General features: G+C 44.6%; 1 protein-coding gene and 1 pseudogene across 1 annotated transcript; both read left to right on the top strand.

Moving 5' to 3' along the window:
• The first annotated feature begins 20,032 nt into the window (after positions 1–20,032).
• Positions 20,033–20,674, top strand: CLDN34 (claudin 34). The gene has a single exon (XM_070289974.1). It carries the CDS (start codon positions 20,033–20,035, stop codon positions 20,672–20,674), a length of 642 nt encoding a protein of 213 aa, XP_070146075.1.
• A 41,695-nt stretch (positions 20,675–62,369) lies between these two features.
• LOC138431452 (PI-PLC X domain-containing protein 1-like) lies at positions 62,370–71,035 on the top strand (annotated as a pseudogene).
• Positions 71,036–72,089: the final 1,054 nt, after the last annotated feature.

Genomic DNA, 72,089 nt, shown 5'->3' on the forward strand with positions numbered 1-72,089 from the left:
CCTAAGATGGTGGAGGAATAGGACGGGGAAACCACTTTCTCCCCCACAAATTCATCAAAAGAACATTTAAACCCTGAGTAAATTCCACAAAACAACTTCTGAATGCCGACAGAGGACATCAGGCACCCAGAAAAGCAGCCCATTGTCTTCGAAAGGAGATGTTTTATCAACGGTGCTGTATAGAAGAAGTCTTGAGACTACTGTAAAAATAAGACTGAAAACCAGAAGCAGGAGGCTTAAGTCCAAATCCTGAGAACACCAGAGAACTCCTGACTCCAGGGAATATTAATCGATAGGAGCTCATCAAACACCTCCATACCTACACTGAAACCAAGCACCACCCAAGGGCCATCAAGTCCCAGAGCAAGACATACCACACAAATTCTCCAGCAACACAGGAACATAGCCCTGAGCTTCAATATACAGGCTGCCCAAAGTTGCTCCAAACCCACTGACATCTCATAACTCATTACTGGACACTTCATTGCACTCCAGAGAGAAGAAATCCAGTTCCACCCACCAGAACACCGACAAAAGCTTCCCTAACCAAGAAACCTTGACAAGCCACCCATACAACCCCACCCACAGGGAGGAAACTCCACAATAAAGAGAACCCCACAAACTGCCAGAATACAGAAAGGACATCCCAAACTCAGCAATATAAACAAGATGAAGAGACAGAGGAATACCCAGCAAGTAAAGGAACAGGATAAATGCCCACCAAACCAAACAAAAGAGGAAGAGATAAGGAATCTACCTGATAAAAGAATTCCGAATAGTGATAGTGAAAATGATCCAAAATCTTGAAATCAAAATGGAATCACAGATAAATAGCCTGGAGAGAAAGATTGAGAAGATGCAAGAAAGGTTTAACAAGGACCTAGAAGAAATAAAAAAGAGTCAATATATAGTGAATAATGCAGTAAATGAGATCAAAAACACTCTGGAGGGAACAAATAATAGAATAATGGAAGCAGAAGATAGGATTAGTGAACTAGAAGATAGAATGGTAGAAATAAATGAATCAGAGAAGAAAAAAGAAAAACGAATTAAAAGAAATCAGGACAATCTCAGAGACCTCCAGGACAATATTAAATGCCCCAACATTCGAATCATAGGAGTCCCAGAGGAAGAAGACAAAAAGAAAGATCATGAGAAAATACTTGAGGAGATAATAGTTGAAAACTTCCCTAAAATGGGGAAGGAAATAATCACACAAGTCCAAGAAACCCAGAGAGTCCCACACAGGATAAACCCAAGGTGAAACACCCCAAAACACATATTAATCAAATTAACAAAGATCAAACACAAAGAACAAATATTAAAAGCAGCAAGGGAAAAACAACAAAGAACACACAAGGGGATTCCCATAAGGATAACAGTTGATCTTTCAATAGAAATTCTTCAGGCCAGGAGGGAATGGCAAGACATACTTAAAGTGATGAAAGAAAATAACCTACAGCCCAGATTACTGTATCCAGCAAGGATCTCTTTCAAATATGAAGGAGAAATCAAAAGCTTTACAGACAAGCAAAAGGTGAGAGAATTCAGCACCATCAAACCAGCTCTCCAACAAATGCTAAAGGATCTTCTATAGACAGGAAACACAGAAAGGGTGTATAAACTCAAACCCAAAACAATAAAGTAAATGGCAATGGGATCATACTTATCAATAATTACCTTAAGCATAAATGGGTTGAATGCCCCAATCAAAAGACAAAGACTGGCTGAATGGATACAAAAACAAGACCCTTATATATGTTGTCTACAAGAGACCCACCTCAAAACAGGGGACACATACAGACTGAAAGTGAAGGGCTGGAAAAAGATATTCCATGCAAATAGAGACCAAAAGAAAGCAGGAGTAGCAATACTCATATCCGATAAAGTAGACTTTAAAACAAAGGCTGTGAAAAGAGATAAAGAAGGACACTACATAATGATCAAAGGATTGATCCAAGAAGAAGATATAACAATTATCAATATATATGCACCCAACATAGGAGCACTGCAATATGTAAGACAAATGCTAACAAGTATGAAAGGGGAAATTAACAATAACACAATAATAGTGGGAGACTTTAATACCCCCACTCACACCTATGGATAGATCAACTAAACAGAAAATTAACAAGGAAACACAAACTTTAAATGATACAATAGACCAGTTAGATCAAATTGATATCTATAGGACATTTCACCCCAAAACAATGAATTTTTTTCTTTAAGGCCCCTGAGACACTTTCCTCATTTACTTTCCCCTCTGCCCTCCACCCCCCGCCCCAGAACATTTCTTTGTATCCTGACTGTATTTCTGTGTGTATATGATTGTGGATTATAATTGGCAGCTCCTCTCTTGTTGCTTCTCTGGATCAGTTATGGCAGTGTCAAGGCCACGTTTCCTCTAAGAACCCATGATTCTGGCTTTCCAGAGGTCTCAGTGGACCACATAACTCCCAGACCTGGTCTTTGTCTGCCACAGAGTTGACCACCATCTGTTCCTCGTTTTATCATTTGATATTGCAAGGTAGTCAAGAGAGTCTGTTTACTGAAGAAAACACTGTCGAGCTGTTGTTTTCCAGTGCCCGAGTCATGACTAGGAGAAGATAACTTGCAGACCCCGTGTATTGCATTTGCATCCAGAACATATAAAGAACTTTCTAAGTTAACAGTATGAAAACAGACAGCCCAGTTAAAACATGAGCCAGAGACTTAAATAGACACCTCACCAAAGAGGCAATATGCATGTCAGTAGGCACAATAGATGTTCAGCCCCTCGTGGCTTGGTTCTCACAGTCTGATTTTTAACCTGATCATCTATGTTCCGTCCCAGTTTGGTGACATGCTTGCATACTGGTGGGAGAAATCTTAAGATAACTTCATGTCAGGGTGATATTCGGAGGTCTGATCATTGTACTCCTTGTTTCCTCTTATGCCTGTGAAGAGTTTTCTGACAGGTAGGGAGATAGCCCTTTGTCACCAGTGGCTGACGCCTTACCAAAGACAGAAGCACACAATGTCTTATTAAAGGACACTACTCCACACCCATAGAGCCAGAAGGACAAGCTAGACTGGCCCGTGGTGATATCTCTGCAGCCCTGGAGGGAACCGACCTAGCAAGCTTCAGTGATGCTGGCAATAAACATTCGCCAAAGAAAAAGGCCTTTTCCCCACACTTTTTACTCTTCTTAAATTAAGCTGTTCCTGACTTGAAAAAATTCTCTTCTGCCAGCGAAGTGTTGTCCTCCTCCCCACGAGCTATGGTCACTTGCTGTGAAAATGGGTCATGGCAGAAAAGATAAAGTTGGCTGTCCATGGACCCCCGCCCCACCTTCCTACCTTGGGGAGACAACCACAGTGATGTCAGTGTGTTTTGATTTTCACAAAGCTTTTATCTGTGATTCTTGCCCTTGTCATACAGTATTGTGATCATTTTGATGATATGTCTGTAAAATGTGAAAATAGAGATTTTGCCTGTATCCAGCTTTTCAGTGTCTTTTGAGAATGTTGTCTTCTACATAGCAATACACAGGGCACTGGTGTCCTTTAAACGAAGCCCATAGAATCACAAAGGTCCTGTCTATTTCCCCATCTGCCTCATAAATGTCTGGTGGTGGGGACCTAGAGATTGCAGTGAGTTAGTGTGCACAACTTTTTATATAGCTATATTATTGCATATACAAACAATCTGGTGCTAACGTTTCTCCAGTGGTATTCCTGGATGGTGGCTAATGGCTCACCCCGGGTCATTGCTCAGCTGAGAAGTGCTCTTTGTATCTTGAGGTTGCAGTTAGGGGTCTTGGCCAGAGACTTTGATCATGCTGCCCACCATGGAAGATGTGTACCAATTTCATGCTCAACACTTAACACTTACCTCTCAACAGATCATCCTGCTTGACCTTAATAAAATAAATGGTGTCTTTCAGTGAATGGAATGTGTCTTTGTTTTTCATATTTTTTAAGAATTGGAACTTCTTTCCCATATGTCAGATCCTTCAGCTACTGATAAATTGTGGGACTGAATCTGTGTCTGCAAGTGTTTGACTGTTTCTGCCTGTCGAGTTCAGGCCAGTAAGTCTGCAGCCGGGAAAACATCAGGGACACAGGTTGTATCAGTCAGCTGTTGACACAGCCATGCTGTGTAACAACCACTATAACATCGCGGCAGAGTGCATGGAGAAGTACCCCTTTAGAGTAGGAATTTGTAGATCATTCTGCTCCTCGTGCCTGTCATCTGCTCTTCAACACCCATGACTTTGGCCTGGGCACATCCATGGCCAATGATCAGAGAACAAGCCCAGTCACAATGGTGCTTGCCCTGGGTATGGTTATGGTGCACCTACTCACCTTCCATTGCTGCACCTGCTAACCTTCCATTGCCGCAGCAAGTCCCACATGCCAACCCAGAATCCAGAAGGTGCAGTCTGTGCTCCACCCCATGACTGCAGGGAGCTGTGAAGCATTGGAGCCATGGGTGGAGCCCCATCATCTCCCACACCAGTTGCTGATATGGAGTAGCACCCTGCAGTCCAGGACCTGAAGCCAAGTTACCGGATCAAAGCCACCCCTGTCACTTGAAGGTCATATGGCTGTGAGCAGTTGCTGGCCTCTGCACCCCTCAGCTTCCTCCTTCCCAGCCCTTGGGAGAGCAAGTGAGCTGATAACATCAACGTGCTTGGAACCCGCACCGGGTCAGAAGAGTGCCACACAGAGGGAGGTGTTCGCACCTCTGGTGCTGTCACTGCAGCCTGGGTCTGGAGGAAAAGCATTCTCTGCACCTGGACGCCCCTGTTGGAGCCACCGGAGGACAGATGACAGCTGCTCCTGGTCAGCAGTGGACAGATGGAGGTCTTGCTGCTCAGGTTTTTCTCTAGATGTGCTGTGTGGGCTTCTCACATGTGGGCTTAGTTGCTCTGTGGCACGTGGCATCTTCCCAGATCAGGGGGCGAACTATTTGTCTCCTGTATTGGTGGATTCTTTATCACCAAGCCACCAGGGAAGCCCAAGAGAGTTTTCTTAGTAAGAACTACTCAAATGTAGTAGGTGAATTTTTATTTGGGATGGGGGAAACAACATTGTCACAAACGTAGGGACTTTTAAGAAGTACACAAATGCTACATTCATTATTATTATTATTATTATGCTTCTACAGGGTCACTCCCACTTGTCTTATGAGTTCTGAAAGGATGGAGGGATTCGTCCATGAGGGTGGTAGAGTTGCAGTTGTAGGCTGGGGTGTTGGGGGTGTGGCTGTGGGAGCCAGTGGTCCTCATGCTCCACGACCCATGGACTGAGATGCTCAGACTTCTGTTTCTTCAGGGCGAGCCACCTTGGGCACACTGAATGAGTCTCAGGCACAGGGACATGGGACATGCTATCTGCGTCCTCACACCTGTTGGCTTGACCACTGCAGGACCACAACACCCTGCAAGCTCAGGCATTCAGGAGTGGGGTGTTTTCTGCATTTCCCATCAAAAGAAAAGAACCTTGTATGTCACGTGTGTACACGTATAGGCTGTGCACTGAGTCACACTGAGCCAGGTAAAACATCCCACTAAACCTTACCCATCTCATTCCCCCTGTCCACCAGATACCCAAAATGCCTGTGACGACTCCGGTGCCCTCTCCCTCTGTGAAACCTAGGTAGTGAGGTGCAGAGGAAGGCAAAGAGGAAAGGCCCTTAACTGGTGGCAGTGAACCCTCCTTTCTCATCTCAGCAAAGCCTAGGGCAGAGGAACATCGCTGGAAGCCCCCTTTCAGCTCAAGGTCAGCCTGTTTCTAGTTTATACCCACTTAAGAAAAACTCAAGTGTGAGGCCTACCTGATGGTGTCATGCAAGCAGGGTCAGACCCCGTGGGTAGGGGCCCTCCATGCACAACAGTCCACGGTCCGGGGAGCAAACCTGGACACTGTACACAGGACGTGCCAAGGGAGGACACTGTCTCCCTTCGGAGGTATCCTCTCTAAAATGTATCAGACAAACCCAAAGTGGGGGAGAGGCTTTTTATTAAAAAAAAAAAAAACTGACCAGTTCCCTTAAAAGGTGCTGGTGCAATGAAAGACCACCAGAGGGGCAGCTCAAAACTGGCGGGAATGAAGACCCCTGACTGCAAAGACAACGCAGCCCCAGCACTGACCCTCCCCCACCCGGGGGGGGGGAGATGCTGGACCATGTCGGGAAGAGAACCCAGCCTGGTGGTGGAAGAAGTCTGAATAAGGTGTGTAGATCACTGTGTGGTCAACGCAAAGTTCTTTTTAATTTTACAGAAGTATTGACTGCACTGAACTGAACTGATACTTGATTTACAATGTTGTACTAATTTCTTCTGTACAACAAAGTGACTCACTTATATATAAACACAAACTTTTTTCGTATTCTTTTCCATTATGGTTTATTACAGGATACTGAGTATAATTCCCTGTGCTACATAATAGGGCCATCTTGTTTATTTATCCTATATATGTATATATGTCAGTTCAGTTTAGTTCAGTCCCTCAAGTCGTGTCCAACTCTTTGCAACCCTATGGACTGCAACACACCAGGCCTCCCTGTCCATCACCAACTCCCAGAGTTTACCCAAACTCAGGTCCATTGAGTCGATGATGCCATCCAACCATCTCATCCCCTGTTGCCCCCTTCTCCTCCCACCTTCAGTCTTTCCCAGCATCAGGTCTTTTCTAATGAGTCAGCTCTTCACATCAGGTGGCCAAAGTATTGGAGCTTCAGTTTCAACATCAGTCCTTCCAATGAATATTCAGGACTGATCTCCTTTAGGATGGATTAGATCTCCGTGCAATCAAGGGACTCTCAAGAGTCTTCTCCAACACCACAGTTCCAGAGCATCAATTCTTCAGTGCTCAGCTTTCTTTATAGTCCAACTCTCATCCATGCATGACTACTGGAAAAACTATAAGTCTTGACTAGACGGACCTTTGTTGGCAAAGTAATGTCTCTGCTTTTTAATATGCTGTCTAGGTTGGTCATAACTTTCCTTCCAAGCATCTTTTAATTTCATGGCTGCAGTCACCATCTGCAGTGATTTTGGAGCTGCCCAAAATAAAGTCTGCCACTGTTTCCACTGTTTCCTCATCTCTCTCTCTCATATATATATATATATATATATATATATATATATATATATATATATCCATCATATATATATATATATATATATATTTATCCATCATATATATATGTGTGTGTGCACATATATAAATTGTTGCTAATTCCAAACTCCCAATCTTTCCCTCCCTTCCCCCTTGGGAACCACAAGTCTGATCTCTGAGTCTGTTTTCCTTCATACATATGTTGATTTCTGTTGTATTTTAGATTCCACATCTACGTGATATCATATGGTATTTGTCTGTCTGCCACTGACTTGCTTTTTGTTGACTTAGTATGATCAGACCCATCCATGTGGCTGCAGACTGCATTCTTTTGGGTTTTTTAATTTACGGTTGAGTAATAGTTTCACTGTATATATGTACCACATCTTCTTTATCCATTCATCTGCTGCTGGACAGTTTGATTCCATGGCTTGGCTATTGTGAATAGTGCTATGAACATTGGAATGTACGTATCTTTTTGAATTAGTGTTGTCTCAATATATGTCCAAGGATGGGATTGCTGGGTCATATGGTAGCTCTACTTTCAGTTTTTTAAGGAACCTTCATACTCTTCTCCATAATGGCTGCACCAATTTACATTCCTACTAACCATGTAGGAGGGTTCCCTTTTCTCCACACCTTCTCCAGCATTGTTTGTATGTTTTTTAAGGATTGCCATTCTAACCAGTATGGGCAGTACCTCACTACAGTGTTGATTTGCATTTCCTTAATAATTAGCAGTAGTCGAGGTGAATTCCTTGATTCCCAGGGTCATGCTATGGTGACTGGTGTCATTTTCACTTGGTTAATCTTTGGTGAAAAATGTGATGTTGTTGTTGTGCTTAGTCATTCAGTCATGTCCGACTCTTCCACCCCATGGACTGTAGCCCACCAGGCTCCTCTGTCCATGGGGTTTCCCATGCAAGAATACTGGAATGGGTTGCTATGCCCTCCTCCAGGGGATCTTCCCAACCTGGGGAATCGAGATCAGGTCTCCAACATTACTGGTGGATTCTTTCCCACCTGAGCCACTAGGGAAGCCCAGAGAATAGTGGGTAGCCTATCCCTTCTCCAGGGAAACTTCCCAACACAGGAATTGAACTAAGGTCTCCTGCAAGAATGTGTGGAGATGTGCTATTTGCATCTCTCTCTCTCTCTCTCTCTTTTTTTTTTCCAGAAGCTAAGTTTTTTCAGATGGAAAAGGTGCTCAACAGGTTTCTTTCCACAATTTCAAAGGAGGATTTCCTTCTGTACCTCCTCACTCCGGCACTTTCTTCCAGTGTGTGAGGGGAGCTTTAAAGCTGAGTTGGGAATAGTTCTTCATAACAGGAAGGCCAGCATGGAGCTGGGGCCCTAGGACCTCTTGGGTTTTCAGAAGACTCCTGCTTTAAACCATCAGTAAGTGCTGGGGAGGGTGTTTATTTGTGCTTGTCCAGGTGGGTAGCTGATGTGGACAGAAGCAGTGAGCATAGGCAACCAGCCCATGGGGGCCAGGGGAGAGCGGTGGGGTGGGGTGGGGTGTGGAAAGCCAGGCCTGAGAGAGGCAGGGTGCCCACACCAGGACACCAATGCCATGCCCTGGGTGTTCAGAAGCCAGACTTCAGCACTGGGGAAAAGGAACACAGGATTGCTGGCCCCTCAGTGGCAGAGATTCAGTTCCTTCACCATCCCAGTTGTGTGCTGGGGGCCCGGGGGGGGGGTGTCATAGTGGACGTGCATGTCCAGGTTTGTGCTCAGGCAGACCTGGTGGTACTACCCTCAGCCTTGAGGCGAGAAAGGAGTAGAGCTCCGACTCCGGGCGTGGGGTGGGGGACTGCAGCCTGGGAAGGGAGGCCTGCATTTCACGGCCACGGATCTTGGGTGGCACGTGGGGAGTATGGTTCCACGTGGAAGACAGTGATGCATGCGAGCTGATGCTCTCAGCGCTGGACACTTCCCAGCAATCTTGCACCAAGGCACCAGGTTTTAACTTTCTGCTAGGGGTTTTTCCGAATGCTTGTGTGCTTGGACTGCTGCTGCACTGCCCCCGCCCACCCTGTCCCGCTCCACACCGCGTGATTAAACACTGAATGCTGATCAGAACGCCCCCATGTCTCGAGAGGCACCATTCCAGGGGAATTGCAATTCCAAGTGGCCATTGCAGGACTCTTTTGAATGTTGGATACAAGGGCCTCCAGGCTCCTGAGGGTGGAGCGGGGGCAGAGGGAGAAGTGTCCTGTGACATCTCTGTATGAGAGAGACCCTGGTCCGGACATGTGATTTGTGTGTACATTCATGCCCAGGTTGTTTGTTTTTTTTTTTTCCAGCATGAAAGAAGATAGGGGAAACACACACACATAAACAGACAGTGATGCAAATGTGTGGATGGCACTAGCTGACAGCTTTACAGCAATACTGGAGCTCCGCAAGCATGCATACTTGCCCACCTTCTCATCTGGATGAAGAACCATCTGCCAGTACTGACAGGCCACCACAGACCACGGTTTCTCTGGGGGATAACCCCGTATCCCTTTAGGCCTCTCCTCAGAGCTCTCTTTCCCTGTGGTTTGCCAGCTGCCCTGGGAGCAGCGCCAGGATCTACTCAAGTGAGCTGAGGTTCCTTTAGGCCCTTCACAGGTACTCCCTTCTCCTGTATCTTTGCCTGAGTCCTTCTTTCCCTGTACAGAACAGGATGCCAAGGGTCTCAGGGACCTACGGTGCCAAGTCAGGTAAGGTGTTGGTGTATCCCATCCCTCCCCTCACATTTCTCCATTTTCTTTTTTTTTTTTCTTTTAAGAAACAAGATTCTGATATGAGGTTTCTTTAGGAATTGATGAAAAAAAATGTTCTAAAGTCATGTTGATTGTTGCAGAACTCTGTGAATATGCTAAAAACTATTTAATTTTACAGTTTAAACAGGTATATCTTAAAGCTACTGTTTTTTCTATTGTGATTCCTTTGGTGTATTTTTTTTAATTGAAATGTATTTCATTTGCAATGTTGCATTAGTTTCAAGTATATAAAAGTGATTCTTACATAAAAAAAAAAAACAAGATTCTTAGCTACATACTTTTATCTTTTTTTAAGTTGAAGTCTAGTTGTTTTAAAATGTGGTGCCCATCTCTGCTGCACAGCAAACTGACTCAGTGATACACACACAGACATTCTTGTTTTATAGCCTTTTACACTTTGTCACAGGATACTGGATATAGCTCCATGCATTCTGCAGTAGGACCTTGTTGTTTATTCTAAATGTAGTAGTTTCTATCTACCAAACTCCTACATACAGTCCATCCTTCCACCCTCCCCCTTGGCAAACAAGTCTGTTCTGTATGAGTCTTTTGTTTGTTTTACAGGTATGATCATTTGTGTCATATCCTGGCTTCCACCCCAGATATGCAGATGACACCACCCTTATGGGATAAAGCGAATAGGAACTAAAGAGCCTCTTGATGGAAGTGAAAGAGAAGAGCGAAAAGCTGGCTTAAAACTCAACATTCATGGAGAAGGCAATGGCACCCCACTCCAGTACTCCTGCCTGGAAAATCCCATGGATGGAGGAGCTTGGTAGCTGCAGTCCATGGGGTCGCTCAGAGTCAGACATGACTGAGCGACTTCACTTTCACTTTTCACTTTCATGCATTGGAGAAGGAAATGGCAACCCACTCCAGTGTTCTTGCCTGGAGAATCCCAGGGACAGGGGAGCCTGGTGGGCTGCCATCTATGGGGTCACACAGAGTCGGACACGACTGAAGTGACTTAGCAATAGCAGCAGCAGCAATGGTTGTAATGAGGAAGTAAAACATGTATATATAAGATCCTTAGCACAATAGTTGACACCAGTAATGTTCAGCAGTCAGTAGCTTATTAATATTAACATTAGGTTTTAAACAATACGTGAACCATGAACTTCCAGATGTTCAAGCTGGTTTTAGAAAAGGCAGAGGAACCAGAGATCAAATTGCCAACATCCGCTGGATCATCGAAAAAGCAAGAGAGTTCCAAAAAAACATCTATTTTTGCTTTATTGACGATGCCAAAGCCTTTGATTGTGTAGATCACAATAAACTGTGGAAAATTCTGAAAGAGATGGGAATACCAGACCACCTGACCTGCCTCTTGAGAAACCTGTATGCAGGTCAGGAAGCAACAGTTAGAACTGGACATGAAACAACAGGCTGGTTCCAAATAAGAAAAGGAGTACGTCAAGGCTGTATATTGTCACCCTGCTTATTTAACTTATATGCAGAGTACATCATGAGAAATGCTGGGCTGGAGGAAGCACAAGCTGGAATCAAGATTTCTGGGAGAAATATCAATAACCTCAGATAGGCAGATGACACCACCCTTATGGCAGAAAGTGAAGAACTAAAGAGCCTCTTGATGAAAGTAAAAGAGGAAAGTGAAAAAGTTGGCTTAAAGTTCGACATTCAGAAAACGAAGATCATGGCATCCGGTCCCATCACTTCATGGCAAAGAGATGGGGAAACAGTGGACACAGTGGCTGACTTTATTTTTTTGGGCTCCAAAATCACTGCAGATGGTGATTGCAGCCATGAAATTAAAAGACGCTTACTCCTTGGAAGGAAAGTTATAACCAACCTAGACAGCATATTAAAAAGCAGAGACATTACTTTGCCAATAAACGTCCGTCAAGGCTATGGTTTTTCCAGTGGTCAGGTATGGATGTGAGAGTTGGACTATAAAGAAAGCTGAGCACCAAAGAATTGATGCTTTTGAACTGCGGTCTTGGAGAAGACTCTTGAGAGTCCCTTGGACTGCAAGGAGATCCAACCAGTCCATCCTAAAGGAGATCAGACCTGGGTGTTCACTGGAAGGACTGATGTTGAAGCTGAAACTCCAATACTTTGGCCACCTGATGCGGAGAACTGACTCATTTGAAAAGACCCTGATGCTGGGAAAGATTGAGGGCAGGAGGAGAAGGGGACAACAGAGGATGAGATGGTTGGATGGCAGCACCAACTTGATGGACATGGGTTTGAGTGGACTCCGGGAGTTGGTGATGGACAGGGAGGCCTGGTGTGCTGCGGTTCATGGGATTGCAGAGTCAGACACAACTGAGTGACTGAACTGAACTTATTGAAATAATTCATATGCCATAAATATTTTCCCTTTTTAGTGTATAATTCAGTGGTTTTTAGTAGATTCAGAGTTGTGCATCTATCACCATAATTTAATTCTAGCTAGAACATTTTCATCACCTCAGAAAGAAACTCATAAGCAGTCACTCCCTATCTCCCAAACCCCTCAGCACTTGGCAACAGTAATCTACTTTCTGTTTGCATGGATTGGCCAATTCTGGACATTTTCTATCAATAGAATTATACCATACACAGCTTTTGTGACTGGCTTCTTTAACTCCTATAATGTTTTCAGGATTGCAAGTTTCATCCATGTTGTAGCATGTATCAATACTTCTTTTCCTGGCTGAATCATATTCTACTGTATTGATATACCATATTTTGTTTATTCACTTATAGCTCACTTGCCTTCACCTTGTAGAATAGGCCCATGCTTCTTCTACGTTATTTCCAGGCCACAGAAACAAGCACCTAAATGGAGATGGGGGAGGGCAGGGACCCACTGAACACTATTTTTTAAAAATCTCAATTTCAGTAAATTTTGGCATTCTGAGTTGAAAAAAAAAAAACTCAACATTCAAAAAACTAAGATCATGGCATCTGGTCCTATCACTTCATGGCAAATAGTTGGGGAAACAATGGAAACAGTGAGAAACTTAATTTTCTTGGGCTCCAAAATCACTGCAGATGGTGACTGCAGCCATGAAATCAAAAGATGCTTGCTCTTTGGAAGAAAAGCTATCACCAACCTAGACAACATATTAAAAAGCAGAGGTGTTACTTTCCAACAAAGGTCCATCTAGTCAAAGCTTGGTTTTTCCAGTAGTTATGTACGGATGGGAGAAGGCAATGGCAACCCACTCTGGTGCTCTTGCTTGGAAAATCCCATGGATGGAGGAGCCTGGTAGGCTGCAGTCCATGGGGTCCCAAAAAGTCAAACATGACTAAGCGACTTCACTTTCACTTTTTACTTTCATGCATTGGAGAAGGAAATGGCAACCCACTCCAGTGTTCTTGCCTGGAGAATCCCAGGGATGGTGGAGCCTAGTGGGCTGCCATCTATGGGGTCGCACAGAGTCGGACACAACTGAAGCAACTTAGCAGCAGCAGCATGTACAGATGTGAGAGTTGGAGTATAAAGAAAGCTGAGCACCAAAGAATTGATACTTTTGAACTATGGTGTTGGAGAAGACTATTGAGAGTCTCTTGGAATGGAAGGAGATCAAATCAGGAGAACAAGGCAGGAGGAAAAGGGCATAACAGAGGATGAGATGGTTGGATGGCATCACCGACTCAATGAACATTAGTTTGAGGAAGCTCCAGGAGTTGTTGATGGAAAGGGAAGCCTAGCATGCTGCGGTCCATTAGATTGTGAAGAGTCGGACACAACTAGTGACTGAACTGAACTGGGTTCCACATATAAGTGATAGGGTATAGTATTTGTCTTTTTCTGTCTGACTTATTTCACTTAGTATGATAGTCTCTTTCTTATTGCGTAGTCAGAGTCATGTCCGACTCTTTTGCAGCCCCATGCCCTGTAGCCCACTGGGCTTCTCTGTCCATGGACTTTCCCAGGCAAGAATCCTGGAGTAAGTAGCCAGCCCTTTCTCCAGGGGATCTTCCCAACCCAGGGATCAAACCTGGGTCTCCTGCATTGCAGGCGGATTCTTTACCACTGAGCCACCTGGGAAGCCCATGATAATCTCTAGGTGCATCCACACTGCTGCATTGTTTCATTCTTTTTTTTATGGCTGGGCGGTATTCCATTAAATAGGCAACATGTCATCTTTGTCCATTCACCTCTTGCTGGACTTTAGGTTGTTTCCATGTCTTGGCTCTTGTGTATAATGCTGCTGGAGACATAGGGGTGCAGGTATCTTTTTGAATTACAGTTTTGTCTGAGTATGTTCCCAAGAGTGGGATGCTAGATCATATGGTAATTCTGTATTTAGTTTTTTGAGAAACCTCTTTACTGTTCTTCATAGTGGCTGCAAATTTACATTTCCACCAACAGGGTTGGAGGATACCCTTTTCTCCACATCCTCTCCAGCATTTTAAACTATGTATTTTGGAAATCAGCTTTTTATTTAGCAGTACTAGGAAGTTTTTTCTTCTTTATTCTTCCTAATGTGGAATTGTGTTATGTCCCATTGTAAGTTTATAAAATGGTTTACTGTACATATTCTCTGCCTGGGTTTTCTTTTCCCTATTTGTCCCCATTGTAAGTTCACTTATAAAGCTCATTGGGTATGTGTGTTTCACTGACATGTGTATAATTTTATTGGGATAAATTTGTTACTGAAAAGTTGTACACAGAGGATTTCAGTGGCATTTAGGCTTGTATGTGAAATGTAGTCCTCACTACAATGAGTCATGGCTCATTGACATGATGTCTCATTTCTTACAGAAGTCCCATCTGAAGCTATCCCCTATCTTAGCAGCTACCTTATCTAGTCTGTACCGCCATACTCCCCTGGACCATCTGTGATCCAAGACTCAACAAGAAGGGCGTGTTTCCCATGAACTAAGGGTATGTTTCCTAATGTGTTTCTTGTCGTTGGTCTGTCTCGACTCAGTCTCCCCGATGTGGGCACCACTGCTGCTAATACCTCCATGTATAAGTTGCCATCACTTTTAAGAAAAAATGTCATTAACTCCAAGTAAGATGGGTTAGGTACCATGTCTGGGGGACAAGAGAAAGGGATGAGGGGACATACCTGAGGCAGTCACACAGATCTTAAAACTGAACTGTTAGAGTCTTTGGAGGAAATGTACTCCCCTCTGGCAGAGGGCCAGGAGACACAGAGAAGACCAGGTGAAGAGGGCATGCCACCATCAGCAACAGAAATGCTGCCATGGTGTCCGTGACCTAGCAACTGAGAATGCTCGAGGTGTGTACAGTGGATACAGAATGCGATGACTGCACAAGTCCAAGGAGAGAGCCTTGGCCTTACAGGCCAGACTAACTCACAGTGGTGCCAAAAGCTGTTCTGTGCTCAGAGTGAGGAGCCCAGGAGCAGAGAGCAGAGTGTGTAAGTGGGGGACATCTGCCCATAGGGAGGAGCTGCCCTTTGAACTAGCCACCCTCCTCACTAAATGCTTATTCCCTTGGAGACTGGTTAGTAGCTGCTCTGGCTTCGTTACTGTATATGTTTTGGTGTGGTAAAATAGACAAGAGATATATATTTTTTAACATCTATAAGCAGACTGTTCTGTGGCGTTAAGGATATTAACACTTGTGCAACCATATCACCAGCAATCTTCAGAACTTTTTCATCTCCTCAGACTGAAGCTAACTGAAACTCACCATTGAATGGGTCCGCCCCCCCTCCCCACCCAGCCCTGGTCACTGCTGTTTTATTTTCTGTGTCTGTGAATTGGACTAGTCTGGGTCCTACGAAAAGTGAAATCATTCAGTATTTGTCTCTCTCTACCTGGCTTATTTCTCTCAGCATAATTAGTCCTCAAGGTTCATCCTTTTTGTAACATGTGTCCAAGTTTCCTTCCATTCAAAAACTGAGAAATGCCCTGTTATATGGATCAACCACATGTTGTCTATCCATTCATCCGTGGGTGCAGAATTAGGTCACTTGCACATCTTAGCTATTGTGAATAATGCTATTAAAACATGAGTATACCACTATCTGAATCCCTCCCTTTGGGGTATGCTGTAAAGATTGGAGGCAAAAGGAAAAGGGGGTGACAGAGGATGACATGGTTAGATAGCATGAACAACTCAATGGACATGAGTTTAAGTAAACTCAAGGAGGTAGAAAATGATAGAGGAGCCTGGTGTGCTGCAGTCTGTGGAGTCACAAGGAGTCAGACTTGACTTACTGACTGAACAACAACAAATATGTCCATCCAGAAAAGAAATTCCTGAATCACGTGGTAAGTCTTTGTTTTAAAGAAACAATGTGCCATTTTTTACAGCACTTATACCAGCTTATAGTCCTACCAGAAAAGCACAAAGGTTCTGGTTTCTCCACATTGTGGCCAACAGTTTTCTGTTTGTGTAACAGCAATTCTGTTGAGTGTGAAGGAGCATTTTATTGAATGGAACACCTTTTAAGCAAGTCAAGTTAATAAGCAAGAGACTCTGATACAGATATGGAAGATAGAAAGATGTATGTAGTAGTTAATATAACTAGAAATGAACTTGTAAAAAGCATCCTTTGTGTCCCTCCTGTTTGACTTTTTATTCTACAAATATTGATTAAGCAGCTTCTCTGGTCCAAGCTTGGGTTTTGAGGGCATCTCTGTCTTAATCTTTGAATCATATTGTTTGAAAAAAACAAAGAGTCCTCTAAACATTTCTGGGAGCAGACAGATTTCAAGTTCTTGACGTATTATTGTACTGAAGAGATAGTGAAGTTGAAATGATCGAAGGGAAAATACAAGGGAAGTATTTGTATCCTGTAGATTGTGTGTGCTACATAAGGACTCCAACTTTCTGCTTACCTACTCACAGTGTCATCCTTCAGTATTGTAGTAATAGCTGACTGATGTCTTGTGAATATGATGGGGACTTGGAGCTGAATCTATAACTGGAGATAAAAGCTTTCATTTCTGTAACTTTGCCACATTCCCATTATGTGACAGTCACCTTGAGAGCTGACCTTGTTGGTCTCCCAAAAGGAGACACTCACAGCCTGATTACCACTAGTTCAGGTGGCCTTTCCTAGGATGACCACATCCATCCTAAAGAGTGACCAGGTCATTCTCAGTTTGGCTGAGGCCACCATGGATGGTACTTTGTCTCCCCATTGCACCCATTGCAAGAGTCTCTGACGACATCCCTCGCTCCAGCAGAAGGCACCTGAGATCACATTTCTTTCACCGACACTCTGTTTTTCAAAAGGTCTTTCTTTTGCCTTATTCAGTAGTTCTCACACCTTAGTTGCACAGTGGAACCGTCCTGGAGCTTTCAAAATCTCTGCCCTTTTCACTTACCCTGAGCAATGGACTGAATCCGTAGTTGGGAAGTGTTGCCCGTTTCCTCCTCTTCCTGGATGCTTTTCCTTTTCCAGATAGCTCTTTGAGCTTCCTGCCATTTTGCCCCTAAAAGGTGAGGTAGGATGATGTACTCTGAAGCCACTTTCCGTGTAACTTTAGGCAAGTTACTCAGCCTCTGTCCTGAGTGCTTCCACCTATAGAATGAGGATAAGAATACTCAGTAGTTCCTTAGAAAGGTAAATGGAGTCAATAAATATAAACCCTACAGAAGTGAAACTTTTCAAGACTATCAAGTGTGTAGGTGGATTCCACAAATGCAAAACTGTTTTTTTTTTTAATACTTACCATGGTGATACTAAAACACTATGTACCTTGCTTACTCTTACTCTCCCACAAGTATACAGTGGAGTCTTTCTCATTCTTTTGTTTTTCCTCTACCTTTTTGCACTGATCACTGAGAAAGGCTTTCTTATCTCTCCTTGCTATTCTTTGGAATTCTGCATTCAGATGAATATATCTTTCATTTTCTCCTCTGCCTTTAGCTTCTCTTCTTTCCTCAGCTATTTGTTAAGCCTTCTCAGACAGCCATTTTGCCTATTTGCATTTCCTTTTCTTGGAGATGGTCTTGATCATCACCTCCTGTATAAGAGGTTCTGTGAAATTTGAGGCTAAAAACAATGCCCTCTAAATTTTGTTTTGGGAAATAGTTAACTCTGTATAAAAATCTCTATGTTAACATGAGGTAGTGTATTATATGAATTAGTAATTTAAAATTTCTCAATTTTAATCTCTAATAAATAAAAGATTCAACCTGCCTTAACAGAATCTCCTGAGGGTCACAATAATTTTCTTTTCTCTTACTGTGGTAAATATACATAATATAAAAGCTGACCATTTTAACCATTTTTAAGTGTACAGTTCAGTGGCATTAACTACCTTTTTAATATTGTGCAACCATTACAAAATCCCCCTGCTCTTCCAACTTCTCATTTAATGGCTCCCTCTTCTTCTGCCAGGAATTACCAGTTGACTGCTCAACTCAGACACATTGTAACTTTCTGCTGTTCTGTTTCTCCCTCTGTTTTCAATTAATTGATGGATTAACTTTGCTGTAAGACTCAGAACTCAAACTGGGGTTCTGTAATAACCTAGAGGGGTAGGACTGGGTGGTAGGTGGGAGGGAGATTCAAGAGGCAGGGGACATATGTACACCCACGGTTAATTCATGTTAATTTAATTCATGTTGATGTATGACAGAAATCAAACTAATATTGTAAACCAATCATCAATCAATTAAGAAAAGTAATGGATGTTTTGGACAAAAAGTCAAAGTTGTGGAAAAGATGTTGTATGTGATGGGAATGTTGAAAACAGAGAGAGAAAAGTATGCATTTGTAAAGAAAGCTATTCAAAATACCTTGCTGAAAAACACATAAGTTGCAGATGTTAGTGTAGAAATGTTCATACTTCTGTGAAAATCAAGAAAGATATTTCCCTTTATATATTTGTAAACAGAATATATATCAAAACTCCAAAGATATCTGCATAGCAAACAGAAGCCCATGACTTACCTCTCGTTAATATTCATGTCCTTCAAAGCATTATTCTCTTGAATGTACTGTGGGTGCCAGGGAGGCTTTGGTTGCCCTGGGACAGCAGTCTGAGCCAACTTCTAAGTCTGGAAGCTGAGGTGGCATGCCATCTCCTTACTGTACTTGAATGTTTTCTGCTTAAAATGTTCAATTACCTGAACATTCAAATCCTTCCTAGCAGTAGTGAGTTAAGTGCACCCAGCTCAATTGTCTCGGTTCTTTGGCCATATGCCTCGTGGCCAAAATACCCAGAACAGAAGCAGTATTATATTTAATAAGGGCTTTTGAAAGCAGCACACAATCAAAAAAAAAAAGAAAAAATCTTAAGCAATTTAAATGGAACATTGGCAGAAATCAAGGGTGAGGCAGGAGCAAAGATTCAATGGAGGGCATTAAGGGGGTCCTAGGTGGGAGAGAGGAACAGGGTGAGAGATTTTGCCAGGGTGATACCAGCAGTCCCGTTATGGGCAGAATGTTCCAGATGGATGTGTGTTCATAAAGATCTTTTTATTTTTTAAATAATCGTCTATATATCAAATTGAAGAAACAATTTAGGGAGTTCCGTGGTGGTCCTGTGGTTGGGACTTTGCCTTCCAGTGCAGTACTGTGTGGGTGCGGGCCCCTTCATAACTCATTGAGTTCTGCATTAGATTATGTACTCCTTCCTAAATGTAACTGATTCTTCACAATACAAATAGCTTTCAGAACGCCTAACCCCGCTAACTCAGTTAAAGTAACCAAGTACTCGTACATGTTACAACATGGATGAACCTTGAGAAGAATCAAAACACAAAATATTGCCCCTCATACAAGTCTAGTCTACTCTGAATGCTGCCATATAGGCCTCTTGCAAGGATGTGCATAAATTACGTAACCAAGCCTTCTTGTTGCCCCTGAAATTTTTTCCCACTTTTCAATATTACAAAGAGACTGTGTTGACTATTTTTTTTGACTAAATGTTTGTGATCAATCTTAAGTTACATCTTTGGACAAATGCTCCGAAGTAGAACTGTCTGTTTGAAAATTTGCACATTTTAAGTCTTTTAGTAAATATTCCCAGATGGCCCTTCAGAAAATTTGCTTGGCCTCTGCTCCCCAGTGCAGAGCTTGAGGGTCAAATGTATCTGGTGAGAAATAATAGTACTTAAATCTCAAATACAGTACTGTTTATCCACAGCAGTGTAAACGTAGGGGAGGAGAATGGAGATAGCGGGTTGAGTGTGTTGTTCTAGGCCAAATTTTCCAAACTCATGATGTCCTGTATTTGTTTGCAGTTCCCTTGGGTACACATCTACCATGCCCTTGCTCATCAATAGTGCCAACTGCCAAATAGTAGGTTTTGTAGTCACCACTATTGGATGGATCCTCGGCACCACTTCCATGGGCTTCGTGGAGTGGCGAGTATGGTATCTAGACAACGCCTCACAATTCTCTGGTCTGGCCTGCATGGGAATGTGGAGAGTCTGTGTCTTCCGTCAAACCAACATCACCACAGCTATCTCATGTCACAGTTACAGCTACCATGATACTTACCTACCTCTTGATATCCGTGTTTCTCAAAACCTTTTACTGATGTCCAGCATTCTAGGACTCTTGGGGAAAGCCTCTGTTATTTTTGCACTAAAAAATGTGTCCATGGGAATTCTTGAGACTACTACTACCTACAAAGCATTTGTCATTTCAGGAATTCTCAACATAGCTGCTGGTATCTGTATCTCAGTTGCTGTCACCTGGAATTACCACTCTGTGATGACTGAAGAGGGTATTGTCTTCCCACCATCTTTCAATATACCCTTCAAGCCACATGCTCAGAAAATTGGCAACACTGTTACAGTGGCATGTCTAGCTGCCTTTGCACTGTTCTTAAGTGGGTGGTTTTTTCTCTCTTACAAATTACCCCTGGATAGCCAGGTGCATCCTGAAGTATCAGGAATGTAGATTCCTGTTTGCATTGACCTTACAAAAACAAACATTACCAAAAGTTTGTGGGAAATCTTACCATGATGCTTAATCGAATTTCCAAGGACTCAAGACCATGGCAATAAAGTTTTTGGCAGAAAGTAGTAAACCATTTACTTCAGTTGTAATCTGTGTCTGATTTGATTCATTGATTCAGTTAAGGAATTTCACTTACAAAATCTTTCCAATCTGCCAGTTTTTATTTTAATTATTGCCTAATCACAATACTATGAATCTAGTGTATGGAAATAACAGTTTCTGAAATTCTTACATTTCCCTCCTCAACTATTGCTAAAAACTGATTTATTTTCTATGTTCTGGTATTATACATCTGTCATATAAAAATTTCCATTATATGGAGAAGTAGAGATGGTAAAGGACAGGGAAGCCTGTCATGCTGTGGTCCATGGTGTTGCAGTTGGACATAACTGAGCAACAACAACGAGAAAATGAGGAATTCATTCCACTATATTACTGGACACCAGAATTAGTTAAATTGTTCTGTATAAGGTTTATGTATCCTTTCTTTCCCCCTTTTAAATCTTTTAAAATGATTATAAAGGAACATCTTGTCCCTTTATCCTAACAAAATGATTCCCTTGCTTAAAGAGTATTAACAGTTATTCCTTGTTATCAGTGAATACTTACAATTTTTAAACGCCTCAAAATAAATTCTTCAGATCTGTTTTTTTTCCTACACAAAGTACTCACAATGGCAAAAGTCTGAAACTAAAGCATCTCTCCTACCAACCTACCCTATCTGCCCTTTAAGAAAATTTTTAGATTTTTAAAATTTGTTGATGTTGTTCAGTTGCTGAGTTGTGTCCAACATTTTGCAACCCCATGGGCTGCAGCACACAAGGTTTCCCTGCCCTTCACCATCTCCCAGACCATCTTGTCCCCTGTCGTCCCCTTCTCCTGCTTTCAATCTTTCCCAGCATCAAGAGTCTTTTCTAATGAGTCAGCTCTTTGCATCAGGTAGCCAAATTATTGGAGCTTCAGCTTTAGCATCAGTCCTTCTAATGAATATTCAAGACTGTTTCCTTTAGGACTGACTGATTTTATATCCTTGCAGTCCAAAAGACTCTCTCAAAGAGTCTTGTCCAACACCACGATTCAAAAATTTCAGTTCTTTGGCACTCAGCTTTCTTTATGGTCCAACACTCACATTCATACACGACTACTGGAAAAAAAACATTGCTTTGATGAGATGGACCTTTGTCAGCAAAGTAATGTCTCTGCTTTTTAATAGGCTGACTAGCTTGATCATAGCTTTTCTTTCAAAGAGCAAGCATCTTTTAATTTCATGGTTGCAGTCACCACCTGCAGTGATTTGGGAGCCCAAGAAAATAAAGTCTCTCACTGTTTCCGTTGTTTCCACTTCTATTTGCCATGAAGTGATGGGACAAGATGCCATTATCTTTGTTTTCTGAATGTTGAGTTTTAAGCCAACTTTTTCACTCTCCTCTTTCAATTCTTCAAGAGACTCTTTACTTCTTCACTTTCTGCCATAAGCGTGGTGTCATCTGCATATCTGAGGTTACTGATATTTTTCCTGCAATCTTTATTTCAGCTTGTGCTTCATCCAAATTGGCATTTTACATGATGTACTCTGCAAATAATAAATAAGCAGGGTGACAATATAGAGCCTTGATGTACTCCTTTCCCAATTTGAAACCAGTCTGTTGTTCCACATTTGGTTCTAACTGTTGCTTCCTGACCTGCATACAGATTTCTCAGGAAGCAAGTAAGGTACTCTGATATTCCCATCTCTTTAAGAATTTTCCAGTTTGTTGTGATCCACACAGTCAAAGACTTTGGCTATCCTATTGAAAGGCTGTTGCTGAGCCATGAAAGACTCTGGAATTCTTGGCCTCCAGAGGAGATGAATTCAATTCGGGGCCAGTGACAAGGCTTGATCACTCAGAGCTTTTGTGTAATAAAGTTTTATTAAAGTATAAAAGAGATAGCGAAAGCTTCTGATACAGGCATCAGAAGGGGGCAGAAAGAGTGCCCCCCTGCTAGTCTTTACCTGGATGTTATATAGCTACTAGCAGTCTGCTAACTGGAGAAAGTAAATGTCTCAAAACTCAGAGACTGGTGACAGGCCCCTCACTCACAACATGCATTGAGATTACATTGGCACAAAGTGAGTCATCCTGGACCATAAAATGATTGATATGAATCTTGAAGAAAGGCAGGTTTCTAAGCAAACATAGTCTCACTAACATAGTTTAAGAGAACATTTACATGGGTAAAACATCATGGTTTGTCAAGTCCTTCTGAGTCTTAGGCAGAACCAACTTGAAGACAGAATCTAGGGTTCATTAACATAGCTTAAGGTAAATATTTCTATAAGCAAAATGCATTGGTTAGCTTAGGGATTGAGACTAGCTAAGTTCAGGTGGAACCAGGTGTCATCACGGCAACCAAGAATTTTAAAAGAAACCTCTTCTTTTAGAAAAGGGGAAATAATCTAACACTTGTTTGTTTTCTGCTGCCACTTAAAAGAGAGGTAAAAATGTCTGACACTTGCAGCCTATTTCCTCCGTTTGGAGACCCCTCACCTTTCTACCTGTTGCCCTCTCATTCCCCCATTTTCTTTTAGTAGAATTATGTTGCCTAGGGAAGGGACATTGTGCTCATTCTGTAACTGCTTCCAAGCTGATAAGGAGCATCATCTCTAAATTGGTGAGGCGACATATTCTCTTAACCCTCATATTGAGGGTCTCTGATCCAGGGGCCCCAAGTAGTAGATGGAGGAAGCTGCCACAGTTGCAGAAGTTTGAGCAACCATTTGTAACTTAAAAGCCTTCATGCGACTGGAAACAAATCCAGCTACACAGTTACAGATGCAGGGAGCAGGCAGCAAAAGCAATCAGAATTATTGCAATTAGGATAGTTCCCCATGGGGAACTAGTTAATGTCTCCAAAAGTGAGGCAGTTAAGGCTTCAGGAGTATCCATAGCCTGAATCATCTTGTTCATGTGTTTAGTAAAATGAGTAACATTAGTGCTCATATCAGGTATATATGTACAGCAATGGGTATGAATAATGGCACAAGTTCCTCATGCAGTCGTCAGAATATCTAAGGCCAATCTGTTTTGTAAAACCACCTTTCTAATTTGTATTTGTTCAGCATTAAGAGCTGACATAGCTTTTTGAGACTCTTGTAATGCCTGTTGAGTAAAGTTAGTCACAGCATCCACTCGTAGCATAACATTTGTAGTTCTCAGAGAGGGAACAAACACTGCAGCCAAATAACCATATCAGTGAAATACAGACCTTGCCCACGAGTTCTAAGGTGTGGTAAATTAATGAAGCCATGAGTAAAACCCAGACCTAGGGTGCATCTCCCTATCCAGCCACGGGGAAGCCAAGCAAATACGTAAGAGCCACATATCCAATATGTCCTGTTTGGAGCAAGCCAGCGTGACTGAGATATCCAGTCCCAATCAGTGCCTGGCCAGGCAAAGGGAGGACCTGAACTGGGGTTGGAAAACATGGGAATGATTACGCTAATTTCATAGCATTGTGGTCAGAGAAGATGCTTCTTATGATTTCAATTTTCTTAAATTTACTGAGGTTTGATTTGTAGCCAAGGTGTGGTCTATCCTAGAGAATGTTCCATGTGCACTTGAGAAGAAGGTGTATTCTTCTGCATTTGCATGGCATGTCTTGAGGATATCAATTAGATCCATCTCATCTCATGTATCATTTAAGACATGTGTTTCCTTATTAATTTTCTGTTTGATATCTGGCCATTGGTGTGAGTGGGGTGTTAAAGTCTCCTACTATGACTGTGTTGCTGTCAGTTTCTCCTTTTATGTGTGTTAGTGTTTGTCTTATGTATTGAGGTGCTCCTATGTTGGATGCATAGATATTTACAATTGTTATATCTTCCTCTTAGATTGATCCCTTGACCATTATGTAGTGTCCTTCCTTGTCCCTTGTAGTACTCTTATTTTAAGGTCTATGTTGTCTTTTATAAGGATTGCTACTCCAGCTTTCTTTTGCTTCCCATTTGCATGGAATATATTTTTCCATCTTCTCACTTTCAGTCTATATGTGTCTTTAGGTGTGAAGTGGGTTTCTTGTAGACAACATATACATGGGTCTTGTTTTTGCATTCATTCAGCCAGTCTGTGTCTTTTGGTTGGGGCATTTAATCCATTTATATTTAAGGTAATTATTGATATATATGTTCCTAGTATCATTTTCTTAATTGACTGGGGTTGATTTTGTAGATCTTTTTTCTTCTTTTGTATTTCTTGACTATATACGTCTCTTTAACATTTGTTGTAATGCTGCTTTGGTGGTACTGAATTGTCTTAACTTTTGCTTGTCTGAACAGATTTTTATTTCTCCATCAATTTTGAATGAGATCCTTGCTGGGTACAGTAATCTTGGTTGTATATTTTTCCCTTTTGAGACTTTAAATATATTCTGCCATTCCCTACTGGCCTTCAGAGTTTCTGCTGAAAGAACAGCTCTTACGGGTATAGGGTTTAACTTGTATGTTACGTGCTGCTTCTCCCTTGCTGCTTTCAATATTATTTCTTTGTGTTTAGCCTTTGTTAGTTTGATTAGTATGTGTCTTGCTGAGTTTCTCCTTTGGATTATCCTGTATGGGGCTCCTTGTGCCTGTTGGACTTGATCGACTATTTCTTTTTCCATGTTGGGGAAATTATCAATATAATGTCTTCAAAAGATTTCTTTTTCTCTCTTTTTCTGGGACCCCTAACATCTGAATATTGGTGCATTTAATATTGTCCCAGAGGTCTCTGAGACTATCCATTATTCTTTTCATTGTTTTTACTTTATTTTGCCCTTAAGTAGTTTTATCCACCATTTTATCTTCCAGCTCACTGATTCATTCTTCTGCTTCAGATAGTCTACTGGTTCATATTAAAGTGTTTTAAATTGGAGAAATTGTGTTGTGTGTCTCTATATGTTCATTCTTTAATTTGTCTAGGTCTTTGTTCATTGATTCTTGCATTTTCCCCATTCTGTTTTCAAGGTTTTTGGTCAACTTTATTATCATTATTCTGAATTCTTTTTCAGACAGTTTGCCTATTTCCTCTTCATTTATTTGGACTTCTGTATTTCTGGCTTTTTCTTTCATTTGTGTAGTATGTCTCTGCCTTTTCATTTTTTTTTTAATTTATTATGTTTGAGGTCTCCTTCTCCAAGGCTTCAAGGGTGAATTCTTTCTTCCTTTTGGTTTCTGCCCTCCTAAGAAAGTGAAGAGGAACTAAAAAGCCTCTTGATGAAAGTGAAAGAGGAGAGTGAAGAAGTTGGTTTAAAGCTCAACATTCAGAAAACAAAGATCATGGCATCTGGTCCCATCACTTCATGGGAAACAGATGGGGAAACAGAGGAAACAGTGTCAAGACTATTTTGGGGGGCTCCAAAATCACTGCAGATGGTGACTGCAGCCATGAAATTAAAAGACGCTTACTCCTTGGAAGAAAAGTTATAACCAACCTAGATAGCATATTCAAAAGCAGAGACATTACTTTGCCAACAAAGGTCTGTCTAGTCAAGGCTATGGTTTTTCCTGTGGTCATGTATGGATGTGAGAGTTGGACTGTGAAGAAGGTTGAGTGCCGAAGAATTGGTGCGTTTGAACTGTGGTGTTGGAGAAGACTCTTGAGAGTCTCTTGGACTGCAAGGAGATCCAACCAGTCCATTCTGAAGGACATCAGCCCTGGGATTTCTTTGGAAGGAATGATGCTAAAGCTGAAGCTCCAGTACTTTGGCCACATCATGCCAAGAGTTGACTCATTGGAGAAGACTCTGATGCTGGGAGGGATTGGGGTCAGGAGGAGAAGGGGACGACAGAGGATGAGATGGCTGGATGGCATCATCGACTCTATGGACATGAGTTTGAGTGAACTCCGGGAGATGGTGATGGACAGGGAGGCCTGGCGTGCTGCAATTCATGGGGTCACAAACAGTCAGACACGCCTGAACTGAACTGAACTGAAGGTTGGTCCAGGGGTTTGTGTATGGTTCCTACAGGGTAAGATTTGTGCTGAGTTTTGTTTCTTTGTTTGTTTTTCCTCTCATTGGCAAGGGTGAGTAGGTGGTAATCCTGTCTGCTGATGATTGGGTTTTATTTTTGTTTTGTTTGTTTTTCGGATAAGGTGTCCTGCACAGGGTGCTACTGTTGGTTGGGTGATGCAGGATCTTGTATTGAAGTGGTTACCTTTGTGTGAGTTCTCACTATTTGAGAGTCACTAGGGTCAGTTCTCTGGTAGTCTAAGATCTTTGAGTTCCAAGTGGAGCAAGAGCAAGTTTATTCAGTGCAGTCTCACAGCCTGAAGCAGGGGATTCAGACTGGAAACTAGAAAACTGAGGAGAGCTACATGGACACTGAGAAAAGGAGATGGGATGGAAAAGATTTCTGGTAAGTGGCCCAGAAATAAATCGTCTTCAAGGTGCATTAAGAGCACCTGTAGGAGGAAAATGAAAGGATTCTCATTTCCACACACTAATTATCATGGACGGATTTTAGGCAAGATATTAAAAACTACATACTTGTGAAACATGAGAGAGAAAAGAATGAAATCCCAAATAATGTGACTGTAAGGCAAGGTTGAAGGAGATACACTCTCCCTGCCATGTGACCCATCTGAGTTAACTTAGAGATATGAGGATAGCAGGTGAGTTTGGAAGGCTATGTAAGGATATTAAACATGCCTCATTTCTCACACCAAAACATTTGAGTTGCTCCCCATCCTCTGCTAGAGGTATCAGGATGGGGCTTTGTGATGTCAAGGCTCACTCAGGGCCACCATTGACTTGCTGACCTCATAAAGCATAAGGGTGTGGCCCCTGGGGAGGGGTATATATAGGGGTGCTCAGGAACTCTGGAGCAGACCACTGGAAGTCTTCAAAATGACTAAGGTACTGGGAAGCCACAAGGCTCTAGAGCTGTTAGGGAACAGCTGATTCCAGATGCCCAGGAGGAAAATAGGAAGTCCTCTTATCAACTGAGGTCCAAAAGAAGTGTCAAGGTGAGCTAAACCCACCCAAGCTCCTCTTGCATGATGACACCACCCTATAAGACCTGCTTCCCCTGTCTTTGTCTGGCACATTCCTCTTCTCTACCCAAACCTCTTCTCAAGCCTTCAATTCCATCCATCATCACCCTCTTCCCCAAACCAATGCTGTTCTTTGCTCCTTCTCTTATTTTCTCCAGTCAGCTAGGGTAACCTTGAGGATGAACAAGCAAATTCAACCAAAGCTGACCAAAAAAGATTCTCAGAAAACTCCCACCTCAGAGAAACTTAAGAAAATCAGAGGCTCAAAGTTCTGTAGCCAGTGTTCCAAGGTGAATGAAGAGCTGAATTAGAATGAACTGGAGGAGGTCGCAGAGACTGTGGAGACCCCTGCCATTCCAGCTGGACCAGTGGGCAGCCAGTCACTTCAGAGCATGGCTAGAGAGCTCAGAAATCTTTGGGGGTCTCGCTGCTAAGAAATGACCAACAGTACAGATGTTGAATCTTATAGCAACAGCACACATTAATAATGAAAATTTACTTCAGTTCATTCAGTCTTCTCTGATTCTTTGTGAACCCATGAATCGCAACACACCAGGCCTTCCTGTCCACCACCAAATCCTGGAGTTCACGCAAACCCATGTCCACTGAGTTGGTGATACCATCCAACCATCTCATCTTCTGCCATCCCCGTCTCCTCCTCCCCTCAATCTTTCCCAACATCAGGGTCTTCTCAAATGAGTCAGCTCTTCGCATCAGGTGGCCAAAGTATTAGAGTTTCAGCTTTAGCATCAGTCCTTCCAATGAACAGCCAGGACTGATCTTCTTTAGGATGTACTGGTTGGGTCTCCATGCAGTCCAACGGACTCTCAAGAGTCTTCTCCAACACCACAGTTCAAAAGCATAAATTCTTCGGCGCTCAGCTTTCTTCACAGTCCAACTCTAACATCCATACATGACCACAGAAAAAACCATAGCCTTCACTAGACAGGCCATTGTTGGCAAAGTAACGTCTCTGCTTTTTAATATGCTGTTTCGGTTGGAGAAGCTTTATACAGTCAACAAAAACAAGACCAGGAGCTGACTGTGGCTTGGATCATGAACTCCTTATTACCAAATTCAGACTTAAATTGAAAAAAGTAGGGAAAACCGCTAGACCATTCAGGTATGACATAAATCAAATCCCTTACGATTATACAGTGGAAGTGAGAAATAGATTTAAGGGACTAGATCTGATAGATAGAGTGCATAATGAATTATGGAATGAGGTTCGTGACATTGTAGAAGAGACAGGGATCAAGCCATCCCCATGGAAAAGAAATGCAAGAAAGCAAAATGGCTGTCTGAGGAGGCCTGACAAATAGCTGTGAAAAGAAAAGAAGTGAAAAGCAAAGGAGAAAAGGAAAGATATAATCATCTGAATGCAGAGTTCCAAAAAATAGCAAGAAGAGATAAGAAAGCCTTCTTCAGCGATCAATGCAAAGAAACAGAGGAAAACAACAGAATGGGAAAGACTAGAGACCTCTTCAAGAAAATTAGAGATACCAACGGACTATTTCATGCAAAGATGGGCTCGATAAAGAACAGAAATGGTATGGACATAACAGAAGCAGAAGATATTAAGATGAGGTGGCAAGAATACACAGAACTGTACAAAAAAGATCTTCATGACCTGGATAATCACGATGGTGTGATCACTCATCTAGAGCCAGACATCCTGGAATGTGAAGTCAAGTGGGCCTTAGAAAGCATCACTACGAACAAAGCTAGTGGAGGTGATGGCATTCCAGTTGAGCTATTTCAAATCCTCAAATCTGATGCTGTGAAAGTGCTGCACTCAATATGCCAGCAAATTTGGAAAACTCAGCAGTGGCCACAGGACTGGAAAAGGTCAGTTTTCATTCCAATTCCAAAGAAAGGCAATGCCAAACAATGCTCAAACTACCACACAATTGCACTCATCTCACATGCTAGTAAAGTAATGCTCAAAATTCTCCAAGCCAGGCTTCAGCAATATGTCAACCATGAACTTCCTGATGTTCAGGCTGGTTTCAGAAAAGGCAGAGGAACCAAAGATCAAATTGCCAACATCTGCTGGATCATGGAAAAAGCAAGAGAGTTCCAGAAAAACATCTATTTCTGCTTTATTGACTATGCCAAAGCCTTTGACTGTGTGGATCACAGTAAACTGTGGAAAATTCTGAGAGAGATGGGAATACCAGACCACCTGACCTGCCTCTTGAGAAATCTGTATGCAGGTCAGGAAGCAACAGTTAGAACTGGACATGGAACAACAGACTGGTTCCAAATAGGAAAAGGAGTACGTCAAGGCTGTATGTAGTCACCCTGCTTATTTAACTTATATAGAGTGTACATCATGAGAAACGCTGGAATGGAAGAAACACAAGCTGGAATCAAGATTGCTGGGAGAAATATCAATAACCTCAGATATGCAGACGACAGTACCCTTATGACAGAAAGTGAAGAGGAACTACAAAGCCTCTTGATGAAAGCGGAAGAGGAGAGTGAAAAAGTTGGCTTAAACCTCAACATTCAGAAAACGAAGATCATGGCATCCGGTCCCATTACTTCATGGGAAATAGATGGGGAAGCAGTGGAAACAGTGTCAGACTTTATTTTTCTGGGCTCCAAAATCACTGTAGATGGTGACTGCAGCCATGAAATTCAGTTCAGTTCAGTTCAGTCGCTCAGTCGTGTCCACCTCTTTGCAACCCCATGAATAGCAGCACGCCAGGCCTCCCTGTCCATGACCATATCCCGGAGTTCACGCAGACTCACGTCTATCAAGTCAGTGATGCCATCCAGCCATCTCATCCTCTGTCATCCCCTTCTCCTCCTGACCCCAATCCCTCCCAGCATCAGAGTCTTCTCCAATGAGTCAACTCTTGGCATGATGTGGCCAAAGTACTAGAGTTTCAGCTTTAGCATCATTCCTTCCAAAGAAATCCCAGGGCTGATCTCCTTCAGACTGGACTGGTTGGATCTCCTTGCAGTCCAAGGGACTCTCAAGAGTCTTCTCCAACACCACAGTTCAAAAGCATCAATTATTTGGCGCCCAGCCTTCTTCACAGTCCAACTCTCACATCCATACATGACCACAGGTGAAACCATAGCCTTGACTAGACAGACCTTAGTCGCCAAAGTAATGTCTCTGCTTTTGAATATACTATCTAGGTTGGTTATAACTTTTCTTCCAAGGAGTAAGCATCTTAATTTCATGGCTACAATCACCATCTGCAGTGATTTTTGGAGCCCAAAAAAATAAAGTCTGACAGTGTTTCCATTGTTTCCCCATCTATTTCCCATGAATTGATGGGACTGGATGCCATGATTTTCATTTTCTGAACGTTGAGCTTTAGGCCAACTTTTTCACTCTCTTCTTTCACTTACATCAAGAGGCTCTTTAGTTCTTCTTCACTTTCTGCCATAAGGGTGGTGTCATGTGCATATCTGAGGTTATTGATATTTCTCCCAGCAATCTTGATTCCAGCTTGTGTTTCCTCCAGCCCAGCGTTTCTCATCATGTACTCTGCATGTAAGTAGGATGACAATATACAGCCTTGACGTACTCCTTTTCCTATTTGGAACCAGTCTATTGTTCCATGTCCAGTTCTAACTGTTGCTTCCTGACCTGCACACAGATTTCTCAAGAGGCAGGTCAAGTGGTCTGATATTCCCATATCTTTAAGAATTTCCCACAGTTTATTGTGATCCACACAGTCAAAGGCTTTGGCATAGTCAATAAAGCAAAAATAGATGTTTTTCTGGAACGCTCTTGCTTTTTCAATGATCCAGCAGATGTTTTATTGAATTGATGTGGAATTATGTGTCTCTGAGCTCTCTGATAGATAGTGGGGGTGGAAAGGGCAGGGAATGGATAAGTGTGTGAAGAGGGAGCCAGATGTGTCCTGGGAAGTTGATGACACCAGAAGGTTCAGGTAGCCAGAAAGTAGGGGGAAGATTTGGGTCCAGACTGAGCCCCAAAGATACACTCCCATAGGAGATGAGGAAGAGGACTTGGTGTTTCTGTGTGTGAGTGAAGAGGTGGGAACTTAGCTGGGGAGCCATGTCATGTGTAGGATGGAAGTGCCATATGCTAAAAAGGCATACAAAGTAGTTGTCGCTAGGACACCTACCTCAAAGTAGTGTTTATTACACCTCAAAATATGATGTCAGCAACTAACAGCATCAAAAACTCAATCTTCCTTTCTAAAAGGTAGTCCATAGGAGTGAAATAATGGTGGTTTTCAGTATGGAGATTTCTCAAAAAGCTAAAAGTAGAACAACACATGACCTAGCAGTTTCAATATTGGATATATATTAAAACATATATACACACACACAATGTATATATACACATAAATGTGTATAACTGAATCACTTTGCTGTATAGTAGGAATTAACACATTGTTAACCAACTGTACTTTACTTAAACAAATCATGACTGGGGAAAAAAAAAAGATTGGTATATTTCATTCTATGCAAAGTTTATATCCAAAGAAAATTGCTGTAAACAAACACAGCTCACTACTTACTGGCAGGCTTGCTGAAATACTTAAGGAGATGTATATGGATGTCTGCTGCTGCTGCTGCTGCTAAGTCACTTCAGTCGTGTCTGACTCTGTGCGACCCCATAGACCCCACCAGGCTCCCCCGTCCCTGGGATTCTCCAGGTAAGAACACTGGAGTGAGTTGCCATTTCCTTCTCCAATGCATGAAAGTGAAAAGTGAAAGCGAAGTTGCTCAGTTGTGTCCGACTCTTTGTGACCCCATGGACCGCAGACTACCAGGCTCCTCCGTCCATGGGATTTTCCAGGCAAGAGTACTGGAGTGTCTGCAATTTACCACAAAATGCACCAAGGAAAAAGATCAATTGATGATTGAATAGAGGGATGGACAAATGGATAGATAGGTGGCAAAGAAAGTATTGTAAAATGGTTTCAAAACCAGACCACTATATATACTGTCTACAAGAGACCTACCTCAAACCAAGGGACACATACAGACTGAAAGCGAAGCGTTGGAAGAAAGGTATTTCATCCAAATGGAGACCAGAAGAAAGTAAGAGTAGCAATACTCATATCAGATAAAATAGACTTTAAAACAAAGGCTGTAAAAAGAAACAAAGAAGGACACTACATAATGATCAAAGGATCAATCCAAGAAGAAGATATAACAATTATAGATACATATGGACTCAACAGAGGAGCACCTCAATATGTAAGGCAAATGCTAACAAGTATGAAAGGGGAAATTAACAGTAACACAATAAGAATGGGAGACTGTAATACCCCACTCACACCTATGGACAGATCAACCAAACAGAAAATTAGCAAGGAAACACACACTTTAAATGGTACAATGGATCAGGTAGGCCTAATTGATATTTATAGGACATTTCACCCCAAAACAATGAATTTCACCTTTTTCTCAAGTGCACATGGAACTTTCTCCAGGATAGATCACATCCTGGTCCATAAATCTACCTTGGTAAATTCAAAAAATCGAAATCATTTCAAGCATCATTTTGATCACAGTGCGGTAAGATTAGATGTTAACTATGGGCAAAAAACTATTAAAAATGAAAACACATGGATGCTAAACAATACGCTTCTGAATAACCAACAAATCACAGAAGAAATCAAAAAAGAAATCAAAATATGCATAGAAATGAATGAAAATGAAAATACAACAACCCAAAACCTATGGAATTCAGTAAAAGCAGTTCTTAAGGGAAGGTTCCTAGCAATACAAGCTTACCTCAATAAACAAGAGAAACATCAAATAAATGACCTAACTTTACATCTAAAGCAACTAGAAAAAGAAGAAATGGAGAACCCCTGGGTTAGTAGAAGGAAAGAATTCATAAAAATTAGGGCAGAAATATAAATGAAAAAGAAACAAAGAAAACTATAACAAAAATCAACAAAACTAAAAGCTGGTTCTTTGAGAAGTTAAGTAAAATAGACAAACCATTAGCCAGACTCATCAAGAAAAAAAGTAGAAGAATCAAATCAATAAAATTAGAAATGAAAATGGAGAAATCACAACAGACAACACAGAAATACAAAGGATCATAGAGACTACTATCAGCAGCTATATGACAATAAAATGGACAACTTAGAGGAAATGGACAAATTCTTAGAAAAGTATAAATTTCCAAAACTGAACCAGGAAGAAATTGAAAATCTTAACAGACCATCACAAGCATGGACATCGAAACTGTAATCAAAAATCTTCAAACAAACGAAAGCCCAGGACCTGATGGCTTCACAGGTGAATTCTACCAAAAATTTAGAGAAGAGCTAACATCTATCCTACTGAAATTCTTCTGGAAAATTGCAGAGGAAGATAAACTCCCAAAATCAATCTATGAGGCCACCATCACCCTAATACCAAAACCAGACAAAGATGCCACAAAAAGAGAAAACTATAGGTCAGTATCACTGATGAACATAGATGAAACATCCTTAACAAAGTTCTAGCAAACAAAATCCAACAACATATTAAAAAGATCAGACATCATGATCAAGTGGGCTCTATCACAGGGATGCAAGGATTCTTCAGTATTTGTAAATCAATCAATGTGACACACCACATTAACAAACTGAAAGATAAAAACCATATAATTACCTCCACAGATGCATAGAAAACCTCTGACAAAATAATATAAACCCTCCAGAAAGCAGGCATAGAAGGAACACACCTCAGCATAACAAATGCCATATATGATAAACCCACAGCAAACTTTATCCTCAATGGTGAAAAATTGAAAGCATTTCCCTTAAAGTCAGGAACAAGACACAGGTGCCCACTCTCACCACTACTATTCAACATAGGTTTGGAAGTTTTAGCCACAATAATCAGAGAAGAAAAAGAAATTAAAGGGAATACAGATTGGAAAAGAAGAAGTAAAACTCTCACATCGAAAACCTTAAGACACCACCAGAAAATTACTAGAGCTAATCAATGAATATAGTAAATTTTCAGGAAATAAAGTTAAAACACATAAACCCCTTGCATTCCTATACACTAATAATGAGAAACAGAGAAATCAAGGAAACAATCGCTTTCACCATTGCAATAAAAAGAATAAAACACTTAGGAATAAATCTACCTAAAGAAACAAAAGACCTATATATAGAAAACTTTAAAACACTGTTGAAAGAAATCAAAGATGACACAAATAGATGGAGAAATATCCTATGTTCACGGATCAGAAGAATCAATATAGTGAAAATGAGTATACTACCCAAAGCAATCTATAGATTCAATGCAATCCCTATCAAGCTATGAATGGCATTTTTCATGGAACTAGAACAAATAATTTCACAATCTGTGTGGAAATAGAAAAACTTTGAATAGCCAAAGCAATCTTGAAAAAGAAAAATGGAACTGGAGGAATAAACCTGCCTGACTTCAGACAATACTACAAAGCTACAGTTATGAAGACAGTATAGTACTGGCACAGAGACAGAAATATCAGTCAATGGAACAAAACAAAGCCCAGAGACAAATCCACGCACCTATGGACACCTTATCTTTGACAAAGAAAGCAAGAATATACAGTGGAGAAAAGAAAATCTATTTAACAAGTGGTGCTGGGGAAACTGGTCAACCACTTGGAAAAGAAAGAAACTAGAATATTATCTAACACCATACACAAAAAGAAATTCAAAATTGATTAAAGATCCAAATATAAAACTAGAAACTATAAAATTCCTAGAGGAAGGCATAGACAAAACACTCTCTAACATAAATCACAGCAGGATCCTCTATGACCCGCCTCCCAGAGTAATGGAAATAAAAGCCAAAATAAACAAACAGGACCTAATTAAAGTTAAAAGCTTTTGCACAACGAAGGAAACTATAAGCAAGGTGAAAAGACAGCCTTCAGAATGGGAGAAAATAACAGCAAATGAGGCAACTGACAAAGAATTAATCTCAAAAGTCTAAAAGCAGCTCAACACCAGGAAATTAAATGACCCAATCAAAAAACGGGCCAAAGAACTAGGCAGACATTTCTCCAAAGAAGACATACGATGGCTAATAAACACATGAAAAGATGCTCAACATCACTCATTATTAGAGAAATGCAAATCAAAAGCACCCTGAGGTACCATCTCACTCTGGTCATAATGGCTGCTATCAAAAAGTGTACAAACAATAAATGCTGGAGAGGCTGCAGAGGAAAGGGAACCCTCTGACACTCTAGGTGGGAATGCAAACTAGTACAGCCACTATGGGGAACAGTGTAGAAATTCCTTAAAAAACTGGAAATAGAATTCCATATGACCCAGAAGTCCCACTGCTGGGCATACACACCAAGGAAACCAGAATTGAAAGAGACACATGTACCCCAATGTTCATAGCAGTACTGTTTACAACAGCTAGGACATGGAAGCAATCTAGATTTCCATCAGCAGATGAATGGATAAGAAAGCTATGGTACATATACACAATAGAATATTACTTATTTGAATCAGTTCTAATGAGGTGGATTAAACTGGAGCCTGTTACAGAGTGAAATAAGTCAGAAAGAAAAACACCAATAGAGTATATTAACACATTTATATGAAATTTGGAAAGATGGTAACAATGATCCTATATGCAGGACAGCAGAAGAGACACTGTGGGAGAAGGCCAGGGTGGAATGATTTGAGAGACTAGGATTCAAACATGTATATTACCATATGTGAAATAGATCACCAGTCCAAATTCAATGCATGAAACAGGACACTCAAAGCCAGTGCACTGGGAAAACCGTGAGGGATGGCATGGGGAGGGAGGTAGGATGGGGGTTCAGGATGGGGAACACATGTACACCCATGACTGTTTCAAGTCAATGCATGCATAAACCACCACAATATTGTAAAGCAATTAGCCTCCAATTAAAATAAACTAATTAATTTAAAAGAAAAAGACCCATCCACTTCAGACACATATAGACTGAAAGTGAGAGGATGTAAAAATATATTCCAATGCAAATGGGATGCAAAAGAATGATGGAGTAGCAATCCTCATATCAGACAAAATAGACCTTAAACTAAAGAAGATTACAAGAGATAAGGAAGGACACTACCTAATGATCGATCCAAAACGAAGACATAACAATTGTATAAATATCTATGCACCCAACTTAGGAGCACCTCAATACATAAACCAAACACTAAGAGACATAAAAAGAGAAATTGACAGTAACACAATCATAGTAGAAGACTTTAACACCCCCCACCCACACCAATGGACAGATCATTAAAACAGAAAATCAATGAGGAAACACAGTTCTTAAATGATTCATGAGATGAGATGGATCTCATTGATATCTTCAGGACATGCCATCCAAATGCAGAAGAATACACCTTCTCAAGTGCACATGGAACATTCTCCAGGATAGACCACATCTTGCATCACAAATGAAACCTCAGTAAAATTAAGGAAACTGAAATCATATCAAGCATCTTCTCTGATCACAACACTATAAGACTAGATATCAATTACAAGGAAAAACTGTAAGAAACACAAATACATGGAAATTAAAGAACATGTGTCTAAATAACCAACAGGTTACTGAAGAAATCAAAAATTTTCTAGCAACAAGTGACAATGAAAATACAACAAATCAAAACCTATGGAATGCAGCAAAAGCAGTTCTAAGATGGAAATTTATAGCAATACAATCCTAACTCAAGAAACAAGAAAAGCATTGAACAATGTCAATTTATACCTAAAACAACTAAAAAAAAAAAAACAGAAGAAAAAGAAGGAAAAAAATACTCAAATATTACTAGAAGGAAAGAAATCATAAAGATCAAAGCAAAAAGAAATGAAAAAGAAATGAAAGGAATAATAGTAAAGATGAATAAAACTAAAAGCTGGTTCCTTGAGAAGATAAACAAAATTGACAAACCTTTAGCCAGACTCAACAAGAAAAAAAGAGAAAAGAATCAAATCAACAAACTTATAAATGAAAAAGGAGAGGTTACCACAGCCAGTGCAGAAATACAAAGGATTACAGGAGACTATTATGAACAACTCTATGTCAATAAAATGGATAACCTGGAAGAAATAGACAGATTCTTAGAAAAGTTCAATCTTCCAAGACTCAACCAGGAAGAAATAGAAATTTTGAACAACCCAATTACAAGCTCTAAATCGAAGCTGTGAACAAAAATTTCACAAAAGACAAAAGCCCAAGAGCAGATGGCTTCACAGGTGGATTCTATCAAACATTTAGAGATGAGCAAATGCCTATCCTCTAAAACGATTTCAAAATATTGTAGAGGAAAGAACACTTCCAAACTCATTCAATGAGGCTACCGTCATCCTGATACCAAAACCAGACAATGACAAGACCAAAAAAGAAACTACAGGCCAATATCACTAACGAAAATAGATGCAAATAATCCTCAACAAACTTTTAGCAAACAGAATTCAAAAACACATCAAAAAGCTCATACACCATGATCAACTTGGGTTTATTCCAGGGATGCAAGGATTCTTCAATGTATGCAAATCATTCAATGTGACAGACTATACGAACCAACTGAAAGATAAATATCATATGATAATCTAAATAAATGTAGAAAAGTCATTAAATTTAAAAATGTAAAATTATTAAAAATAAAAATTAAAAAGAAATAAGCTAAAAAAAGGGGGAAAAAAGTTGAAATGACCCAAATGTCCATCAACTGGTGATCAAATAAAACATGCAATGCAATATTATTCAGCCATCAAATGAATGCAGTTTTTATACATGTTATAACACACTGTAGCTCTCAAATGACTACATTAATTAAAGGAAACCAGGAACAAAAGGCTGCCTATTGCATTATTCCATTCATGTGAATAAATAAGTCCCATATTAGGTAATTCTCTGGAGACAGAAATTAGAGGAATGGATGCCAGATGAAGGGGAAAATGGAAAATGTCTGCCAACTGGACAATATTTTCCATTGGAGTGATGAAAATACTCTAGAATGAGGCAGCGGCTATGGTTATGCAACCTATGGATAAATTGCAAACCAATGAATTATACAGCTTAACTGGTAAATTCATGGTACATGAACAACATGTCAATAAATAAAAAGTTTTCCTAAAAATACTACTGAACTTAACTTATGTGTCCAGGAATATTATCCTTCAAAAATAAAGGAAAAGTAGATATTCTCAAATGAACAAAAAATTAAGGAATTTATTCTCAGCACATATCTAGTCTGTAAGAAATGCCAAAAGAAGTTATTTACACAGGATAAGATGATACTGAAGAGAAACTATAAGTTAATAAAGAGTGTCAGGTTGAAATTTTACAGAAAACAACAAAATTCTGAAAAGCAATTATCCTCCAATGAGAAAATAAATTCAAAAATAAATGAAGGCAAAGTGAAATGAAGGGTTTTTCTTATTATTAATTGGTAAACGACAAATGCTTCTTTGGGTTTCTCCATCTTTACCTTTCACTGATTATGAATCTTCATAATTAAAGTTATTTCGTGTATACAAGATATATTTTGGCTCAGCGGTAAAGAATCCACCTGCAATACAGGAGCTGTAGTGGACGCAAATTCCATCTCTGGGTCAGGAAGATCCCCTGCAGGAGAGCATGGCAACCCACTCCAGCATTCTTGCCTGGAGAATCGCCATGGACAGAGGAGACTGATGTGCTTACAGTCCGTGAGGTGGTAAAGAGTTGGACACGAATGAGCAACTATAGAAAAAAAAAAAGAGAGAGAGAGAGAGAGAGAAAGAGAAAAAAAAAACACAACAGATATACCTTCTTACTAGAAACTCTGAAGATACTAGAAATAGATGAGAAAATTCTCAGCCTAAACAAAATGAAACAAAATGCCTAGACAGTAGAGCTGAATTATAAAAAACCTAGACACTGGAGCTGAAGTATAAAAGATTCTAGGCAATAAAATGTCTCCCAACAGTAGTGTTAACAGTGTGTTCCACACAAGAGAGAGGAATAATTTTTAATATGCACTCAGTAGAACAACTTTCTAGTTATATTCATAAATTAAAGGAAATAAAAATGTCAAGAAAACATAGTATAAAATCTATTGATCATCTTATATATAATTAAGGCTGTAAAACTATAAGGTACTTTTTAAGAAAAAACATCTGCAAAAGATAGTTTTAGCAGCCCCAATGAACATAATTTTATTTTCTCCATAGTCTCAAAATAACTGACAAGTAAGAATGATTTTCACTTTAAAACATAGTTTTCAAATTCAGCAGGATATTTTATGTTCAAATATAATAAGATTTTGTAATTTTCAACCTAAAAAAGTTTGTACCTTGCAGTGAATACTTTGTTTCACTGATTTAGACATACATAAAAGCACATTGTGTGTCTTTACATTGACAATTTTGTGGTACAACTGTGTATTTAGAATCAACTGTTTGAATGTGGGATGTGTATTAGGACGTTCCCTCAGGGACTACAGGTGGTGCAGGAAGTAATCTCAAGGCCTTGCAAACCATTAAGGATGCTCTGTGGAATGGAGCAGTGGTAAGCATGTCAAGGCTGTATATTGTCACCCTGCTTATTTAACTTCTATGCAGAGTACATCATGAGAAACGCTGGGCTGGAGGAAGCACAAGATGGAATCAGGATTGCTGGGAGAAATATCAATAACCTCAGATATGGAGATGACACCGCCCTTATGGCAGAAAGTGAAGAAGAACTAAAGAGCCTCTTGAAGAAAGTGAAAGAGGAGAGTGATAAAGTTGGCTTAAAGCTCAACATTCAGAAAACTAACATCACGGCATCCGGTCTCACTTTATGGCAAATAGACGGGAAAACAGTGGAAACAGTGGCTGACTTTATTTTAGGGGTCTCCAAAATCACTGAAGATGATGACTGCAGCCATGAAATTAAAAGACCCTTACTCCTTGGAAGGAAAGTTATGACCCACATAGACAGAATATTAAAAAGCAAAGACATTAGTTTGTTGACAAAGGTCCATCTAATCAAGGCTATGGTTTTTCCAGTAGTCATGTATGGATGTGAGAGTTGGACTATAAAGAAAGCTGAGCACAGAAGAATTGATGTGGTGTTGGAGAAGACTCTCGAGAGTCCCTTGGACTGCAAGGAGAAACAACCAGTCCATCCTAAAGAAGATCAGTCCTGGATGTTCGTTGGTAGGACTGATGTTGAAGCTGAAACTCCAATATTTTGGCCAGCTGATGCAAAGAGCTGACTCATTGGAAAAGACCCTGATGCTGGGAAAGTTTGAGGGCAGGAGGAGAAGGGGACGACATAGGATGAGATGGTTGGATGGCATCACCGACTCAATGGACATGGGTTTGGGTGGACTGCGGGGTTTTGTGATGGACAGGGAGGCCTGGCATGCTGTGGTTCATGGGGTCACAGAGTCGGACACGACTGAGCAACTGAACTGAACTGAAGCATGGCACCCTGTGTTGGCGACAACTGTTTAACAGGGTCTTCTCTTAATTAACTCCCTCGTGGAAGACAATGAATTTTTAAAGAGAAGTACTGAAACTGGCCAAATGAAATTAGTGTGCATATGTATTTATATACATATTTTAAAAGTTTGTACCTTATGAATAATAAATAAAATATTAAAAGATAACATAAATGACAACAAATATTTCAACTTAAGCCAACTAAATTTGGTTTTGCAGTGGAAAAATATTTAATTACTGACATTATTTCAGAATACTGGAGTATGGAGATGGTAATCAAAACAGGACCAGGTTTCACTTGGTTTTATTCTTGTAATAAAACTCTTCATGGGCAATGCCCCCAACTATTGCCTGCACTGGATGTGGGCTACTCCCCCTGTCTCGCCTTCAGAAGGGACTGCTCCATTCTAAATTCCTTAGTTAAAACGGGCCTAATCAATATTGGTTTTGTGACCTCCAAAAACACCATTATTTTCCTTCCTTTCTTCCCTCCTTCCTCCCCCCTCTTTCTTTCCTTTTCTTTCTTATTGTACAATTGTTAAAGCTTGCTTTCCATTTATAGTTATTACAGAATACTGGCTCTATTCCCCATGTTGTACAATACATCCTTGAGCTCATCTTCCACCTAACACGGTGTGCCTCCCACTCCCCAACCTCTGTATTGCCCCTCCCTCTTCCCCTGCCCGTTGGTAAAGTAGATTGTTCTCTATATCTGTTAGTCTCCATTTTTGTGATATTCTCTACTTTGTGGTATTTCTAGATTCTATAAGTGATATCATACAGTATCTGTCTATCTCTGTCTGAGTTATTTTACTTAATAGTATACCTTCCATGTTGCTGCAACTGTCAATATTTCATTCCTTTTATGGGGCAACTTCTTTCTATGCCTCTTTAGCAAATGGCACTGCCACCCCACACATGACAAGGCTCTCCAGCTACATTTCCATCTCTGCACACATGCAGAGAAACACCAAGTCCTCTCCCTCTTCTCCCATGGGAAGTATATCCTGTAGTTTCAGGCCACTGAAATGCCACTTCCCAGGACACACATGACAGGCATACATCAGGAGCAGGAAGATGGGTGGGGATGAGGGAGCCCATCAGCTAAGGGGAGGCCAAGGGGATTGGGGGGCAAGGGAATTGGGGTTCGTGGGAGTTGTGATCTCCACAGCCACAGTGCCAGCAGAGCCTAGGAATCTTTCTACTGTACATGTCTGAGCAAATGACTATCGGAGGCTCAGTTTGGCTCACATCTGAATAGAAGCCACACACTTTGGCAAGGAATGGATGTCATCAGTGACTGGAGACAGTGTGCCAGATGACTCCAGTACATCCATGTGACCCCTTGTGAAGACAGGGTGCATGGAAGAGAACCAGGCCTCTCTTGCTAAATGCACAGACACTGGCACTTGTACACAGAGAATGCATGCTACACGAACTGCAGATCCTGAAGTTTGAGGCAACTGACATGCCACTCCCCAGGACACACATGACAGACATACATCAGGAGCAGTCAGAAACAAATCCTCCCTTGTGGGATGAGAACAAGGCTTCCAGAGGACCACGGGGGACCCAGAGGGATGAGCGCATTGGATGGTATGGCAGGGGCTGGGGATGTCAGTGTGGTGGTTGGGCAAGTGGGACTTCCAAGATGCAGAGGACCAGTGATGCCAAAGAGGTACTCCTTAACGACCTCTCTGTGCCTGAGACATCCTCTCCGGTCACTGCTTCTGTTAGGATGGATGCAGCACTCCCAGCCTCAGGCTGGTCAGCATGAATCTGAACTTCCTCAACTGGTTGTTGGACCACAACTCTCTGGGATGGAACAGGATTGCTGAGGTGTGGTCCCTTTGGGCCTCCCCAGAATGGGCGATTGATGTTGGGGTTCTTGGCTGCTCAGGAAGGGCTCAGGGCCTGGTCAATCCCATGCTGACATCCCCCATGCAGCCAGCAGATCAGTAGGTCCTGCCATGAGAGGTAAGGGACAAGACACCGAGGTTGTGAGGGGGTCAGGAGGTGAGGCCTGAAGGCAGATCGTTGTAGAGGCCAGGACCCTCTCCTCTCCCCAGTGGGGAAGCTCAGGCTCATGCACCCTGGATGCAGAGCCTGGATTCAGGTCATGCAGGTAGCTGGTGACAGGCTGAGACTGAAGGCTTGGGGGCTTCATGTGTGCTAGTTTCATTCAGAGCAGCTCCAATTATAGCACGCGAGACCCAGGCGATTCTCACGGAGGCAGGCTAAATTAAGCACCTTTGTCAGCATCATCCTTCCCTGAGTCCTTTGCTCACAGAGACCCTGGGTCTTCTTCGGTGTGAGCCCAAAGATTCAGGGTGCCGGGACCCTGAGACCTGCTGGCGCACTTGGGCCATCAGGGATGTCGCAGGCAGCAGGTGGCCCACCAGGCGAGGACTGCCTTCTTTAGCAGGCAGGCAGTGGAGGAAGGAGCAGCCCTGGAGGAGGGAGAGGTGGTGCGGACTGGCAAGTGTTCCAGCTGCTGGTGGAAGACATCATTGAGGAGGTTGAAGTGGTGGCGGAGGAGGAACAGGGGAAGCTGTCCTCACAGGAGTGAGAGGAGAAGCTGGAGGAGCAGGGCCAGGAACATCCAAGGACAGGAGCCTCGATCAGCCAGCCCCCACTGGAGGTGACAGAGGCGCTGGTGGCCCTGGAGGTGGAGCTGAGCTCCACAAATGAGAAAACCCCAAAGCCATATCCAACACTTCACCACTCAGCACCACCTCACAAGCAGAAGTGGAAAAGGCTTCACAGGCTTCAGGTTCAGGTGGTGGGAATAGACTCGGAGCTACTTTTTAAGTCATGCAGGGCAGGCCACGCAAGTGAGTGAAGGCCAGAGGGAGTTTTCCATTAAAAAAGATTTTCTGGGGAACAGACGGGCTTGGGTGGAGCTGAGCCCAAGGGGGCTGGGAGTCCATACTCAGAAACCCTGTATGCCTCTCTGTTGTCTCTGCCTCCTAATCTGGTTAACCCCCAGTCTGCCGCCTGATGCCACCTTTCCTGTGCACCTTCACACTCAGACTGTCCATTCAGTACAGATATTTCTTTAGCACCTGCCTCTGGCCAGATTGTGTTCCAGGCATGGGACAGCCGTGCAGAGACAGACAATAACCCCAGTCCTTCTGGAGCAGAAATTCTACAAGAGGCCAATCCCTCCTACCTCACCCCAATTCCCAACCCTAGGCTGCAGGGCCACTCCTCTTTCACCCCTCCCGGTCCTGATGCTCTCTACTGTCCTGAGGAGCCTCCATAGACCTACATATCTGCACACCATAATCGCTCTACTGACCCCCTAACAACCACCCAGAACCACACTGGGACCCCCTGGGTGGGCACCTTCCATTCTTCCCAGGGATTGGCAAAACACATGGCTCCTGGCCCTTGCCAGGACAGGATAGTATGGTTAGAACAACCCACTTTATTTAAGTTTGTAAATAAGTACACTTACTCATAGAGAAAATCTGTTCATGTCAGACATGAAGTGATAACTGCTTGTGGGTGGACAGGGAGCGTCTCTGACTTCTCTGGGATCCCCTAGGACAGTGAGGCAGTGTAGCCTTGGTTCCTGGGCACTGCCCTGCTGTGCAGCCATCCAGGCCCTGCTCACTCCGGTCTGAGTCAGGCCACTGAGCACACAGACCCAGGAGACCAGCTGGGGGCCCTTCTGCACTGCCCTCTCCCCTCCCCAGCTGCACAGACCTGGACGACCGCTGCCCTGAGCTCCTGCCACCAGGCCAGATGAAGACACGCACTGGCAAGCTGTCCTTTGACACTGAGGGCTACTGGCAGAAAAGGGGCCAGGAGAGCTTCCACGCATACGTGGGTGTGAGGTGCAAATGGGTGGAGCCCTGAGATGCACTTTGACCCACAGGCTGGTCCTGCCCCCACAAATCCCAATGGGGACCTGCTCTGAGCCCTCAGCCTTGACCACTTCATGACAACACCACACAACCCCTAGGTCAGGATGACTCACACCCTGCGGACAGAGGCTCACCCAAGTCCCCCCTCTTCCCTGTCCCCTTCACCTAACCTGCTCAGCATGTCCTAACCCTTGGGAACCTCCAGGCCCAGGGGCCCCTCAAACCGAGTGCTTCCTCTGGGGAAGCCCCAGACCCACCCACAGTGACCCAGCTGGCCTTGGGGTTCCTGTCCCCCAACTCCAGCTCTGGGATGCTGAGCCCAGGGCAGCACTGGGCCAGGCTGTGAGCACTCCCAGGGCCCTGTCTGCCTGAAGGTCATTTTCACCATCACAGACGAGATCCACAAGTTCCATGGGCTACCACTGCTGAGCCTGTGGTCTTACACCACATACTGAGGGAGCTAGTGGCTGACTGGCAGCCAGCCTATGAGCCTGGACATGGTGCTATGGCAGACCGAGCCACCCCCAAGCAGCAGGGTGGGCGTGTTCCTCATGGGCACGAGGATCACACTTTCTCTGGGACATTCTGGCCACATGTCACAGGGGCAGGTGTCAATCAAGCTTCAATAAAGTTGCTGCTGGCGCCTGCAAGGTAGCTATCGTCACAAGGCAAGGTCAACAGGAGCTGCCCCAGGGGCATGGGGGTAAGGCATGAGCACAAGGGTGGGCTAGGGGAACCAATGGGGATACCAGAGACACTTCTCCACACAGCTACACAAGGACACACAGCTCACATTAAAAAAAATAAAGTCTTCCACACTTTCCACATGAATTTGCCATGAAGTGATGGGAACAGATGCCATGATCCTAGTTTTCTGAACGTTTACCTTTAAGCCAACTTTTTCACTCTGCTCTTTCATTTTCATCAAGAGACTCTTTAGTTCTGTTTCACTTTCTGCCATAAGGTGGTGTCATATGTATATCTGAGGTTATTGATATTTCTCCCCACAATCTTGATTCCAGCTTGTGCTTCATCCAGGCCAGTGTTTCTCATGATGTACTCTGCATATAAGTTAAATAAGCTAGGTGATGATATACAGCCTTGACGTGCTCCTTTTCCTATTTGGAACCAGTCTGTTGTTCCATGATGAGTTCTATCTGTTGTGTCCTGACCTGCATACAGGTTTCTCAAGAGGCAGGTCAAGTGGTCTGGTATTCCCATCTCTTTCAGAATTTTCCACAGTTTATTGTGATCCACACAGTCAAAGGCTTTGGCATAGTCAATAAAGCAGAAATAGATGTTTTTCTGGAACTCTCTTGCTTTTTTGATGATCTAGCATAAGCTGGCAATTTGATCTCTGGTCCTCTGCCTTTTCTAAAAGCAGCTTGAACATCTGGAAGCTCACAGTTCACGTATTGCTGAAGTCTGGCTTGGAGAATTTTGAGCATTATTTACTAGCGTGTGAGATGAGTGCAATTGTGCAGTAGTTTGAGCATTCTTTGGCATTGCCTTTCTTTGGGATTAGATTGAAAACTGACCTTCTCCAGTCCTGTGGCCACTGCTGAGTTTTCCAAATTTGCTGCCATATTGAGTGTAGCACTTTCACAGCATCAGATTTCAGGATTTGAAATAGCTCAACTGGAATGCCATCACCTCCACTAGCTTTGTTCGTAGTGATGCTTTCTAAGGCCCACTTGACTTCACATTCCAGGATGTCTGGCTCTAGGTGAGTGATCACACCATCGTGATTATCTTGGTTGTGAAGATCCTTTTTGTACAGTTCTTCTGTGTTTTCCTGCCACCCCTTAGTAGATATAAAGGTCATCTGAGTTAAATTCATCCATTCCAGTCCATTTTAGTTGCTGATTGCTAAAATATCGACGTTCACTCTTGCCATCTCATTTCACCACTTCTAATTTGCCTTGATTCATGCACCTAACTTTACAGGTTCCTATGCAGTATTGCTCTTTACAGTATTCAACCATGCTTTCATCACCAGCCACATCCACAACTGGGTGTTGTTTTTGCTTTGGATCTGTCTCTTCATTCTTTCTGAAGTTTTTTCTCCACTGATCTCCAGTAGCATATTGGGCACCTACCAACCTGAGGAGTTCATCTTTCAGTGTCCTATCTTTTTGCCTTTCATACTGTTCATGGGGTTCTCAAGACAAGAATACTGAAGTGTCTTGACATTCCCTTCTCCTGTGGCCCACGTTTTATCAGAACTCTCCACCATGACCCATCCCTCTTGGGCAGCCCTACACAGCACGACTGATAGTTTCATTGAGTTAGACAAGCTGTGGTCCACATGATTAGACCACTCCTTACCTTGAACATGGGATATCTTGCTGGAGGCCAGCGTGAGGAATTCCACCCGTGACAAGGTCATGCGGCAGAGACATGATGTGCAAGACCGAGTCAGATCTCAGGTTTTCCCCCTGGCATTTCCTGAGCATGTACCTCAAAAATTAAGAATCCGCCTGCTTTTCCACTCTTCTGACATTCTCTGGAAAAAGTCAATTCAGGGCTTTAGTCTTCTGCATTTGAAAGAATGTTTCAATCCAAAAACCCCTCTGATGGCTTTCTAGCCTGCCTGCAGGACTCATACAGCTGTGCATGTGATTGTTTGAGGCCTCCTGACTGCAGGAGGCACAGGAAGCTTAAAACATCCTAGGAATGTAGGGGCTTCGAAGAGTCAAAATCATTAGAATAGGGCTGATTAAAGGTGTCATTTGTTGAGCCAATACTTGCTGCCAAATTTTCATATCCTTTATTTTTAGATATAGTTGGTATATAGAAAAACAAGTAGTAGACCTGGTATTAGCAACATTAGATCTTTGAGTTAAGTACCTTCTTTGTTATAACCCACTGTGCCTTTGTTCTATAGAGATGTAACTTTAGTGCTTTAAGGAGATGCAGATTAAAGAAAAACACTTAGGGGAAACGAAATTAACATTCATTAAGGAAGAGAGCCAAAAAGTGTTAACAAGCCTCTTGGCCAGAAGATAATGTAAATCACCTGAGACCTTTTGTATACAAAAAGATATACAGAAAGAGTCTGGGCTGCTAACGCTACATAATTTTGTATTACCCATTGATCTCTATGTATAATCAAAAGTATAAAAGGCCTTGAAGGACAATAGAAGGGGAGCCAGTTGCTGGACTGGCTTCCCCCGTGTCTCCTCTTTACTCTAATTTCAGGCTGAATTCCCATCTTGGGCACAGAGGCTCACTATGTCTACTTACTTGTCCAGGCTTTTCAGATCCGTAGGAGAGAGAGCCCAAGGCGGGGCACTCTCCAATATTCAAACGGGCACCGGTGGTCTAATGTAGATGGTGCAAGCTCCTTGTCTGGAACTTTATTGGTTTTCCACGTAACCCAAGTTAATCAGCCTCTTCTCTCCACTTAATTTTCCTACTACACTATTTCTTCCTAATCTAATCTTATATAAATAAATAAATAAGTTTTCCTCACCGACTCCATCCACCCTTCGAATTCCCTAGATCCACCGGAGCTGGACCCTGGCAATATCTCCTCACGACCCCCACTCCTGATCTTGGACGTGGTGTATCTCCTCTCAGCTGCTCACTGCTCCAGCGCAGCACAGCCACCACTCGCTGCTGATGCTGTGTGGTGGAAATAAAACTGAAAGTTCTGGGATAAACTTGCTGACTATAGAACACATTTAATCCAGCTTTCTTAAAAACACCAATGACAAGAATACTTCACATTTGTTTCACACTTTAGTTCATATCAGGCTTTTGTTTGTAGTCTTTTCAGTGCTGCTTTCTAACAACCAATTTCACTGGTTTTTCAATAAATCCTCTGGGCTCCTTCTTCAGCAGCTCTGGTCTGACCTCTGGCTCTGTGACTGACATAGGGCCATCAGCTCCTTGCAGCCAGATTAACCCCAGCCTCTTGGTCCCACTTTTCAGAGTTGTAAGAAGTCGTTAAGAGCACTCCATCCCTCCCACACACTTGCAAGCAGACAGCTGTGTCTAGAGCTCAGCAAGTACCACAGTCTAGACCCCAGTGCTCCTGGAAAATGTGGGGCAGGACAGACAGAGGGCAGGCAGATGGATGCTGGGAAGTGTCCACAGCCAGGCCTGGGAGCCATGGTTCCTGCCCAGACTTCGCATAAACCCAAAGTTTTTTGACCCTCATCCCCTCCTGGCCACCCTTCCCATCCCTGTGTCTTGAGAGGTCTCGGCCCATGTGCTCTTTCCCCAGACCTGGCTTTTCTATATATATATATATTTTTTTTTGGCCTGGGAAATCCCATGGACAGAGGAGCCTGATAGGCCACAGTCCATAGGTTTGCAAAGAGTCTAACATGACTTAGCCAGTAAACAACAACAACTAATAGATGAGAAAGCGAAGGAAGGTTAAAAAAAAAAAAAAGAACACAAAGCAATGAAAAATCCTGTCACTGTCATTCGAAGGTAACTGAGGACCTGCCATCACCCTAAGAAACTTTCAGATGAACACACAGTTGGAAACTGTACTGTGTTCCTATATCCTACCATACACATTCCTGCTATAATCTGACAGCAAAGACTTGTCAAATAACAATAAATATCATGATAATCAGTCTCTGCTATTCATCACGATACTTTGCATTTTCAACACATATTTGTGTAATATTTAATCAGTGCCAGAAGGCATTTTCTAAGGGCTTCCCTGGGGGCTCAGACAGCAAAGAATCTGCCTGCAATGCAAGGGACCTGGCTTTGATCCATTGGTGGGGAAAATCCCCTGGGGAAGGAAGTGGCTGATGGCTGATGGCTGATGACTTCAGGACTTTTGATCACTAGAGAACTCCTGGCCCTCAGAACATTAATAGGTGAATGTCCTCCCAAAAGCCTCCATCTCAACACTAAGTTCAGGTAAGTTTCGTTGCTCAGTTGTGTCCAACTCTTTGCAACCCCATGAATCGCAGCATGCCAGGCCTCCCTGTCCATCACCAACTCCCAGAGTTCACCCAGACTCACGTCCATCAAGTCACTGATGCCATCCATCCATGGTCTTGTTTTTGTTGACTGTATAGAGCTTCTCCATCTTTGGCTGCAAAGAATATAATCAATCTGATTTCGGTGTTGACCATCTGGTGATGTCCATGTGTAGAGTCTTCTCTTGTGTTGTTGGAAAAGGGTGTTTGCTATGACCAGTGCATTTTCCTGGCAAAACTCTATTAGTCTTTGCCCTGCTTTATTCTGCATTCCAAGGCCAAATTTGCCTTACTCCAGGTGTTTCTCGACTTCTTACTTTTGCATTCCAGTCACCTAAAATGAAAAGGACATCTTTTTTGGGTGCTAGTTCTAAAAGGTCTTGTAGGTCTTCAGAGAACCGTTCAACTTCAGCTTCTTCAGCCTTACTGGTTGGGGCATAGACTTGGATTACCGTGATATTGAGTGGTTTGCCTTGGAAACGAACAGAGATCATTCTGTCATTTTTGAGATTGCATCCAAGTTCTGCATTTTGGACTTTTTTGTTGACCATGAGGGCTACTCCATTTCTTCTGAGGGATTCCTGCCCACAGTAGTAGATAAAATGGTCATCTGAGTTAAATTCACCCATTCCAGTCCATTTTAGTTCGCTGATTCCTAGAATGTTGACATTCACTCTTGCCATCTCTTGTTTGACCACTTCCAATTTGCCTTGATTCATGCATGGATCTGACATTCCAGGTTCCTATGCAATATTGCTCTTTACAGCATCGGACCTTGCTTCTATTACCAGTCACATCCACAGCTGGGTATTGTTTTTGCTTTGGCTCCATCCCTTCATTCTTTCTAGAGTTATTTCTCCACTGACCTCCAGTAGCATATTGGGCACCTACTGACCTGAGGAGTTCCTCTTTCAGTATCCTATCATTTTGCCTTTTCATACTGTTCATGGGGTTCTCAAGGCAAGAATACTGAAGTGGTTTGCCATTCCCTTCTCCAGTGGACCACATTCTGTCAGCACTCTCCACCATGACCTGCCCGTCTTGGGTTGTCCCACAGGCATGGCTTAGTTTCATTGAGTTAAACAAGGCTGTGGTCCTAGTGTGATTAGATTGACTAGTTTTCTGTGATTATGGTTTCAGTGTGTCTGCCCTCTGATGCCCTCTTGCAACACCTACCAACATACTTGGGTTTCTCTTACCTTGGGTGTGGGCTATCTCTTCACGGCTGCTCCAGCAAAGCACAGCCACTGCTCCTTACCTTGGATGAGGGGTATCTCCTCATCACCTCTGCCATACCCCAGAGCCAGCAAGCTGTAGTGCCAAACACCCCTCACCTATCCTTCAGCCAGATAGGGGTGCAGCCTTGCACATCAGCAGACAAGCTGCTCAAAGCCATACTGAACCCATACATTCCAAACCACACTAGTGGACACAGCCACTGCCTTTCAGAAAGACACGATCTAGCTCCACCTACCAGAACACACACACAAATCCCCCCAATCTGGAAACCATCACAAGGCATTGGTTCAATTCCAATCAGCAGAGGTAGACACCATAGTTAAGAGGAACTACAGCCTTTCAACCAAGAAAGGGATCACAAACACAGAAAACTAAACAAAACTAAATGACAGAGAAACATCCAGCAGATGAAGGAACGTTGCTAAAACCCAAATGAATGAACAACAAAAATAAACATATGAGACCTAGGTAACTTAAAAGCTCCAGGTATATACCTCCTCCCTGCCTGATCATAAACAAGCTCTCCCAACCACTAGTCAACCACAGCTTAACTCTTGTCACTTAGGAACACATAGATTGGCCCCACCCCAAATCCACCAATGCCAGGCTAGCAAACAGACCACCCCAGCTCCATCCATGCCAGTTCAGCACACAGACCACCCCAGCTCCATCCATGTCAGGTCAGTTCAGACACCACCCCAGATCCATCAATGCCAAGTCAGCACACAGACCACCCCACCTCCATCCATGCCAGGTCAGCACACACACCATCCCACCTCCAGATTTCCCACCTTGGGGATTTGGAAAATGGACTGAGAAACCCGAGGGAGTTAGACTTTGGAGGCCATTGGGATTTGATTATAGAACTTCCACAGGATTAGGGAAACAGACTCATGGAGGGCATAAACAAAACCTTGTGCACACCAGGACCCAGGAGAAAGGTGCAGTGACCCCACAAGAGACTGACCCAGACTTGCCTGTGAGTGCCCAGGGGCCTTCAGCAGAGGCGTGGGTCAGTCGTGGCCTCCTGCAGTGTCGGGGGCACTGGGACCTTTTGAAGGAGGTCTCCATTGTCTTCATTACCTCCACCATAGTTTGGTCTCAGGTAAGACAACAGAGAGGGCCACAGTTCCACCCATCAACAGAAAGCTGTGTTGACAGGCATTTAATATTTATAAGGTCCAAGCATTTCTAAGTAAACAACAACTGATCTCCTGGAGTCTCCTAGGGCTGGTCATCAAAAAAGAATTCATAACTCGGTAGACTGTCACAAAGCCAATTTTAACAGGTACCTTTAACTCACACTTAAAAAATATCACATGAAAAGATGTCAAGTTGCTAAATATTAGGGAAGGGTGTTCGGTATCACCTCACACCAATCAGAATGGTGATTAAGCACTCTACAAAGGTTAAATCTGCCCGATGCCATGAAGAAAAGGGAACCATCCACCTCCATTGCTGAAATGAAAATAGGGGAAAGCCACTATGGAGTAGAGCATGGACGTGCATCAATAATGAAAACGAGAATGAAATTAGAATATCCCTGAAACCATACACAAATATAAACTTCAAAGAAGATAAAGGTCTAAACGTTGGACGGGTACTATGCAATTTTGAGGACAATACAGGGGGGACATGCTGCAACATCAATTCCACCAAGTGTGCCCAGAATAATGAAAAATGAACCAAAACTAAGAAAACAGGACTGAATTAACCTTAAAAGCGTTTGCACAACAAAGGAACCCTAAATGAAAGAGAGACAGTCCTCAGAATGGAAAAAAATATTTGCAGACAAAGACGTCCATAAGGAATACAGAAGATGGGGTACATAGACAATGAACCATCACTCAGCCATAACAAGCAGGAAAGAATGCCATGGGAGGCCTCAGGGAATAAAGTAGAGATGATCATAGCAAGTGAGGTGAGGGTGACAGGGAGGGATATTAGCATAATATATCACTTGTAGCTGGGAACTAGAAATGGATACAGATGAAATTCTTTACCAAAGAGAAACAGTCTCACAGACTCAGAAAATAATCAATGGTCCCCAGAAAGAAAAAAAAAAAACTGTGGGATAGGGAGTAATGAAGTGATTCATTCTAACATAGGGAGGCTAATATTATTTTAAAAACAACAACAACAATCCACTAGGAACCACTGTGTAGGAATGTACCCACTATGTACCCACCAGGAATCCTATTCAACCCTGTAACATCCTATATCGGAAAAGAACCTGGAAGAGAAGATATACACATCTATGTACAAGTGAATCAAATTGCTGTCGATCCAAATAAAAACAAAAAACACCCACAACCTTGTCATTCAACTATATACGCCAAGTCAAATTAGGGAATAAAAGTACAAAAAAGGAATCAGAAAGCCTGACTCTACTGTTTTGAGGCCATGGTGACCCGGATGTTGTCATATCCCTGGAGCCTGAGCTGGTTTTGGTCCCAAGCCTGGAGGGTCTCAGTGCATACGGAGCTGGGAGCATGGGGCAGGAAATGTGACCCCACAATGGACCTGGAGTGCCTCCTTCCCTCTGCATGAGCACCCTATCTCCAGATGCAGGTGGAACCTCCTGCAAAGAAACCAAGCCTACATCACCCAAGAATTGGTGGAGCCTCCAGGCTGGAACAAGTTTGCAAGGTCCCCTGGCCACTCTATGTCCCCTAGGCTGGGGTTTCTACCTCCAGCCTCCATCCTTAGGGTCACCCCACCTACAGATGACAGCAACCTCTGGAGAGTGGTGTCCACAAACTGGGATGTGTCCTGGGGACCCTGGGTAAGGGGGAAAGAGAAATGAGACTCAAGCCTTGGCACATTCCACTCTAGCTGACAGAGTTTTCCGTGAACCTCAATGACTGAGGACCAGAATGGGGCAGGAAGCAATGTTGTTTCCTTAGAACCGTCTTCCAGAAAAACAACTTTAAACCTAATGCTGCTTGGCTCTTCATATTCACAAGGCCTGTGGGACTGTAAATGACCCCTCCCTTCCAGTCATGTCCCGGCATAGATCATCAGACAGGAATTCAAAACAGGGCCACCTTTCAAGAAAACAATGTCAAGAGGTAAACTGTAGTCACTCTGTACAGTATCAAAAGGCACCTGAAAATTTTGTCCAGCTCACTATGTATTCAGTTCAGTTGCTCAGCTGTGTCCTACTCTTTGCAATCCCATGGACTGCAGCACACCACTATGTATTAAATCCATGCAAATCAAAACTCCCATAAAAAATCCCCTCCCACAGGTCAGAGTGGCCACTGTCTAAAAATCTACAGAAAATAGAGGCTGCTGAGGATGGAGGCAAAAGGGGATTCTACTACACTCTCAGTGGGGATGTAAATGGGTACAGGAACTATCAAAACAAGCAAGGAGGTTCTTTTTCAACTAAACACTCGGAAACCACATGGCCTGACAATCCCATGTCTGGGCTCAGACCCAGAGAAAATCAGAATTCACAGTGACTCGTGCACCTTGTTTTCAGGGCAGCTCGATTGGCAATGACCAAGAACTAGAATTGTTGCTGGCCAAAATCCTGGCTTTCTCTGCCCAGTGAAGCGAAATAGAAAATACGGAGACAGAGTTTGAAGAAGATACGAAGGTGGCTTTTATTCTCAAGCCAGCAGAGAGGGGAACACAGTAGGATCATGCCTCAAGGACTGAGTACCCTCCCACCCCCCACCTATGAAGAGTCTAGGGGCTTATATAAGGGAAGGGCTCACAGTCAGGTGTCAGTGATGAGGAACAAAGTGAGTAGGATCTAGATCTCTTCCTCGTGCATGTTTTCAAAGACAGTCTTAGACTGAAGTCAATAACCCAGGAACTGACTCTGGCAGTTGGGGTGGCTCCGTGGCCTTCTTTCTGATATTAACTACAAGGGGAAGGGTGTTGTAAGGGTAACCACCAGATAGGTGATATATTTAGCATAGAGTCCAAGGAAAAAATGTTATTCATAGCTCCTGCAGAGTTAGGGGGCAGAAAAGCAAACTTAGTCACAGACATTCAGAGTTATGAGCAGCTAAAGTAAAAATACTAGGAATGTTCAGGCCTGCTCACTGTTTTCTTGATCTCCTTTGTTCTCAAAAAAGGAAAGAATAAAATACTCATTTCTCTTTTTTTCCTTTGCATGTATTCTCAGTCACTTCAGTCATGTCCAACACTTTGTGACCCCATGGACTGTAGCCTGCCAGGCTCCTCTGTCCATGGGATTCTCCAGGTAAGAATACTAGAGTGGGTTTCCATGCCCTTCTCCAGGGGATCTCCCCACCCCGGGACTGAACCCACGTCTCCTGCATTGGCAGGTGGATTCTCTCCTGGCTGGGCCACCAGGGGAGCCCTCCCTGCAACAAATTCAACGAAGTTATTCATCGACAGGAAAATGAAGTCAGAGTGGTGCACCTCTGCACTGGAATGCTACCCAGCCCTGAATCACAACGGAATAATGCCAGTGGCAACAGCGTGGATGGATAGAGTGAATACCATACTAAGTAAGGGAAGGCTGACAGAGAAAGACAAATTACAGAAGGTATCACTGACAGGTATCTTCTTGAAATTAACGCAAATGTAGGCTATTACACAGTAGAAACAGACTCACAAACTTAGAAAACCAACTTATGATTATTAAAAAAAGTTAGGGATGTGGGATAAATGAAGAGTTTGCAAGAAACAAACAGGCGTTAATATACATCAAACAGATAATCAGGAAAAACAGTGTTGAATAGCAAAGGGCAGCCTATTGGAGACACTGTACTCCTCTCTCTGGGGAAAATGAACCCAAAAAGGAATTGATAAATGTCCGTGTATCTCTGAATCCAGCTCCTGTATACCTGAAATAAACACAGTATCAGAAATCAACCCTACTTCAAAATAAAACAATGAATGCACAGAAACCCCCCAGAGTCATAGAAATAAAAGGAAAAATAAACAAATGGGACCTAATTAAACTTAAAAGCTTTTGCACAACGAAGAAAAGTATAAGCAAGGTGAAAAGACAGCCTTCAGAATGGGAGAAAATAATAGCAAATGAAGTAACTGACAAAGAATTAATCTCAAAAATACACAAGCAGCTCCTACAGCTCAATTCCAGAAAAATAAATGACCCAATCAAAAAATGGGCCAAAGATCTAAACAGACATTTCTCCAAAGAAGACATATAGATAGCAAGCAAACACATGAAAAGATGCTCAACATCACTTATTAAAAAAATGCAAATTCAAACCACAATGAGGTACCATCTCATGCTAGTCACAATGGCTGCTATCAAGAAGTTTACAAGCGATAAATGTTGGAGAGGGTGTGGAGAAAAGGCAACTCTCTTACACTGTCGGTGAGAATGAAAACTAGTGCAGCCACTATGGAGAACAGGGTGGAGATTTCTTTAAAAACTGGAAATAGAGCTGTCATACGACCCAGCAATACCACTGCTGGGCATACACACTGAGGAAACCAGAACTAAAAGAGACATGAGTACCCCAATGTTCATCGCAGCATTGCTTCCAATCGCCAGGACATGGAAGCAACCAAGATGTCCATTGGCAGATGAATGGATAACAAAGCAGTGGTACATATGCACAATAGAATATTACTCAGCCATTAAAAAGAATGCATTTGAATCAGTTCTAATGAGGTGGATGAAACTGGAGCCTATTATACAGAGTGAAGTAAGTCAGAGAGAAAAACACCAATACAGTATATTAACACATATATATGGAATTTAGAAAGATGGTAACGATGACCCTGTATGTGAGACAGTAAAAGAGACACAGATGTAAAGAACAGACTTTTGAACTCTGTGGGAGAAGGCAAGGATGGGATGATTTGAGAGAATAGCATTGAATATGGAATAGCATTACCATATGTGAAATAGATTGCCAGTCCAGGTTTGATGCATGAGACAGGGTGCTCTGGGCTGGTGTACTGGGAGGGAGGTGGGTGGGAGGTTCAGGATGGGGAACACATGAACACCCATGGTTGATTCATGTCAATGTATGGCAAAAACACTACAATATTGTAATCAGCCTCCCATTAGAATAAATTAATTAATTAAAAAGAAAAAAGAAATTTAGAAGTGGAGTATGAAGCAAAAGCAATGCTGACTCCTTGTGGCCATTTTTTGTAACAGCAACTCTAAAAGCTGTGTTCAGTTCAGTCGCTCAATTGCATCTGACTCTTCACGACCCCATGGACTGCCGCAGTCCAGGCCTCCCTGTCTATCACCGACTCCTGTTTACTCAAACTCATGTGTATGGGGTCGGTGATGCAATCCAACCATCTCATCCTCTGTCACACCCCCTTGTCCTCCTGACCTCAATCTTTCCCAGCATCATATATGTATGTGTGTGTGTGTTTGTGCACAGGAGGGGCTGGAGGGCCGGGACCAACTGAGGGAAAGGAGGCACCCACCCAGCATCTCCATGTGGAAGTTGACTCCCTCTGGGCCAGAGAATGGAGCCACAGGGAGCCCCTGGACTGCGGCTCATGGGGCACAGTGACAAAGCCCCTCATGAGTCCTGAGCCGGTGCTGTACCTGTGCTGGCCAGTGCCACTGGGGGAGGACACCTGATGACCATGGTCTTGTGTCCTGCCCTTACATTGAGGGAATAGGACCATGGGCTGGTCGGAGTGGATGGACATTTTGGGAGCCTGGGAAGTGCTTGGGGGAACCAATGAGTGTTTCAGGGGGATGGTGTGTTAAGGGAACCCAGTGAGCCTTTCAGGGGGCTGGCAAGTTTTGGGGACCTAGTGAGTGTTTCAGGGGGCTGGTGAGTGTCTCGGGGACCCAGTGAGTGTTTCAGGGGTCAGGTGAGTTTGGTGGCCTGAGCAAAGGTCTAGGAGCCTGGTGTTCCTGAAGTGGCCCTGCGTTGCTCCATCCATTTGTTCACCTGAGAACTATTCCCTGAGTGCCTCTGTGCCCATCCCCACCCACAGAGGTGTGCGAGGTCACACGGAACCTCCTCCAGTGTCTCACTGTGGGCCCCAGGGGCAGAACCTGACCTCACTGGCATGCGCCCCACCTGCTCACCTGAATGGACTGAGGATGCAGAGGGTGCGGCAGACCCACAGGAAGCAGAAGCCACCGGGGTGTGCAGGTGCACTCGGCTTGCTCCCTGGGGTACTGTCCGAGGCCCCAAGGCTGGGTGGCACTACTGCCGAGCACTCCTGAATCTGCACTTGGAAACCAGGCAGCTGGGGTTCACAGACAAGGAAAAGAGGGTGGGTGACCCACACCTATGTACTTGGGAGATGGAAGAGTGTCTTGCAAGTGCAGGATTGGTGTCCACAGGCGATGGAACATTGTTCCTCCCATCACAGTGAACCCACCACCATCTCAGGCCAGCACAAATGGGAGGATGAAGGGCTTGTGACACACTGACCTGGATTCTGATGGAACAGAGGTCCAGGGATGTGGAGACAAGAGGGCTCAGGAGTCGGCAGGTGACCTGTGTTATGGGGAGAGTTGTGGACAGGACACCCAGTGGGCAGGTGCCCTGTATTATGGGGAGGTCTCCTCTGTGAGGGGAAGACAGACACACACCCACAGGCATCCCCAGGATGGTGACACAGACGCACCAAAGGAGCCCTACGTGACAAGGCATACACATCCACAGGTTCTCCCCACAGTGCCATGCTCAGGGTTCTGACATACTGTTTTGCTGTGTGTTCTACTTGCATCTCATGGAATGTTTGGATTAGAAAAGAGACTTATTCTGAAGGGTTATTTTGAAGAGGAAAGGGGACTATTACAGGAGGATAAGAGTGCTTCAGGGAGGACTACTACTCTAGAGAGGGGATGATTACATAGAGATAGGGCTCTATATGTACAAGGGGCCACACTACTGTAGAGAGGTGACTAACATGATAGAGGGGAGACACAACAATAAATGGGGCTATGACCATGTAGGGGGGATGTTACAGTGAAGAAAGTGAAAGTCACTCGTTCATATCTGATTCTACACAGGCCATGGAATTCTCCAGGCCAGAATACTGGAGTGGGTAGCCTTTCCCTTCTCTAGGGGATCTTCCTAACCCAGGTCTCCTGCAATGCAGGCGGATTCTTTATGAGCTGAGCCACCACGGAAGCCCTACTGTGGAGAGGGGGCTCATAATAAAGGAGAACCCTTACTGTAGTGGGAGACTATTACTGTGGAGGGGGAAAATTTATAATAGGGGGACTCTGATACCATTGGGGCTGTTACGCAGGGAAGGGGCTATGACAATACAGAGAACTATTTTAATACAGGAAACTATTACAATAGAGGGGGACCATTCTGTAGAGGGGGACTATTACAGAAGTTCAGTTCAGTTCAGTGGCTCAGTTGTGTCCAACTCATTGTGACCCCACGAACCGCAGCACACCAGGCCTCCCTGTCCATCACCACCTCGCGTAGTCCACCCAAACCCATGTTCATCAAGTCGGTGATGCCATCCAACAATCTCATCCTCTGTCATCCCCTTCTCCTCCTGCCCTCAATCTTTCCCTACATCAGGGTCTTTTCAAATGAGCCAGCTCTTTGCATCAGGTGGCCAAAGTATTGGAGTTTCAGCTTATCATCAGACCTTCCAATGAACACCCAGGACTGATCTCCTTTAGGATGGACTGGTTGGATCTCCTTGCAGTCCAAGGGACCCTCAAGAGTCCTCTCCAACACCACAGTTCAAAAGCATTAATTCTTCATCACTCAGCTTTCTTTATAGTCCAACTCTCACATCCATACATGACCACTGGAAAACCATAGCCTTGACTAGACAGACCTTTGTTGACAAAGTAATGTCTCTGCTTTGCTGTATTACAGAAGAGGCAGAACTATTTATGGAGGGAGGACTCTTACCATAGAGGGCGGCTATTACAATAGAGGAGGACTCTCACTGTTGAGAGAGGACTACTATAGCATATGTGAGACTATTAAGTAGAGGGTGGTCTATCATTGTAGAGGAGGGTTTATTACTAGACAGAGGAGACTATAACAAAGAGAGAGGGACTATTATAACAGAAGAGGACTATTACCTTAAGGGGGACTATTATAACGAATGGGGGTCTATTACTGCAGACAGGGACTATTGCAATAGAAAGGGACTACTGAAATTGAGGAAGACTATTACTATAGACTTGGGACTACTAAGATAGAAAAGGGACTATTAATATAGAGTAGGGACAGCAGAAGGGCACTATTAGCATAGAGGGGAAACTATGACAATAGAGGCAGCACTGTTATAGTAGAAGGCGGACTTTGACTGTGGAAGGGGAATACTGACAACAGAAGATTACTAGATGAGAGACTACTACCACAGAGACAGACTTATTACAATAAGGAGTGGACTATGACAGTAGAGGGCGACGTTTATGTAGAGGGAGACTATAGCAACAGAGGACTTTTACTCTAGAAGGGGGTTACTAGAGGCAGACTATTATAATTTAAAGGGGCTACTACAATCAAGGAGGACTATTATTGCAGAGAGGGGACTATGACAGTACTACTGTAGAAGGGGAATTTTGACAATAGAGGGGGGACTATCACTATATAGTAGGAATATGACATTGGGGGGCTATTTCAGTAGAGGAGAGACTTTTACTGCAGGGGGGGACTATTACAATAGAAAGTGAAGTATGACAATAGAGACAGGACTATTAGTGTATGGGGTGGAGGACTATGACAGTAAAGGAGAACTATTACCCTATTACTCTTGCCTTCCCTGGTGGCTCAGGCAGTAAAAGCGTCTGCCTACAATGCAGGAGACCCAGGTTCGATCCCTCGGTCAGGAAGATCCTCTGGAGAAGGAAATGGCAACCTACTCCAGTACTCTTGCCTGGAGAATCCCATGGATAGAAGAGCCTGGTAGGTTACAATACACGGGGTCACAAAGAGTCAGACACGACTGAGCAACTTCACTTTCACTTCCATTACTCTATTAGATCTCTAATAGAGAACTGTTACCCTATCGGGGGAACTGTTACTCTGACAATAGAGAGGAGCTGATATTGTAGAAGAGGAACCATTACTGTGGGGGGACTATGACAACAGAAGAGGAGTAATACAATGAAGGGGGACTATTATTACAGAGGGGCGACTACAACAGTAGAGGAGCACAGTTACTCTAGAAGTGAAGTTTTGAGAATAGAGGGCTATAACTCTAAACACTATGACATTAGTGTTGCTCGATCAGTGATGTCTGACTCTTTGCAACTCCATGGACTGACTGCATGGAGCCCACCAAGCTCCTCTGTCCATGGGATTCTCCAGCTAAGAATACTGGAGTGGGTTGCCATGCCTTTCTCCAACTATGCTATTAGAGGGGGCTGTTACTATAGAAGGGGAACTATTACTGTAGAGGGGAGAGTATGACAACAGAAAGGACTATTACTATAGAGAGGGGACCTTAAGAATAGAGACAACCCCTGTCCATGGAGGGCAGTAAACACAAAAATAAAGGTCCAGGCGTGTGTTTGCCATGAAAGGAGTCCTGATGGCATGCAGACCACCAGGACGTCCACCCATAACAGGAGAGAGGGGACACTCAGACCCTGACTGGAGGCATTCCCATCTTCTTAGCTGCTCAGGTGGGTGCTTCATCCTGGGAACCTGTCCAGTCACTGTTACTGCAGCAACACCCACCAGATGGAGAGACCACCGCTGGGGAGTGAAGGGTGTGTGACCTTGTGCCTGGGCTCCATTGCCCCTAGGATGGAAGCCCCCATACCTGGAACCTACAGGCTCAACTGGGCCCCTCTCAGCCCCAAGAGGAGGGGGCTGGTGCACAGTACGAGGAAGGAGGACCGTCTGGAGCGGGTCACCAGCTCTAGCCTCAGGGAGAACAGACTTGAGCTGCTGGGGTCTGTCTGTTGGTCCCTGTCTCCCCTCTCCCTTGCTCCCCCTCAAACCCCCACTTAACCTCCTGTGTGTCTCTCTCTCCTCGCCCTACTTCTGTTTGTCTCTCTTCATGTCTCTGTCCATTTCTGTGTCTCAGTTTCTCTGTCTCTAGAGCACTTCTCCCCTCTCCACCACCCCACCCTCCTTTCTCTTGGAGAGAAGTCTGCAGGTACCGGTTTCTCAGAGACACGGCTCTGCACCGCCAGCACTGGGTCCTCTGCACGTCCTGTTTTAATTATGCAAAGCCCCATTTCCTTCCCCAGATCGCCCAGGCTCGGCATCCGATGGGCTGGCAGGTGAGCTCGCCCAGCTCCTTCCTGTGCCACCAAGGTGAACTTGGACTGGATGTCGGCGCTGAGTTCTCGGCTCTGGGACATGCCCCTGCACCACCTCTCCAACCCAGGTGAGGCTCCACAGGCTCGGCTCCGTGGGGATGCAGCTGCGAGACGGGTCCGAGTGTGGGAAGCCTCAGAGCCAAACATGCACACAGGCACACACAGGCACACTGAACACACACTCATGGATACATGCACATGGAACACACACACGCACACACACACACACCAAACACACATGCACACATACTGCACACACAAACACACATGCACACATACTGCACACACATACATACACACACCAGCACCTTCCCTTGTCTGTCCACTTTATCCCATTCAACCCGGAAGGTAAGTGAACCCCCAATAGCCTGCCTTCAGGACACATGCCAGCCTCCCTGGGGGCGGGGTTGTGTTTTCACAGCCACTCTGTACTATTCCTGGGGATCCCTCACCTTTCCATCCATGTTTTCCATCAGAGCTTTTGCAGCACCTTCTGCACTTGAGCGTGGAGGGCCCAAAGTTTAAGGGGGCCACCCGCCCCCAAAACAACCTAAGTGGTACCAGAACTATGTAATTAAAATGAGGAACCTCTGACTCCAGCCAGCTTGGTTGCAAAAAGTACTGCAAAGCTCAGCTATGGGTGGGCATCTGGACTTGGGGATGCCCGGTGGTGACCAGGCAGGCGGGTACTTCCAGGGTGACACTGCTTTGCTCAGGCCATCAGAGGGGTGGCCACCAGACACCATGGGCTGGGAGGGGAGGGTCCCTGACAGACAGAACCCTGCTCACCTCCTCAAGGAGCAAACGTGCCCCATTCTCCACCAGCACTCCTCTGGCCGTGTACACACTGGGCCCTGCCCTGGCTCTGTGACCCTGGGCACTGCCTGCTGGGAGCCCACATGGACATATGGACAAACAGGAAGTGCTGTTTTCTATGGAAGGCAGGTTTAGACTCTTTCTCACCCTCTCGACAGCTGTGGGGTTCTATGCCGGCCATCCCACCCCCCGCCCCGGGAGGAAGGGCCCCCACACGGCTCTTCCCTTGAGGGTGTGGAGCAGACAGGGAGCCGTAGACCCAGTCTCTCAGCCTTTCTGGGTGCTTCCCAGTGGGGAAGGCTCTGAGGGCCCCACAAGGAGGAGGCTTCCGAGTCTTCAGGCCTCCTCCATCCACAGAGGGGCCCTTGGCCACTCTCCTTCCTGTACCCCTTACAAAATAACTCATGATGCCTCTCCCCCAAGGCCGGGCACTACTCATCTGCTTCTGTCTTTGTAAATTTGCCTGTTCTGGACATCTCTTATAAATGGACACGTAAAGTGTGTCCTTCTGTGTCTGCTTCTCTCACTGACCATCGTGTGTTCAAGGTCCATCCACGATGTAGCTTGTGTCAGAATTTCACTCCTTTTCATGGTGACTCATACACCACTGTGTGCATGGACCACATGCTGCTGACCCATCCATCCATCCACCCACACACCCACCCATCCACTCATCTATCTGTCCATCCACCCACTCACCTATCCATCCACTTATCCATCCATCTAACCACCCACCCATCCATCCATAAATCCACCTATCCATCATCCATCCATCCATCCACCGACCAATCCATCATCCACCCATCCACTGATCGAGCCATCCACCCACTCACTATCCATTCATCCATCCATCCACTTATCTATCTACCCATCAATCCACTCTTCCATAATATCATCAAATCAAATTATATTATGAACTTGTAAATCCTCCTTCCCATCCCTTGACCCTGAGAATAAATAAAAAAAGAGAAAGAAATAAAGCTAGTCCAAACCTATGTTCAGAGACAGAAGGGAAGGATTTCTGGATTGTCCCCAGGTGACTGCTAAAGTGTGAACCTCTCCACACTGTTTCTGAAACAGATCACACAGATTTAAAAGGGAAAAGAATAAGTGAAACCATACATAAATGACCACAACATTGGCATCATAAAGAGCCTGAAAATACTATGAATAACTTCAAAGTACTTGTAACTAGAGAGGGTCTGTCTGTGCTCAGTTGTGTCTGACTCTTTGCAGCCCCATGGACTATACCCGCCAGGCTCCTCTGTCCATGGGATTCTCCAGGCAAGAATAATGGAGTAGGTTGTCATTCCCTTTCCAGGGGATCTTCCCAACCCAGGGATCACGCCTGCATCCTTTATCCTTCCTGCTTTGGAAAGCAGGCTCTTTGCCATGAGCACCACCTGGGAAACAACAAACCATAAAATCAAAACCCATCTTAAGCCTTTCCTGTCCAAAAACGGGATTCCTTAAATAAACTGACTTTCACTTTCTCACATCTGCAGAGACTCCATTTCAAGACAACATTCAGCTCCCAGGACTCAGTGGCTATCACTTTCGGGACTCCCCCTTACCCCACAGCGCTATAGCTGTGTATCCTTAGGGCGGCTTGGGGGCACAGAGGACAGGCTCAGGGGGTGATGTGTTCCCCACCTGATTTGCCTGCAGGGAGCCACAGCACGATGACCTACTGCCTGCACAAGAAGTCACCCATCTCTTACAAGGAGTCAAGGCTGCTGCAGCTTCTGGGCAACGTGCTGCCATGTGTCACCCTGCCCGTGGTGCTCAAGTGGTCCACCACACAGGTGAGGGTCTGCAGGCACGCCCGGGCCCTGGACACAGCTCCAGCCACTAGTGTCACCCACAGGGGGCAGTGTCCTTATCCCTTTTTGGGGAACAGCATTGAGAACAAACCTGCTGTAAAGCAGAATTGTTTAGTCGCTCAGTCATGTCTGACTCATTCCGACCCCATGGACTGTAGTCCACTAGGCTTCTCTGTCCATGGGATTCTGCAGGCAAGAATACTGGAGTCGGTTGCCATGCCCTTCTCCAGGAGATCTTCCCCACCCAGAGAGCCTCCCAGAAAGGTAGGAAAGGACACAGCTTTACTGTGGAACCAGCCTGAAGCCAGAATGGGGACCCATGGACTAACAACATCACTGTCTGAAGTCACAGAGGCTGGGGGAGCTGGGAGGGGAAGAGGGAGGCTGGGTCCCACCTTTTCTCCAGCTGAGCTGTCACCAGAGCTCCTTCCTGGTCCCAGATAAGCAATAGCTGAGTTCCCATGTGCTCTGAGGTGGGTTTATATTTGCACCCCGGCACCCCCTCCAGGGAGACTTTCTTTACCGACTTTCTCAGACGGTAAAGAATCAGCCTCCAATGCATGGGACCCGGGTTTGATCCCTGGATAGGGAAGATCCCATGGAGGAGAAAATGGCACCCCACTGTAGTATTCTCATATGGGAAATCCCATGGACAGAGGAGCCTGGCAGGCTAGAGTCCATGGGGTCACAGAGAGTCGAGATGACTGAAGCGACTGAGAACACCTGAAAGCACTCACACCCCTCCCCTGTAGGGCTTCTCCAGGGTGGATTGGGGGTTTTATTGGGTGGAGAGAAGTCGGGGTGGGAGGCAGTCATTGTGGAGGATGGAAAGGAGTCAATGGCGGGGGCCCTGTCTGTGGGGAGGGGGCACCCAGTTGACAGTGGTCCTGTCACTGGCACACACATTAGCCAGGGGGTGGATGCAGGATGGGATAGAAAACCCACCTGGGCCCAGGTGCCCGCAGGAGCAGGGGCCCACCTAGAGGACAGATGGCCCCCAATTTCCTGAACCCACACTTGAAGGGCACTCATATTCCTGATTTTTCTGCTCCCAGGCTGGTGCTCCCAAGAGGACAAGAGGCTGTCAAGCACAGCTCTTACCTTGTGTAATTGCTTCCTCCTGGGAGGTCCCAGGTTGCTGGAATCCTTCTCAGGGGATCTGATTGGCAGAGATCCAGAGCTGGAATGTGGACAAACTACATTCCTGCTTGCATCCAGTGCCTACAGCCTGGCCTTAAGAGCTCACACCCAGACGAGGGAGCGAGCAGGAGGGGGTCCACCAGAGCCCGGGAGTCCTGTAGGACTGGGGTTCCTCTGCTCTGATGGTCCCTTGGAGCTGGGTCCCTCTGTTCTGCATCCCTCCAGGGCAGGGTCCCCTCCATACTGGGGGACCTCAGTGCCATGGTCTCAAGTGGTATGGCTGCCAAAGAGACCTGAGTGTGTGCGGGGTCGGGGGCACAGATGGTAGTCTTTCAGGAGGTGTTTAAGACCAGCGGCTGCAGTAGCACTTCATTTAATCCTTGTAGAGGTGGATGGCAAGTGCCTGACAAGAGCTGACAATATTCATATGAGTCTTTGTTTTTTCTTTTAATTTGGATTGTGGGGCGGGAGGGGGGTGCTCTGACTTCCTTTCCCACTTTTTATCCTTCTATCTTTTTCTTTTTCCATTATGACTCTGTGTAGAGAACACAATACCATTTTCTGCTACTAGTTTATCTTAATAGTTGTTTTTGCTTTCTCTTTTATTTTGGATAGAGAGAATCTATTATTTTCTTCCCCATTTTTTATCCTTTTTTTTTTTTTTTGGCTTTTTCCATTATGACTCCTTGTAGAGGACACAGTACATTTTCTGCTACAAATTCATATTAGGGCTTCCCTGGTGGCTCAGTTGATAAAGAATCTGCTTGCAATGAGGGTGATGTGGGTTTGATCCTGGGTTGGGAAGATCTGGAGAAGGGAAAGGCAACCCACTCCAGTAATCTTGCCTGGATAATTCCACAGAGAGAGGGGTCTGGTGGGCTACAGTCCACCAGATCGAAATGAGTTGGAAACAACTGAGCAACTTTCATTTTTCAATTTATGTTAAAGTTATTTTTTGCTTTTCCCTGTCTTATTGGTGTGGTGGACAGATGTTTCGTCCTCTTGTTCTCTTCCCTTGATTCCTTCTTGCCTTTCCTAGTGCTGTTTGTAGGGGTGGGCACAGACCTCTGTGGGTCTAGTGTGTCCTCATGTCCAAGGGTCCAGCTTGGTGTCGTGGAGCCTGGGCTGTTTAACCCACAGGGAGCTTCCACCCAGGGACTGCCTGAGAGGAGGGTGAGGCTGGACTCTGCAGGAACACCCCCCCCCCCCCGAAAGACCACAATCTGGACCCGGGCTCTGTGCTCCACATGACCAGTGACCCTGGAGACCCTGTTCCCAGAAGCAGGGCCTCAACCCCAGCAGCACCAACATGGCTGATTTCACAGTGGCCAATGTGGCCCTCAGTTGGGCATCCTCAGTGCATGCCCAGCCCCTGAGTGGGGGGCCGCCCTCTGTGCCCAGCACAGATGACCGACCTCTGTGTGCAGGTCCTGAGCGTCATGAAGCACCTGGATGCTGGTGTGAGGACCTGCAGATGGCGCACGTGGAGAAGGGCACCGAAAGGAACCTGCACTCTGGCCACATGGTGTACACGACGGCCCTCATGGAGGTGGGGGTGGGGACAGGGGTACAGATGGGGGGTCCGCAAGCCAGGGACACCCAAGTCTGGTCCAGGCAGGAGGGGGAGGGCCTCTGAGGGGATGGACACACATCCACTCAGATGGACATATGGTCACTCCAGGCAGGAGAGGCTGACCTCTAAGGGGACAACACAGGCCCACTCCAGTTAGAAGATTCTGACCTCTAAGGGGATGGACACACATCCACTCAGATGGACACAGTCACTCCAGGCAGGAGAGGCTGACCTCTAAGGGGACAACACAGGTCCATTCCAGTTAGAAAATGCTGACCTCTAAGGGGATGGACAGACATCCACTCAGATGGACACACGGTCACTCTAGGCAGGAGAGGCTGACCTCTAAAGGGACAACACAGGTCCACTCCAGTTAGAAGACACTGACCTCTAAGGGGACGGACACACGTCCACTCCAGGCATGAGAGGGCTGACCTCTGGCATCAACCACTCAGAATTCCCGACCAACATGCGTTTCTGAACTCACACCTGCACCTCTGGCCTCTGGGGTGTCTCCCAGAATTTGTCTATACCAGGTCCCTGACACATCTTTTCCTGTGTCCAGTTTTGGGGTGTCCAGTCCATTCTCTCAGCTGCTGGCCAAGTCACTTAATGTCTCACTCTGGCCTTGGCCCCCAGTGCCCCCACCACAGAACCTAATGACCCTTGGGGTCTGGAGGCTCTGTCCTGGGCCTCAGTGTGCATGTACCCTGCTGGCCTCGCACACTCCCTGTAGTACAGACTTCACACAATATTATAAGCACTGCTCTCTGCTGCTGTGCACACACACACACACACACATGCATATCTATGCACACACAGACCCTGAACACATGCACACCTGTGTGTGCACCTGTACCTACAGGAGTGTGTACACACACATACACACACACACACACAAACACACACACACACCCCACAGCAATGCCACGGCTCCCCACTGCCACTCAGGAGAAGCTGGGTCCCTGGGGAGCAGGCACCATGCTTTATGTCTTTGTGTGTCAGGAAACCCCAACCTGTCTGTAGAGTGGCTGTGCTGGGGGAATTCCCCACCCACGACCCTGTCTCTCACTACAAGGCCCTTCTCCCCAACCCCACCCAGGACATGCTCACGGAGATCTCAGAGTGGCTGGAGAACCACCCCCAGGAGGAGGTTATCCTGGCGTGCAGGAACTTGGAGGGCGTGATGGAGGACCTGCACGAGTACCTGATGTGCTGCATCAAGAACATCTTTGGGGACATGCTGTGTGCCTGTGGGATGAGCAGGGGCCACAGGCTCCCCATGCTCTTGGCAGCGGGGGCGGTGGGAGCACTAGGCCTCACTGTAATCAGACTATCCACTCACTGCGTGAGGCTGATTCAGGCACCAGGTGACGCCGCTCATGGAACCCCAGTAATCCACCCACCATGGTCTCCATTCAAACACCCCAATGACCAGCCCATCACTGGTCACAGGCACCCCCAATACCCTGCCTGGTCTCTATTCAGACACCCCCAAAACCAATCAATCACACCTCATGATACCCCAGTAATCCACCTGCCATTTCCTATGAGAAACCCCAATAATCCACCCACGTCTGTTTCCACTCAGGCACCCCAATAATCGACCCATCACTGCTCAAGACACCCAAGTAATCTACCCACCACTGTCTCCACTCAAACAACAATCAGTGCTCAAGACACCCCAATAGCCCACTCATCACCGTCTCCACTCAGATGCCCCAGTAATCTACCCACTAGTGTCTCTACTCAGACATGCCAATAACCCACCCATGACTGTCTCTTCTCACAGAGAACCCAATAACCAGCCCATCACTGCTCATAGACACCATAATAATCCACACATCACTGTAGCTTCTCGGACACCCCCAATAACTGACACATCGTGTCACAAGGCACCCCAATAACCCCTGTGCACATGTCTCACGGGCACCCGGATGATTCTCCCCCCAGGAGGTGCCAACTTTGCACCAGCTGTGGTCCCAGGGCCAGCAGGTCATCCTGTCGTACAAAGACAAGGCATCCATGAGTCAGCATGCAGAACTGTGGCCCAGCATCCCCTACTGGTGGGGGAACCAGGTGAAGCCCCGAGACCTCGTCCACTACCTGGAGCACATGAAGCGCTGCAGCCACCCAGGGGAGTGCTGCCTTCAAACCGGGACACCTGGTCACACGCATGTCCTAGCACATGGGGCTGGCTTGGGGTTCAAGCGGAGAAATGGAACAGGACATATTAGGGGACGTTATTCTGTACACCACATGGGGACCAGGGCGTGGACATCCTTGGGGACGTTACTGTGTCCACCACAGGGGGTCAGGATGTAGACAGGATGTGGACATCCGTGTGGACATTATTGTGTCCACCACACGGGGCCAGGATGTGGACATCTTTGGGGTCACTGTCCAGCCCACCTGCCCTCTGTAACAGGAGAAATTCATGAGTCAACACCCCTGTGAGCCCCCTGCTGTCTGAACTTCAGTCTCTGCCCGACATCTGAATCTCTGACCTCTGCGGAGGCCAGAGTCTGGGTAGGTGATGGCACAGCTTGGTGACTGCCTGGGCAGGTGACCCCATGGGTTAGGGGTTGCATGGGTGGGTGACTGCATGGGTGGGTGACCCCATGGGTTACTGGTCACATGGGTGGGAGACCATGTGGGTTGGAGACCGTGTGGGTTGGAGACCACATAGGTGGGTGATCAGTTTGAGTTGCTGACTGTAGGGTGGGTTACCATGTGAGTTGCTGACCCAGTGAGTGGGTGACCATGTGGGCGGGTGACAGTGTGAGTGGGTGGACAGGTGAGCACGTGACCTCGCAGGTTAGTGACCCCATGGGTGGGTGCCCACGGGGGTTGGTGGCCAGTGGAGGGATCACTGCATCGGGTACTGACCCCGTGGGTGGGTGACCACGTGAGTCAGTGACCACACGGTTTGGTTGGCCACATGACTCCGTGAGTTAATGACTGCACACGTGGGCAGCTGACCCCACTACCAGCACCATGAACATCAGCCCCTCTCTTGTCTCAGGCAGGCTGTTGGTGGCCGGCATCAACCTCACAGAGAATCTGGAGTTTTCCGCATCCACCCGGCCTGGTCCCTCGAGAAACTGCTCCAGTGTGGGCTCTCCTACCTTTGCACATGGGTGCGGGGCCAGTGCCTGGGGTAGGCCACCAGCCGTACAAACACCGTCGCAGGCGACTTCATCTGGGCTGACGGGTTTGTTGGCGACGTCATCAGGTTGAACTGGAAGCTGCTTCGGGGCTGACGGACTGTGAACATGTGGAGCTGGGCATAGCGGAGGCTGCGTCTCAGTCACGTCCTGTGACGTTACCGGCCTGAACCAGAAGCCGCCTCGGGGCTGACGGACGGCACTCTGAGGAGCTGGGCGTTTGCGGAGGCTGCTCCTAGTTCTCATCCTGTGACGCCACTGGGCTGAACCGGAAGCTGCTTTGGGGCTGATGGACTGTGCGCGTGTGGAGCTGGGTATCATGGAGGCTGCGTCTCACTCACGTCCTCTGACGTCACCGGCCTGAACCGGAAGCCGCCTCGGGGCTGCTGTGCGGCACGTTGAGGAGCTGGGCATTGCGGAGGCTATTCTCGGCCCTGTCTTGTGGGGCTCGTCATCCGTCCACGCGTCCACTGAATGTGGGTGACTGCCAAGGTGGGGCCAGGTGGCAGGGTCCGTGGTCTCCTTGGTCCTCCGTGTATCTCACAGCGAATGCAGGGTGATGATTAAAGGTGAGTGCATGATTTGTACAATCACATCCTCAGGGAGATACACCTGGTTCTCGGGTCTGTGGCTTCCCCATGGGAGAGGCTGGGGTGCCCCCTCCCCCTGGGCACTGAGGCTAGCAGACGGTGACCCCCAGCTGGGGAGGGGAGGAGGCACTATGACATAGTGTCCATAGGAGGGGACTGAACGCATAGCGATCCCACTGATCCCCTTTTATTAAATAAGGGGCTTCCCTAGTGGCTCACTTAAGAAGGCCTTCTTATCTCTCCTTGCTAGTCTTTGGGACTCTGCTTTCAGGTGGCTATCTTTCTGTATCTCCTTTGCCTTTCTCTTCTCTTCTCATCTATTTGTAAGGCGTCCTCAGACAGCCACTTTGCCTTTTTGCATTTCTTTTTCTTGTGGATGGTTTTGATCACCACCTCCTATGTGAGGAACCTCCATCCATAGGTCTTCTGGTACTCTGTGTGCCAGATCTAACCCTTGAATCTATCACTTCCAATGTATACTCACAAGGGATTTGAATAAAGCAAAGAAACAGCGGAAAACAATACAATGGGAAAGATTAGAGATCTCTTCAAGAAAATGA

Source organism: Ovis canadensis, chromosome X (genome assembly GCF_042477335.2).
Source record: "Ovis canadensis isolate MfBH-ARS-UI-01 breed Bighorn chromosome X, ARS-UI_OviCan_v2, whole genome shotgun sequence".
Lineage (NCBI taxonomy): Eukaryota > Metazoa > Chordata > Mammalia > Artiodactyla > Bovidae > Ovis > Ovis canadensis.

Coding starts and splice junctions, on each gene's coding strand:
- CLDN34 (XM_070289974.1), top strand. CDS start 20,033: ATGCCCTTGCTCATCAATAGTGCCAACTGCCAAATAGTAGGTTTTGTA.